General features: G+C 36.4%; 1 long non-coding RNA gene and 1 other non-coding gene across 2 annotated transcripts; both read left to right on the forward strand.

Annotated features, from left to right (window-relative positions):
- The first annotated feature begins 17,277 nt into the window (after positions 1-17,277).
- LOC112740339 (uncharacterized) lies at positions 17,278-30,820 on the forward strand. The gene is made up of 4 exons (XR_003171095.3): positions 17,278-17,389; positions 17,747-17,821; positions 29,382-29,491; positions 30,614-30,820. It is a non-coding gene; the product is annotated as an uncharacterized lncRNA (long non-coding RNA).
- On the forward strand, positions 25,106-25,213 carry LOC112746468 (small nucleolar RNA R71). Its single transcript, XR_003174350.1, has one exon. It is a non-coding gene; the product is annotated as a small nucleolar RNA R71 (small nucleolar RNA).
- Positions 30,821-72,089: the final 41,269 nt, after the last annotated feature.

Below are 72,089 nucleotides of genomic sequence, written 5' to 3' on the forward strand. Positions count from 1 at the left end.
TTGCTATTCTATGCATTCCTTGTGTTCTTGCTTGCTGAATATATGACAGAAGCAATATTCTTCTACTAATCTTTTAAGCCTATCAACTGTTTGACACATTGTGTCAACTAACCCTCTGACCACATTTTGGCATGAGTGTATTCAATCTTCATTTGGACTGTTTGTGATTGTGCAGATTATGGAGAAGAACCCAACAAACCCCAGTTATTGTGAGAGTAGTGTCCTCACCCCAGATGAAAATGCAACGAGTTGAAGCATCCGCTCATCACCATGAACGATGTTGCTCAATGGCTTGAAGCCTTCCCACAAGAAAGCATCATCGGATGGGAAGATCTAGTGAGCGAATTCCTGGCCAAGTTGAAACCACCCCAGGAAATTGGTAAACTAGAGGCAGAAGTGCAACCATCCACACAAGAGAAGGGAGCGATGGAAGTTGAAGGTGTAAATGCAGTCATGAACCAAAATCAACAGATACCCCAACAACTTCAGCAACAATTGGAGCTGATGGCCAGAAAAATCGATTGGCTGCAAGTTGCTGTAGTAAATGCACATAACCTACCTCAACATTCACATGGTTGGAATCAATCTGAAAAAGGTTTTGGAGCAATTAACTATGAGCCATAAAGTCATGAGCAATCATACTCTCCAAACAGTACCTCAAGCCGGTTCAAACACAAATCTCAGGGTGATGTGTACAACCCACCCTGGAGGACTCATTCCAACTGGAGGAGGAGCAAGCACCAAAATCAAGGACCAAAGGACCTTAATTACAACAACCCCAACTTCACAAACTAGCAAAAACATCACCATACCAACAACAACCATTACACACCACCACAACACCCGTCATTTCAATCCCATCACACCTCACAATTTGCCCATAACAACTTTCAACAACCATCTCATTTTATACAACCACAACCAGATCTAGACTCTCAAAGAATCTCTAGTCTGGAAATGATGATAGAGAAACTCATAAAAAATCAAGAGATGGTAAGCAAAAACCAAGAAGCTTCAATCAGAAAACTTGAGAGGCAAATGAAACAACTGGCTAAGCACCTTGCAGAAATGGGTGAGAAAAGGGCAATTACCATTTTCAAAGCCACTAAAGATGACCCACAAGACAACGAAAAAGCTGCTAGGTGGGAGAAATGGAAAGCAATCATAGAGGAAAGTGAGAGGGCTATGGAAAAAGAAACAATCATCAAAGAAAAGCACCACAGAGAAATTCTTCAAGAAGAAGTAAAGGAAAGGAAGCCCACAGTAAGAGGAGAAGATCAAAGGCAACAGGATTTTCAACTTCCATGATCAAAGGATGGAGGATGTCAAGCTAGTGACAATAAAGAAGCGCTTGTTGGGAGGCAACCCAACCTGAGGTAGTTTTCTTTTCATAGCTATTTTAATAACAAGGTTAATTAGCTGTATCTATATTGCAAGAAGCTAAGTTTGGTGTTGCACACCAAAATAATATAAGGGAGAATGAAGGATTCTAAGTTTGGTGTTCCACCAAAATCTCATCATAAAATATATTCTCACCTTATGCATAATGCTAGCTTCAAGCATTTAGATAAACTAGTTAACTATTTTGCTATTTCCTAGTTTTTAGTTCTATTACCTCTGGCAAAGAAAAAGAGTTCTGCATATGGTCAATCTGATGCATGAGAACCATTGGCAAGGTACTAAGTTTGGTGTTCCCACACCAAAGTAAGTTCAAAAGCCCACAAATAATTCATGCATGATAACCATTTCTTCTTTCAAGTGCTTGGGGATCAAGCAACTTTCAATATCATTGCAGAGCATCATACAAGTTTTTGGAAGGATTAAGCATCATCACCCAAAGAAATGAAAGAGGAATGTTAAGACCAGCAATGATGATGATGAGGAGTAAAGCGAGTAAACTCCAAAAGGTTGTATTGTTAAGTGATTATTTTGCATCAGACACTGCTATGATTGAAAATGATATTGTACCCCTGTTTGTTTGTCTGTCTAGTATAGCTTTTCTGTAATACAATAATTGAGATGCTTGATTATTCACAACATTATACTCTCCAAAACTTGCTTGCACTCAATGTCTCAAAAAGGCATCACATGACAGTTCTTTGAAAAGAAGGATCGAGGAATTAAACAATTTTGAGGCAAGCAAAAGATTAGGAGAAGTGGTGGTTCTAGTTGTATGAGTTTTGCATTGAGGTTGCATGCTTATGAAAACTTGCATGGGAGCTTGTAGGCAGGACATAGAGTTCAAAGAAGTATTGTGGAGATTCTCAAATATTTATTGATCCAAGAAGCAGCAAACAAAAGAAAATAAAGAAAATACAAAAACAAAAGAACATGGCCCAAGGCTCTGAGCATCAATTACTAGGCAGAAAAGAAGGAAGAAACAAAAACTCAAAGAGTTGTTATCCTAGTAAATGCTTGTGGTCGAATTGTGTCAAAGAGAGAGGCTTCAGCAAGTAAATCCTTAGGGGTGCTTTAACACCTAATACCTTAAAACCAACTGGTTTAGGAGTATTGATTGAAAGCTTATCTAAAGAGCCGCTTTGAGACATGACACTTAGAGTCAATGCCAAAACACAGAAATTCTAAGCTGCTTCAAGGTGATTACCTATAGAGAGATCTCCATGATATCATTTGGACAAAAGTCCTAGGACCTAAGACTTCCAAGATGTAGGGACTAGTAAGCACTGAAGCCCTTGCATGAGCATATAATTTAGAGTTCACCCCACTGTCACTTAATCACATCACTCACAGGATATGACAAGTTATTCTTCAATCTACTTCTAATTGAAAGAACCTTTGAGCATAATTCTTTTCTTGCTTGAGGACAAGAAAGATTTAAGTTTGGTGTTGTGATGACAAGTCATCTTATCCTAATTTTACTAGTCTTTTTTATTTGTTTTTAATAGGTTTTATACACTTTCTTGAGTTACAAATAAGCCATTTGGGTGGAAATTTGTGTGTAGTTGGATTCAATCAACCATGAGTGAATTGATGCATTTTCATGAGGTTTTGGGCTATAATTGCTTATATGTCAAGAATGATAATAAGTCTCATGATTTTAGCAAAGCTTTGATGCATTTGTTGATTGATGACAGGTGACAAAAACGGCTTGGAGGAAGGTTGAAGAAAAGGGATGGCAGAAGGTAGCAAAACCAACCTGGGGAAGCTCAAGTTTGTGCCAACGTTTGCCTCAAACTTGAGGTCAAACTTTGGCTTAAGAACAAACCCTGGAGAAGCCCAAGTTTGCGCCAACGTTTGCCTCAAACTTGAAGTCAAACGTTGGTGCAACAACTAACCCTGGAGGAGGCCAACGTTTGCACCCAAGTTTGCCACAAACTTAAGAGCAAACGTTGGTGCAACATATATACCAGGGGAGGCCAACGTTTGCGCCAACGTTTGCCTCAAACTTGGAGACAAACGTTGGCGCCAAAGTGTTCTTGGAGGGAGCATGTTTGAGTTCATGTTTGACCTCAAACGTGAACTCAAACGTGAGTGACAGATAAATCCCGTTCTGCATAATTTTAGCAATCCAACGTTTGAGTTAAAGTTTGCCTCAAACTTTGACTCAAACTTAAAGGCTCCAAAGTCCAAATTGCAAACGGATTTCTTCTCAAGTCCAAGAGCAACCAATTGAGGCTATCTTCAATCTAATTTCATCAAGGCCAAGGCCCAAATTCAAGGCTTCAAGACCATTAGAAGAAAGTATATAAATAGAAGTTAGTTTGATTTAGAATAGGACGTGAACTTTTACTTTTGAAATTGTACCTCTTGGAGGATTTTTCATACTGTAACTTGGATCCTGGAGGAGAATTCAATTCTCTTCCTCTTTGGGTTTCTTGTTTTCTTTATTGCAAATGTTGCTTGAGTATTGGGTGTTGAGAATTGAGAAAATTCTGTCTTAATCTCACCTTAAGATCTCTCTTTGTTTCTTTCACTGCACTATTGAAGAATTGAGATTTGAATTCAAGTTTTCTTACTGTTTTGATCTTTAATTTGTTGCAATTGCTTTGTGAATTGGATCAAGGAAGGTAGTGAGATCTAGACTTGGTTTTCTAGTCTCTTGACCCCTAAGATCTGAAATTTCCTTTTAATTCTTCTGTTGAATGCTTCTTCAAGCCAATTTACATTTTCTGTTTAAGATTTACTTCAATTCAATTCATCTTTTACTTTCCTGATCGTTGCAATTTACTCTTCTCTTGTTTAATTTCTGCAATCCCAATTCCCAATTCCTTTTACAATTCAAGCAATTTACATTTCTTGCACTTTAAGCTTCAGTCATTTACATTTCTTGCAATCTAAGTTTCTGCAATTTATATTTCTTGCACTTTAAGATTCAGCTTCTTTAATTTCTCTGCACTTTACATTCTTATCAGTTATTGCTCTCCCTTTAAAATTCATGCAATTTAGCTTCTGTTGGATACAAATCACTCAACTCAACTCTTGTTTGCTTGACTAAATCAACCACTAAACTAAGATTGCTCAATCCTTCAATCCCTGTGGGATCGACCTCACTCATGTGAGTTATTATTACTTGATGCGACCCGGTACACTTGCCGGTGAGTTTTGTGTTGGATCGTTTTCCACACATCATTAGGTGAAAGCTTGGGTTAATTAAAGATTCAATTTATAAGCTTACTTAGCCATATATGTACCCTTACCCTTACCTTGGCCCCATTACAACCTTGAAAAGACCTCATGATGTTTGCATTGGTACATTAAATGTTGTTGATTGGTTAGGTGAAGAACAAAAATTAGAAAGCATGATTAGAGAAGGATAGAGTGATTACCCTATACACTAGAGAGACTAGAGTATACATACATCATCAGTGAGGGGTCAATGCCTAAATTCTATGTTCCCTGCTTTCATGAGCTACCTTCTTGCATTTTTATCTGTTCTTACTATATAAGAATTGAATTAGTGGAATTTAATTTTTGATTGTCTTGAAGAGCTTATTTACTTTTGACCAAGTGGACAAGAATCATATAGTTGCATTCACATATATAGTTTGCATTGCATTGCATAAGTTTTACATGTTCCTACTCATTTATTTTATCTCCTTCAACTAAGCATGAGGACATGCTAATGTCTAAGTGTGGGGAGATTGATAAACCATTATTTTATGGTTTATATTGTGTTTAATTATGTGGTTTTTATCAAATCTTTACCCACTTATTCATTAAATTAGCATGTATTTACAATTCCTTCCCAAAATTACTCCATGGTTGAAAACTTGCTTCCTAGAGACTTTTAATTAAATATTTTAATTCTCCTTTATTCCATTCGATGCCGTGATCCGTGTGTTAAGTGTTTCAAGCTTTATAGGGCATGAATGACTTGGGGATTGGAAAGGAGGCTTGCAAAAATGGAAGGAACACAAGAAACTAAGGAGATGACCAGCGAGAAGTGATGCGGGCGCATGGCCCACGCGACCGCACGAAATAGAGGAAATTACAGTGACGCGATCGCGTGCCTGACGCGAACGCATGGATTGGAAACTGCACAAGTGACGCGAATGCATGGACGATGCGCACGCGTGGCAAGGCAAAACGCTGGATGACGCAAACGCATGGATGACGCGATCGCGTGACGTGCGCGATCTGCAGAATCTGCAGAATTCGCTGGGGGCAATTTTGGGTCCTGTTTTGACCCAGTTTTTGGCCCAGAAAAGCAAATTAGAGCCAGGGAACATGCAGAGACCAGAGGGACATTCATTTTGCAATATTTTTAGTTTTTAGATCTGATTTTACTCCTCCTCTAGGTTCTCTCTCTAGAGATTCATAGTTCTTAGGATTTTGTTTTTATTGCTTTTTGGATTGGGATATTGAGAAGAGTTATTACCTCCGCCAAGACTTCATCATTCTAGTTTGTTTCCTTACTTGTCACTTACTCTTTCATATCCTTAATTTGTTCAGAATTACTATTGGATTATTTTTAGAATTTATTAATACAAGAACTATTTTTATTTTTAATTGGTCTCTTTGATTATTATTATTTATCATGTCTTTCTTTATTTCCCTTTCTTATTCTGTGAAGTTTACAATCATAATGAGCGAGTAGTTCCATAACTTGATTGGGAGTTGATTGAAAAGAGGACCTTGAGTTGGAATGCTCAAGAGTAAAATTATAATTGGGTTTATCGTTGGGTCACCCTCTAGTCACTGACACTAGTCCTTCCCAAGGGAGAGGATTAGAACTTGTGAATAGAAACTGACTTCCAACTTGCTTAACTTTCCTTTATCTGGTAAGGGATAACTGAGCAGAACAACCTTCAATTATCAATTGATCTTGGGAGAACTCCAACAAGGATAGGACTTCCGACTAATCTACTCCCGGTCAAGGTTTTTATTTAAATTACATAAATTCTCTGATTTAATTTCCTGTTTATCAACTCAAACCATTTTAGAAAACATCTGATTAATAAAATAGTACATCTTTCTGCAACTCGTTGGGAGACGACCTGGGATTCATACTCCCAGTATTTTAATTCTAATTTTGTGACAACCCTTCTAAATTGATAAGCGGATTTTTGTTGGTTAAGGACTATACTTGCAACGTTCCTCTTACATCAATTTCTTAATCCGCCAATTTCCGCCACGTCATTGCCTCCCAACAAGCACTTCTTTAATGTCAATAGCTTGACAGTGGGCTCTCATGGATCCTCACAGATACTCAGAGCATGAAGATGGCCTCCCAATACCAAACTTAGAGTTTGAATGTGGGGGCTCTGTTTGACTCTGCATTGAGAGAAGCTTTTCATGCTCCTTCCACAGAAGTCAGAAGAGGGTGCAATGAAGTCACCAAGTATCTTCCTTGCATTGTTGGCATTGTTGTTATTTTTGGCTGCTATATTTTCTTCTTTTTCGAAAATTTCTGTTAGGTCCTCTCCAGAGAGTTGTGCTTTAGCTTCTCTTAGCTTCCTCTTCAAGGTCCTTTCAGATTCAGGATCAGCTTCAACAAGAATGCTTTTGTCTTTGTTCCTGCTCATAAGAAAGAGAAGAGAACAAGAAAGTATAGAATCTTCTATGTCACAGTATAGATATTTCTTGAGGTGTGTAGAAGAGTATAATGATGATGTAGAGAGAAGAGATGAAGAATTCGAACTCAGAGAGAGGGAGAGAGGGTTTGAATTATAAGAAGAAGAGAAGAGTGTTAGTAATTAAATAAATAAATAGAAAGAGAGAAGAGGGGGAGAGAATTTGAATTTAAATTAAAATAAAATGAAACTATTTTTGTTTTTATTTTAAAATGTAGTTAGAATTCAAAAATTAAAAAGAGAAATAAAATAAAATTTGAAAACTAAATAAATTACTTAATTAAAAAGATTTTTGAAAAAGTGGTTAGTGATTTTCGAAAATTTAGAAAGAGAAAAGTAGTTAGGTGGTTTTGAAAAAGATATGATTGAAATAGAAAAACTTTTAAAATCAAATAAAAAGTCAAGTAGTTAATTGAAAAAGATTTGAAAATCAATTTTGAAAAGAAAAGAAGTTAGAAAAGATTTTGAAATTGATTTTGAAAAAGATATGATTGAAATTTATTTTGAAAAAGATTTAAAAGAGAAATTAAAAAAGATTTGATTTTGAAAATTAAAGTTGATTACTTGACTAACAAGAAACTAAAAGATATGATTTTAAAATTTAAAGATTGAACCTTTCTTAATAGGCAAGTAATAACTTGAGATTTTTGAATCAATCATATTAAATGTTAGTAATAAATTCGAAAATATGAAATCAAAATAAGAAAAAGATTTTGAAAATCAAATTTTTGAAATTTTCGAAAATATGAAAGAAGAAAATTGAAAAAGATTTTGATTTTTGAAAAAGGTTTTGAAAAGATAGGATTTTTAAATTGAAAATTTGACTTGACTCATAAGAAATAACTAAATTTTAAAAATTTTTGACTAAGTCAAACCAAATTTTCGAAATTTATTTGTAAATAAGGGAAAGATATTTTTTTTATTTTTGAATTTTTAATGAAGAAAGAGAAAAACAACAAAAAGACTCAAAACATGAAAATTATGAATCAAAACACACAATGCATGCAAGAACACTTTGAATGTCAAGATGAACATCAAGAACACTTTAAATGTCAAGATGAACACCAAGAACTTATTTTTGAAAATTTTTAAGAAAAGAAAAACATGCAAGACACCAAACTTAAAAATTTTTTATGTTGAGACACTAACAAATTGAAAATGCATATGAAAAACAAGAAAAGACACAAAACAAGAGAAAGCAAAGATCAAATAAGGGAAATCATCAAGAACAACTTGAAGATTATGAAGAACACCATGCATGAGTTTTCGAAAATTTTTTTAGAAAAATTAAAACAAGCAATTGACACCAAACTTAAAATTTGACACTAGACTCAAAGAAGAAACACAATATTTTTGGTTTTTATGGTCTTATTAATTAATTTTTTTTTTGGATTTTTTGAAGATAAGAAATAAAAAGCTTAAAAATAAAATAAAGTTACCTAATCTGAGCAACAAGATGAACTGTCAGTTGTCCAAACTCGAACAATCCCCGGCAACGGTGCCAAAAACTTGGTACACGAAATCGTGATCTCACTTTTCACACAATTCCATGCAACTAACCAGCAAGTGCACTGGGTCGTCCAAGTAATACCTTACGTGAGTAAGGGTCGATCCCACGGAGATTGTCAGCTTGAAGCAAGCTATGGTCATCCTTGTAAATCTTAGTAAGGCGAATTCAAATGGTTTTGAGATCTTGATAATTAAAATATACTTAAAACAGAAAATAAGATAGAAATACTTATGTAATTCATTGATAGGAGTTTCAGATAAGCGTATGAAGATGCTTTGTTTCTTCTGAACCTCTTCTTTCCTATTGCCTTCATCCAATCATTCATACTCCTTTCCATGGCAAGCTGTATGTTGGGGATCACCGTTGTCAATGGCTATCGTCCGTCCTCTCAGTGAAAATGGTCCAGCTACGGGTTACATAGGGCTAATCATCTGTCGGTTCTCACTCATGTTGGAATAGGATCCATTGATCCTTTTGCGTTTGTCACTACACCCAACACTCATGAGTTTGAAGCTCGTCATAGTCATCCCATCCCAGATCCTACTCGGAATACCACAGACAAGGTTTAGACTTTTCGGATCTCAAGAATGCTGCCAATTAATTCTAGCTTATACCACGAAGACTCTGATCTCACGGAATGGAGGGCTCTGTTGTCAGGAGAGGCAACCATGCGTCGTGAATCAAAAGGCTAAGAGACATGCATTCAAGTTCGTTTTCAAGTAGAACGGAAGTGGTTATCAGGCACGGGTTCATAAGTGAGAATGGTGATGAGTGTCACTTGATCATCACATTCATCATGTTGAAGTACGAATGGATATCTTAGAATAAGAATAAGAAGGAATTGAATAGAAAAATAGTAGTACTTTGTATTGATTCATGAGGAACAGCAGAGCTCCACACCTTAATCTATGGGGTGTAGAAACTCCATCGTTGAAAATACATAAGTAATGAAGTTCCCGGCATGGCCGAATGGCCAGCCCCCTAAACGTGATCAAGAAAATGATCTAAAGATGAAAATACAATAGCAAGAGGTCCTATTTATAATGAACTAGTGACCTAGTGTTTACAGAAATAAGTAAATGATGCAGAAATCCACTTCCGGGCCTTGGTGTGTGCTTGGGCTGAGCATTGAAGCTTTCACATGTAGAGACTTTTCTTGGAGTTAAACGCCAGCTCTGGTGCCAGTTTGGGCGATTAACTCCAACTTTTATGCCAGTTCTGGCGTTTAACGCTAGAATAGGGCAGAAAGTTGGCGTTTAAATGCCAGTTTGTGTTATCAAAACTCAGGCAAAGTATGGACTATTATATATTGCTGGAAAGCCCAGGATGTCTACTTTCCAACGCAATTGAGAGCGCGCCAATTGGGCTTGTGTAGCTCCAAAAAATCTATTTCGAGTGCAGGGAGATCAGAATCCAACAGCATCTGCAGTCCTTTTTCAGCCTCTGAATCAGATTTTTGCTCAGGTCCCTCAATTTCAGCCTGAAAATACCTGAAATCACAGAAAAACACACAAACTCATAGTAAAGTCCAGAAATGTGATTTTTATTTAAAAACTAATAAAAATATAATAAAAAGTAACTAAAACATACTAAAAATTACCTAAAAATAATGCCAAAAAGCATATAAATTATCCGCTCATCAATCTACTTCCTTATTACGTACTGTGTCAGCAATTTGTAAGAACTGTGCCAGAAACTCAATAGGTTCTTCTTGTGGAAGACCGGAATACTGGCAATTTTGCTGCACTGTGATAATGAGCTGAGGGTTTAGCTCAAAGTTGCTGGCTCTGATGGGGGGTATACAGATACTACTCCCATATGAAGCAATAGTGGGGTTAGAATATAATCTCAGAGTCCTTCTGGAATGTTCATTTCCACTTAAGTCCATGATGGAAAAGGAAGATGATGTGGATTGTAAATAAAAATTTTATTCCTCTTTTTTTTTTTGAAATTAAAGAAATTAAAATAAAGTAAATAAAAAAATTGATGCAAGTTTCAAAAATTAAAAAAGAAAAAGAAATAAAAGAAATTAGAAAACTAAATTAATTAATTAATTAAAAAGATTTGAAAATTTGTGGGTGAGGATTTTCGAAAAATGAAGAGAGAGAAAGTGATTAGGAAGTTTTGAAAAAGATATGTCTTAAAATTAAAGATACTTGTAAGAAAATAAATAAAAGAAAAGATTTGAAAAAGATATGATTTTAAAATTTTAAGGATTGAAACTTTCTTAACAAGAAAACACCAAACTTAAAATTTTTCAATCAAAATAATAAAATAGGACAAGTAATTTGAAAATTATAAAATAGAAAAAGATTTTGAAAGATTTTATAAAAGATTTTCGAAAAATATAAAAAGAAAATTGAAAAAGAATTTGTTTTGAAAAGATTTAAAAAGATAAATTTTTAAAATTGAAATTTTAACTTGACTAACAAGAAACTACCAAATTTTAAAAATTTTGACTAAGTCAACCTAAGGAATTTGAAATGATGAGTAAATAAAGGAAAAGATATTTTTTGAATTTAATGAGGAAAGAGAAAAATAATAAAATGACACCAAACTTAGAATTTTTAGATCAAAACAAAGAAAACAAACAAGAAAACTTTGAATGTCAAGATGAACACCAAGAACACTTTGAAGATCAAGATGAACACCGAGAACAAATTTTGAAAATCTTTAAGAAAATAAAAAACACAAAGGACACCAAACTTAAAAAAAAATTTATACTTTGGACACTAATAATTCGAAAATGCACAAGAAAAACAAGGAAAGACACAAAACAAGAAAAACTAAAGATCAAACAAGGAAAATAAACAAGAACAACTTGAAGATCAAGAAAGAACAAGGAACATAAAACTCGAAAATATGAAGAATAAAAAGAACATACAATTCGAAAAATTGAAGGAAAATAAACACATGCAATTGACACCAAACTTAAAACATGAAACTAAACTCAAACAGAAGACTCAATTATTAGTTTATTGGTTTTTATCTATTTATTAAAAATTTTTGAAAAAATCTAGAAAAAGAAAACAAGGATTTTAAAATTTTAACAAAAACAATAATAAAAGACTCAAATTTAGTGACTCTAAACCAAAAAAGATAAATTTTTCCTAATCTAAGTAACAAGATGAATCGTCAATTGTCCAAACTCGAACAATCTCCGGCAATGGCGCCAAAAACTTGGTGCACGGAATTGCAATCACACCTTTGCAACTCCGCACAACTAACCAGCAAGTGCACTGGGTCGTCCAAGTAATACCTTACGTGAGTAAGGGTCGATCCCACAGAGATTGCCGGCTTGAAGAAAACTATGGTTATCTTGTAAATCTTAGTCAGGAGATTAGTGATAAAAAATGATTTTATTTATGAAAAGTAAATAACATGAAATGAATGATACTTGTGATTCAGTAATGAGGAATGGGTTGAGGTTCCAGAGATGCTCTGTTGTCTGAATCTATGATTTCCTAATGTCTTCTTCTCCAAACACGCATGGCTTCCTTCCATGGCAAGCTGTATGTTGGTGGATCACTGTTGTCTATGGCTACCATCCGTCCTCTCAGTGAAAATGGTCCAGGTACGGTTTCTGTACGGCTAATCAACTGTCGGATCTCTCGTCTCGAATGAAAAATACCAGGCACAGCTACCGCACGGCTAATCATCTGTTGGTTCTCACTTGTGTCGGAATAGGATTTCTCTATCCTTTTGTACACTGTCACTGCGCCCAACATTCGTGAGTTTGAAGCTCGTCACAGTCATCCCATCCCAGATCCTACTCGGAATACCACAGACAAGGTTTAGACTTTCCGGATCTCAGGAATGCTGCCAATTGGTTCTAGCCTCTACCACGAAGGTTCTAATCTCATGGATTCGAATGCTCTGTTGTCAGGAGAGGTAAGTCAAATCCGTGGATCAGAGACCCAAGAGATACGTACTCAAGCTGTCACCCAATGACTACGTTGAGCTCAGATAGAACGGGAGTGGTTGTCAAGCACGCGTTCATAAAGTTGAGAATGATGATGAGTGTCACGGATCATCGTATTCTTTATATTGAAGTACGAGTAAGTATCTTAGAACAGAATCAAGCGTGATAAAAAAGAAAACAATAGTAATTGCATTAATCCATTGAGACACAGCAGAGCTCCTCACCCCCACCTATGGGATTTAGAGACTCATGCTGTAGAAGATACAATATGAGATGTAAAATGTCATACATTTCCAAAATGAATCTCTAAAAGTAGTTTTTATACTAAACTAGTAACTTAGGTTTACAGAAAATGAGTAACTAAGTGCAGAGAGTGCAGAAATCCACTTCCGGAGCCCACTTGGTGTGTGCTTGGGCTGAGCATTGAGCTTTACACGTGCATAAGCCTTTTCTGGAGTTAAACGTCAGCTTGGATGCCAGTTTGGGTGTTTAACTCCAGTTCTGGTGCCAGTTCTGGCATTTTACACCAGAAAAGGGTCTCTGGCTGGCATTTAAACGCCAGGTTAGGCCATCAAATCTCGAGCAAAGTATGGACTATTATACATTTATGGAAAGCCCAAGATATCTAATTTCCAATGCAATTGAGAGCGCACCAATTGGGCTTCTGTAGCTCCATAAAATCCACTTCGAGTGCAGGAGGGTCAGAATCCAACAGCATCTGCAGTCCTTTCTCAGCCTCTGAATCAGATTTTTGCTCAGGTCCCTCAATTTCAGCCAGAAAATACCTGAAATTACAGAAAAATACACAAACTCATAGTAAACTCCAGAAATGTGATTTTTGCATAAAAACTAATAAAAATATAATAAAAAGTAACTAAAACATATTAAAAACTACCTAAAAATAATGCCAAAAAGCGTATAAATTATCCGCTCATCAATTACCCTTTTCTATTCATTTATTGTGTTTTTTCTTGATTCAAAGCCTAAATACTAGCTAAGAGGTCTTAAACAAGTGTTACGGAAGTTTACAAATTTGCCGGGAAAGTAAAATAGTTAAAAATAAGGTTTTAGGTGAAAATAGGGCTTGTAACGCAAAGGGTTGTGTGCGTACGCACGCACAAGAGGATATTCTCGGCCTGTGCGTATGCATGATGTGTGTACACACAACTTAAAACACCATTTTTGTTCTGTTCATACGCACAGAAGTGTGCGTGGGCACACATGACAGATTTCCAAATTTTCTGCAATATCACAAAAATAAGATTTTTGACCCTAACTTCCAACATCCATAACTTTATCTACAAAATTCCAATTTCACTCATCTTTATGCAGTTTTAAAGCTCTCTTAATTATCTTTAATTTAAACAAAAGTTCACTCAAACCAGGCTCCAAAGGCCAAGTTATACCCTGCCGAAGTTAGTTAAAAACCAGAATTTACCAATTTTGCTAAAACCTCAACGACACCAAATCTTTCAATTCAAAACCTAGTTACTCACAACCCAAATAATACCCAAAAAACACAAAAGTTCATACTAATCATTCCTCAACTCAACCATCAATAATATCCCAATTACACTATTCCACACCATCAAAATCATTATTCATCATCATCCAAAATCATCATAAACACTCATAGTCCTTCTCATTCCACAATAACAACACCATTAATCATCATTACTCATCAACAATATCAATAAACCCTCATCAACAACAATAAATCACAACACTTACAACTCATTCAACCTTCATCATATATCATATTTGCACATTCCAAAACTCTATATCATCATCACCACTATACAACTTATCTTCAAACATCAAATTCACATACAATTAAACATACACCCAAACATTCAATTTCTATCTTAGGGCCATTAGCCTAAGTTTCATGAAAAATTACATATTACATAAAGAAAACCGAAACCATACTTTGGCCGATTTTCAATATTCACAAATTCACCAAGTTGAGTCCTCAAACAAGCTCAACAATGCCTAGCCACCAAAGATCAACTCCAAGTGCTCCAATTTCTCAATTCAACTCCAACCAACAAGAATTTCAAAGCTAAACCATATAAATTACCAAAATTAAAACCTAGAGTTCACGAATTCAAAAAATCACAAGGGTATAGAGCTTTCTTATCTTATCCGATCCACTGTGAATTGGGACAAAATCCAACAATAATTCGCTATTAGATCTAAACAACCAAAATTACAACATCTACTCAAAAACCAAACGTAAAATTACATATTTTATTAGGGCAGGAACTGGAGCATGAGTTTTGATTTCTTACCAAATTTGTTTAGCTAGAATTGAAGATCTCATTGAGAGCTTCGTGTGGGCCATAAATGGCTTGTCAATCGGAGCTCTGTAGCTCAAGATATGATCAAATGAAGATGAGGGTGAATAGTGAAATCTCAATCTCTCTTTCTCTCTTCACTTCACCGCCCCTTTCTTCAAATTAGGGTGAAAATGAGCTTAAAGGGTGTTTATATAACTTGGGCTTGGACCCGGTTCAACCCATTAGCATTTTTGGCCTGTTTGTCCCACTTTGAACTAAAACCTTTAAGATTAATACCCGATTTTAAATTCTAAATATTTTTTTAAACTTTTCTATTGTTTTTATTATTCTTACACAGTATCGGACAGACTTAAGGCGGTACTGCCGGCTAATTTACTAGTACGCATTTTTACGCAATTTTTTGCAGAAAATTACATTTTTTCACTCAGAAAAATCTATTGAGTCCAAATATCATATTTAAAATTTCAAATTAACATTTTTAAATTTTAAACCTATTTTGGACAATTTAATCATTATTTTATTTTAATTAACTTTTTAATTAAAATTTGATTCTTACACGAATTGGACCGATTAAAGTACTATGTACATTGCCGTCAAGCTACAAATAGATGTCCATGGAGTCTCTGTGTTGCGTTCTGACAGAACCTCGGATACTGGTGAGTTCAAGTTTAATTGAGGCATACTTACTCATTTATGATTACTATATACTGACACTATAACAATTTTTAGCTATTGCAACATGTACTGCAAATAACACTTAAAAAATGTTGTCTAAACTAATTAAAGACAACACTTAATATTTGTTACATAAAAACAAAGCTGTTGCAACTCTTTCTTAACAACACACCATAAATGTTCTCTTTTGATTAATTAAAGTACACTTAAGAAGTGTTGCTTTTATAAATTAAACAAACAACATTTGTGATATTTATATATTACACTTTATAATTGTTGTTCTTACATTTTTAATAAGCTTCTTATTATAAATGTTGCCAAAATTCAATTAAAATTTTTCCTCTAAAATTTTGACTTTCTCTCCAAATATTTTTTTTGTAACTTAGTAAATAATATATATATTAGAAACAAAATTCCAAATTGTACTGAGTTCAAAACAAAATTGAAAATTCCAAGCCTTATTTTCAATTAGAAACCCTAACCCCAACCATTTCAAACCCTTCTGCGCGATTTACCCTTGTTTGTTCAATTTTCTCATCGTTGCTTGTGAAGTTGTGTTCCTCTCTACTCGCTTCGCCGCCGTGCTTGTCGCTGCTCGCGCGCCGTCGTGCTCATCGCTGCTCGCGCGCCGTCGTTCTCGTCGCTGCTCGCGCGCCGTCGTGCTCATCGCTGCTTGCGCGCCGTCGTGCTAATCGCTGCTTGCATCGCCGTTGTGCTTGTCACTACTCTCATCGCTGTCGTGTTCATCGCTGCCCTGCATTTCCTCATCGTTGCTTCTGAAGTTGTGTTCCTCTTTGCTCGAGTTGCTGTCGTGTTCCTCTCTGCTCGCGTTGCCGTCGTGCTCGTCGCTGCTCGCATCGCCGTTGTGTTCGTCGCTCTGGATTTAGAGCTTCTGAATTTTGCTCTGCTCGATTCTAATTTGCTCGCCTTCTTCTACTTGTGACGTTTTGCTTGGCCCCTGGCTGGGTGCTGATATGCTCTGCTCCCCCATGGTGCTCGTGCTCTTTCCATCACAGATAGGCTCCTTTCTTTACTCAGTTTTGTTATGGCTGAAGTTGATGAGAAATTCTGGTAATGAAAATTTTTCTTCTTTGATGAGAAATTACTGTTTAATTAATTATGATCGTATTAAATCACTGCAATGTTTAATTGTTATTGTGTATTCGATGGCCTGTGCTTTAATTACTAAATGATATCAATTTTAGGGCTTGGAATTTAATTATTGTTGGTGAAATCTCAATTTAGGAAACTTAACATTAGATTCATAGTTATTGTAGGTGTTGGAGTTGGCTAAGAAGGCTTCCGATTCAATCAATTTACTGCTAGGTTTTTCACAATGCTTCCAGTTACCTTCACTTTTTCTTTTTCTCTGCTTAATTGAACTTACTTCTTCAGGGAGGGGGAAGAGGTTGATAGATTCAGCAAAGTTTAAGAGAGTTTCTTAACAAGTTCTTCAACTCTCAGTATACTTGAATTCATGTTAGTGGTCAAAACTGTTATACTTAGAACTTTCATGAAAATAAATGTGAGCTTATTATTATTATTATTATTCTTTGATGCTGAAATGTGAGACTAATGTGTAATTAAACTAGCTTTTCTTATTGATTTTGATAATAGGTTGTGGTTAATAACCTGGACAATGCTCATGAGATGCTTGACACTGCAATCTCAACCGCACTAAAAGAAAGCAAACCTGTTTATATCAGCATCAAAGTATGATTCTCATCTTCTTTACTTAATTTTATTTTATTTTTCTTTACCACTGAATTGCATCTTCTTTATGTTTAAGAAGATTGTAATGATAACTAAAATATTTTCTTTTGATGAATTTCACAGATTGAGTAATCAAATGGAGTTGGAGGCAGCAATAGAGGCTGCAGCTGACTTCCATGGTAACATGAGTGTCTAAAAATACAAGTACTATGTGAGCAAATTTTTCTACTGCCAAGTAAGTTTAACTGTTCACAAGGTTACCAACAACTAAGTTGTATAAATGAAGCAATATACACAAATGATTAAAATAAAATGATTACTGAAAATAGCAATGCCAAGGAACACATTAAATCAGAATCACAAAAAATTATAAAAGATTGAGATGGTAGTGAAGTCTCCCAAAACAACCACATTGTCCTGAAATTGTTGTATGACTGTATGCAAATCAGTAAACTGTCGCAGTCTCATCTGGTCCTTTGTACTCAAATACACTCCAATTAGTCCCCAACTATATTTTTAACTGATAGACAATGAAACTATGAAAGGTTAATGAATTTGGTTAATTTATTTATTTTTCTTCCTTTTGATATAGGTTAGCAAGGGGATGAAATTTGTAAGAGGTGAAACTGCAGCGTTGAGCAGAGTATATGAATACTTTTGGAAGAAGGTAAGAAGTTATATCAAAGTATTAATGCAAATCTATGTTATGAAATTGTTGCTCCAACTCCAAACTGATATTTCATTAGGATAGTTCTTCTTGTTATGCATTTCATGTACAGAGAATTTATCAATAACTCTGCATGACCGGTCCAAGGGGTCAATGGAGACTATGGTCGATTTGAAAAATATGTGTCTTGTTACATTGGGTTATCTAACTCAATTGTGAGATTTCACATTTGTAGGATTTGCTAAAGGTATATAAAGATACCAGAAATGGAATGTTAGGACTTGATTACTCCACTAAGTTCTCACCATGGCTTGCATTTGGAAGCTTGTCTCCTCGTTTAATTGTCAACAAATTTGCTTTCATTATTAAAAATATTGGCATAAAAAATTATTTGCTTGTAACCATTAAAGATGCTGTTTGATATTTAAGTTAACTTGAACTTGGTAATGATTAAAAAGTGCAGTTGTGAATGCAATTGTGCCGCTTTTAAAATATGAATAAGCATATAGTTGAAATCTTGCTTATTTATGTAATTATTTGTTTTGACATCTCAAATTATTGCTTTGTTGAATAGTGGTATGCAAAATTGTTACTCTGAGGTTGTAAAATTTGTTGTTCGTTCTCTCCCTGGCAATGGCGCCAATAACTGGTGCACAATACCATGCTCCAAACATAACTTCACAACTTCGCACAACTAACCAGCAAGTGCACTGGGTCGTCCAAGTAATAAACCTTACGTGAGTAAGGGTCGATCCCACAGAGATTGTTGGTATGAAGCAAGCTATGGTCATCTTGTAAATCTCAGTCAGGCGGATATCAAATGGTTATGGAGTTTTCGAATAATAATAATAAATAAACAGAAAATAAAGATAGAAATACTTATGTAATTCATTGGTGAGAATTTCAGATAAGCGTATAGAGATGCTTTTGTTCCTCTGAACCTCTGCTTTCCTGCTGTCTTCATCCAACCAGTCCTACTCCTTTCCATGGCAAGCTTTTTGTAAGGGCATCACCGTTGTCAATGGCTACATCCCATCCTCTCTGTGAAAAAGGTCCAAATGCTCTGTCACGGCATGGCTAATCATCTGGAGGTTCTCGATCATACTGGAATAGGATTCACCCTCCTTTTGCGTCTGTCACTACGCCCAGCACTCACGAGTTTGAAGTTCGTCACAGCCATCCCTTCCCAGATCCTACTCAGAATACCACAGACAACGTTTAGACTTTCCAGTTCTCAGGAATGGCCATCCATGGGTTCTAACTTATACCACGAGGATTCTAATATCTCAGACTCGGTCCCCTGCATTAGATATCCAAGAGATATTCATTCTAGCTTGTTTGCATGTAGAACGGAAGTGTTTGTCAAATACGCGTTCATAAGTGAGAATGATGATGAGCGTCACATAATCATCACATTCATCATGTTCTTGGGTGCGAATGGATATCTTAGAAGCGGAATAAGTTGAATTGAATAGAAAAATAGTAGTACTTTGCATTAAATCATGAGGAACAGCAGAGCTCCACACCTTAATCTATGGAGTGCAGAAACTCTACCGTTGAAAATACATAAGTGATGAAGGTCCAGGCATGGCCGAATGGCCAGCCTCCAAACGTGATCAATATGATCCAAATATTGAACTAAAAATCATAAGATGTCTAATACAATAGTAAAAAGTCCTATTTATACTAAACTAGTTACTAGGGTTTACAAAAGTAAGTAATTGATGCATAAATCCACTTCCGGGGCCCACTTGGTGTGTGCTTGGGCTGAGCTTGAAGTTTACACGTGGAGAGGTCATTCTTGGAGTTGAACGCCAATTTGTAACGTGTTTCTGGCGTTCATCTCTGGTTCGTGACGTGTTTCTGGCGTTTAACTCCAGACTGCAGCGTAGAACTGGCGTTCAACGCCCTTTTGCGTCATCTAAATTCAGCCAAAGTATGCACTATTATATATTGCTGGAAAGCCCTGGATGTCTACTTTCCAACTCAATTGGAAGCGCGCCATTTTGAGTTCTGTAGCTCTAGAAAATCCACTTTGAGTGCAGGGAGGTCAGAATCCAACAGCATCAGCAGTCCTTCTTCAACCTCTGAATCTGATTTTTGCTCAAGTCCCTCAATTTCAGCCAGAAAATACCTGAAATCACAGAAAAACACACAAACTCATAGTAAAGTCCATAAATGTGAATTTAACATAAAAACTAATAAAAACATCCCTAAAAGTAGCTAGATCCTACTAAAAACATACTAAAAACAATGCCAAAAGGCGTATAAATTATCCACTCATCACAACACCAAACTTAAATTGTTGCTTGTCCCCAAGCAACTGAAAATCAAATAGGATAAAAAGAAGAGAATATACTATAAATTCCAAACTATCAATGAAACATAGCTCCAATCAGATGAGCGGGACTTGTAGCTTTTTGCCTCTTGAATAGTTTTGGCATCTCACTTTATCCATTGAAGTTTAGAATGATTGGCATCTATAGGAACTTAGAGTTCAGATAGTGTTATTGATTCTCCTAGTTCAGTATGTTGATTCTTGAACACAGCTACTTTATGAGTCTTGGTCGTAGCCCTAAGCACTTTGTTTTCCAGTATTACCACCGGATACATAAATGCCACAGACATATAATTGGGTGAACCTTTTCAGATTGTGACTCAGCTTTGCTAAAGTCCCCAATTAGAGGTGTCCAGGGTTCTTAAGCACACTCTTCTTTTGCTTTGGACCATGACTTTAACCGGTCAGTCTCAAGTTTTCACTTGACACCTTCACGCCACAAGCACATGGTTAGGGACAGCTTGGTTTAGTCGCTTAGGCCAGGATTTTATTCCGTTAGGCCCTCCTATCCACTGATGCTCAAAGCCTTGGGATCCTTTTTATTACCCTTGCCTTTTGGTTTTAAGGGCTATTGGCTTTTTGCTCTTGCCTTTTGGTTTTAAAAGCTTTTGGCTTTTTCTGCTTGCTTTTTCTTTTTCTATTTTTTTTTTGCCATTTTTTTTCGCAAGCTTTTGTATTCACTGCTTTTTCTTGCTTCAAGAATCATTTTTATGATTTTGTAGATTATCAAATAACATGTCTCCTTGTCATCATTCTTTCAAGAGCCAAAATATTTAACATTCATAAACAACAACTTCAAAAGACATATGCACTGTTCAAGCATACATTCAGAAAACAAAAAGTATTCTCACCACATCAATATAACTAAACTAAGTTCAAGGATAAATTCGAAACTCATGTACTTCTTGTTCTTTTGAATTAAAAATATTTTTCATTTAAGAGAGGTGATGGATTCATATTCACTACTTTAAGGCATAGACACTTAGACACTAATGATCATGTAATAAAGACACAAACATAGATAAACATTTAACAGAAGAAAATGAAAAATAAAAAATTTAAGAACAAGAAATGAGTCCACCTTAGTGATGGTGGCGTTTCCTTCTTAAGGAACCAATGATGTCCTTGAGCTCTTCTATGTCTCTTCCTTGTCTTTGTTGCTCCTCCCTCATTGCTCTTTGATCTTCTCTAATTTCATGAAGGATGATGGAGTGCTCTTGATGTTCCACCCTTAATTGTCCCATGTTGGAACTTAATTCTCCTAGGGAGGTGTTGATTTGCTCCCAAAAATTTTGTGGAGGAAAGTGCATCCCTTGAGGCATCTCAGGGATTTCTTGGTGATGAGCTTCTTCATGCGTCTCTTGAGATCCATGAATAGGCTCTCTTGTTTGCTCCATCCTTTTCTTAGTGATGGGCTTGTCCTCATCAATGAGGATATCTCCATCTATGTCAATCCCAGCCGAATTGCATAAATGGCAAACGAGGTGAGGAAAAGCTAACCTTGCCATAGTGGAGGACTTGTTAGCCACCATGTAGAGTTCTTGAGGTATAATCTCATGAACCTCCACCTCTTCTCCAATCATGATGTTATGGATCATGATGGCCCGGTCTATAGTAACTTCAGACCAGTTGCTAGTGGGAATGATTGAGCGTTGAATGAACTCCAACCATCCTCTAGCTACAGGCTTAAGGTTCAATCTTCTTAGTTGAACCGGTTTGCCTTTTGAGTCAATCTTCCATTGAGCTCCTCCCACACATATGTCCATGAGGACTTGGTCCAACCTTTGATCAAAGTTGACTCTCCTTATGTAGGGGCGTGCGTTCTCTTCCATCATTGGCAAGTTGAACGCCAACCTCACATTTTCCGGACTAAAATCTAAGTATTTCCCCCGAACCATGGTGAGATAATTCTTTGGGTTCGGGTTTTTACTTTGATCATGGGTCCTAGTGATCCATGCATTAGCATAGAACTCTTGAACCATTAGAATTCCGACTTGTTGGATGGGATTTGTTAGAACTTCCCAACCTCTTCTATGGATCTCATGTCGGATCTCCGGATATTTATTTTTCTTGAGTTTGAAAGGGACTTCGGGGATCACCTTCTTCTTGGCCACAACATCATAGAAGTGGTCTTGATGGGCTTTGGAGATGAATCTTTCCATCTCCCATGACTCGGAGGTGGAAGCTTTTGTCTTCCCTTTCCCTTTTCTAGAGGATTCTCCGGTCTTAGGTGCCATCAATGGTAATGGAAAAACAAAAAGCTTATGCTTTTACCACATCAAACTTAGAATATTGCTCGCCCTCGAGCAAGAGAAGAAAGAAAAGAAGAAGAAGAAGAAGAAATGGAAGAGAGGGAGAGAGGGTTGTGTTTCGGCCAAGAAGGGGATGAGAGGGTTTTGTTGTGAGAAAATGAAGAAGAATGGAGGGGTTTATATAGTGAAGGGAGAGGGGTTAGGTTCGGCCATTTAGGAGGGTTTGGGTGGGAAAGTGATTTTGAATTTTGAAGGTAGGTGGGGTTTATGAGGTAGGTTTATGGAGAAGAGTGGATGGATGTGAGTGGTGAAGGGGTAATTGGGAAGAGAGCTTGAGGTGATTGGTGAAGTATTTTGGGGAAGGGTGTTTATTGGGAAGAGAGGATGAACATTGAGAAGAGGGAAGAGTATGAGTGGAGGTAGGTGGGGATCCTGTGGGGTCCACAGATGCTGAGATGATCCTGTGGGGTCCACAGATCCTGAGGTGTCAAGGATTTGCATCCCTATACCTATTAGGCATGTAAAATGCCTTTGCATGCAATTCTGGCGTTTAAACGCCGAATTGATGCTTGTTTTGGGCGTTCAGCGCCCAGATGCAGCATGTTTCTGGCGTTCAACGCCAGTTCTATGCGTGTTTCTGGCGTTCAGCGCCAGCTTTCCTCAGTGTGCATTCCTGGCGTCTGAACACCAGGATGCTACTTGTTTTGGGCGTTCAATGCCAGATCCATGCTCTGTTCTGGCGTTGAACGCCAGCCAGATGCTCCTTATTGGCGTTTAAACGCCAGTAAGTCCTTCCTCCAGGGTGTGATTTTTCTTCTGCTGTTTTTGATTCTGTTTTTGATTTTTCTATTTATTTTGTGACTTCACATGATCATGAACCTAATAAAACATGAAAGAACAATAAAAATAAAATTAGAATTAGATAAATAAAAATTGGTTGCCTCCCAACAAGCGCTTCTTTAATGTCAATAGCTTGACAATGGGCTCTCATGGAGCCTCACAGATGTTCAGAGCATTGTTGATTTTATAGACTCCCAACCACCAAACTTAGAGTTTGGATATGGGAGTTCAACACCAAACTTAGAGTTTGGCTGAGGCCTCCTAACACCAAACTTAGAGTTTGACTGTGGGGCCTTAATTGACTCTGTACTGAGAGAAGCTTACTGTGCCTCTTTTCCATATTTACAGAAGGATGTCCTTGAGTTTTAAACACAAGGGAGTCCTCATTCAATTGAAGGACTAGTTCACCTCTGTCAACATCAATCACAGCTCTTGTTGTGGCTAGGAAGGGTCTTCCAAGGATGATGGATTCATCCTCATCCTTCCCAGTATCTAGGATTATGAAATCAGCAGGGATGTAAAGGCTTTCAACCTTTACTAATATGTCCTCTACTTGTCCATAAGCCTGTTTTCTGGAATTGTCTGCCATCTCTAATGAGATTTTAGCAGCTTGTACCTCAAAGATTCCCAGTTTCTCCATTATAGAGAGTGGCATGAGGTTTATTCCTGACCCCAGGTCACATAGAGCCTTCTCTAAGGTCATGGTGCCTATGGTACAAGGTATTAGGAACTTTCCAGGATCCTATTTCTTCTGAGACAATCTCAGTTGATCCAATGCATTTAGTTCATTGGTGAATAGGGGAGGTTCATTTCCCCAAGTCTCTTTACCAAATAAATTGGCATTCAGCTTCATGATTGCACCAAGGAACTTGGCAACTTGCTCTTCAGTAACATCTTCATTCTCTTCAGAAGAAGAATACTCTTCAGAGCTCATGAATGGCATAAGGATGTTCAATGGAATCTCTATGGTCTCTAGATGAGTCTCAGATTCCTTTGGTTCCTCAGAGGGAAACTCCTTGTTGATCACTGGACATCCCAGGAGGTCTTCCTCCTTGGCATTCACGTCCTCCCCTTCCTCCTTGGATTCGGCCATGATGGTTATATCAATGGCCTTGCACTCTCTTTTTGGATTCTTTTCTGTATTACTTGGGAGAGTACTAGGAGAAGTTTCAGTGATCTTCTTACTCAGCTGGCCCACTTGTGCCTCCAAATTTCTAATGGAGGACCTTGTTTCATTCATGAAACTCAGAGTGGCCTTAGATAGATCAGAGACTAAGTTTGCTAAATTAGAGGTATTCTGCTCAGAATTCTCTGTCTGTTGCTGAGTGGATGATGGAAAAGGTTTACTATTGTTAAACCTGTTTCTTCTACCATTAGTAAAGCCTTGTTGAGGCTTTTGCTGATCCTTCCATGAGAAATTTGGGTGATTTCTCCATGAGGGATTATAGGTGTTTCCATAAGGTTCACCCATATAATTTACCTCTGCTATTGTAGGGTTCTCAGGATCATAAGCTTCTTCTTCAGAAGATGGCTCTTAAGTACTGTTGGATGCAGCTTGCATTCCATTCAGACTCTGAGAAATCATATTGACCTGCCGAGTCAATAGTTTGTTCTGAGCCAATATGGCATTCAGAGTATCAATTTCAAGAACTCCCTTCTTCTGAGGCGTCCCATTACTCACAGGATTCCTCTCAGAAGTGTACATGAACTGGTTATTAGCAACCATGTCAATGAGTTCTTGAGCTTCTGCAAGCGTTTTCTTTAGGTGAATGGATCCACCTGCAGAAGTATCCAATGACATTTAACTAATTCAGACAGACCATCATAGAATATATCCAGGATGGTCCATTCTGAAAGCATGTCAGAAGGACACTTTTTGGTCAGTTCCTTGTATCTCTCCCAAGCTTCATAGAGGGATTCATCTTCTTTCTGTCTGAAGGTTTGAACATCCACTCTAAGCTTACTCAGCTTTTGAGGAGGAAAGAACTTGGCTAAGAAAGCCTTGACCAACTTATCCCAAGAGTTCAGGCTATCCTTAGGTTGAGAATCCAACCATATTCTAGCTCTGTCTCTCACAGCAAAAGGGAAAAGCATGAGCCTGTAGACTTCAGGATCTACTCCATTAGTCTTAACAGTATCACAGATCTGCAAAAATTCAGTTAAGAACTGAAAAGGATCTTCAGATGGAAGTCCATGGAACTTGCAGTTCTGCTATATCAGAGAAACTAATTGAGGTTTAAGCTCAAAATTGTTTGCTCCAATGGTAGGAATTGAGATGCTTTTTCCATGTAAATTGGAATTAGGTGCAGTAAAGTCACCAAGCATCCTCCCTGCATTATTATTATTTTCGGCTGCCATCTCCTCTTCCTGTTCGAAAATTCCTGTAAGGTTGTCTCTGGATTACTGTATTTTAACTTCTCTTAGTTTCCTTTTCAGAGTTCTTTCAGGTTCAGGATTTGCTTCAACAAGAATATTCTTGTCCTTGCTCCTGCTCATATGAAAAAGAAGGGAACAGAAAAATAATAATAGGGATCCTTTTTACCACAGTATAGAGGTTCCCTTGTTGTTAGTAGAAAAAGAAGGGGAATAAGAGTGAAGAAGAATGGATAATCCAAACACAAGGGTGAGGATAGGAGCAGTAATTTGAGATGAAGAGAAGTGTTAGTAAATGAATAAATAAATAGAATAAGATGAGAGAGAGAGGTTTTCGAAAATAATTTTTGAAAAGGAGTTAATGATTTTTGAAAATTAAAGGAAGAATAAAATTAAAATTAAAATTTAAAACAATTAGTTAATTAAAAAGAATTTTTGAAAAAGAGTGAGGTATTTTCGAAAATTAGAGAGGGATAGTTAGTTAGGTAGTTTTGAAAAAGATAAGAAACAAACAAAAAGTTAATTAGTTAGTTGAAACAAATTTTGAAAATCAAATTTTAAAAGATAAGAAGATAAGAATTTAGAAAAGATATTTGAAAAATCAAATTTTTGAAAAAGATATGATATGAAGAGATATGATTAAAAAGATATGATTTTGAAAAAGATAAGATAAAAAGATATTTTTGAAAAGATATGATTGAAATTAGTTTTGAAAAGGATTTGATTTTTAAAATCACAATTATGACTTGACCCACAAGAAATCACAAGATATGATTCTAGAACTTAAAGTTTGAATCTTTCTTAACAAGTAAGTAACAAACTTGAAATTTTTGAATCAAAACATTAATTGTTGATGATATTTTCGAAAATATGATGTAAAATTAAGAAAAATATTTTTGAAAAATATTTTTGAAATTTTCGAAAATAAATAAGAAAAATGAAAAAAGATTTAATTTTTGAAAAAGATAAGATTTTTAAATTGAAAATTTGATTTGACTCATAAGAAACAATTGAATTTTAAAAATTTTTGAAAAAGTCAATCCAAATTTTCGAAATTTATGAGAGAAAAAAGGAAAGATATTTTTTTGATTTTTGAATTTTTAATGATGAAAGAGAAAAACACAAAATTGACTCAATGCATGAAAATTTTGGATCAAAACATGTGATGAATGCAAGAACACTATGAATGTCAAGATGAACACCAAGAACACTTTGAATGTCAAGGTGAACATCAAGACTTATTTTTGAAAAATTTTCAAGAAAAGAAAACATGCAAGACACCAAACTTAGAAATTTTTCATGTATAGACACTATGAATGCAAGAATGCATATGAAAAACAAGAAAAGACACAAAAGAAAAAAATATGAAGATCAAACAAGAAGACTGGCCAAGAACAACTTGAAGATCATGAAGAACACTATGAATGCATGAATTTTTTCGAAAAATGCATAAATTTTTAGAAAAAAATGCAATTGACACCAAACTTGAAATTGACTCAAGACTCAAACAAGAAACACAAAATATTTTTTATTTTTATGATTTTATGATTTTTTTTTTGGGTTTTTCGAAAATTAATGTGAAAAAGAAAATAAGAATTCCAAAATCTTTAAGAAGAATTTCAGGAATCTTTCAATATTAGCCCAAAGCTCCAATCAAAGGGTTGGACATGGCTTAATAGCCAGTCAAGCTTTAGTATGTAACTCAGATATACTGCTCATTAGTTATCAAATTAACTTGCCTCTATGCTGATGGTCTGGAAGCCTTAGTCCAAAAGATTTTAGACATGGCTTTACAGCCAGCCAGGCTTCAACATGCTTCATGAAACTCTAGAATTCATTCTTAAAAATTCTGAAGAAAAAATATATAATTTTTTTTTTGAAAATATTTTTTTTTGGGAAAAACGAAAAAGAAGAAAATATTTTAAAAAAATTTTTGAAAACTTTTTGAAAATAAAATAAGAAGAAAATTACCCAATCTGAGCAACACGATGAACCGTCAGTTGTCCAAACTCGAACAATCCCCGGCAACGGCGCCAAAAACTTGGTATGCGAAATTGTTACTCTTAGGTTGTAAAATTTATTGTTCGTTCTCTCCCTGGAAATGGCGCCAATAACTGGTGCACAATACCATGGTCCAAACATAACTTCACAACTTCGCACAACTAACCAGCAAGTGCACTGGGTCGTCCAAGTAATAAACCTTACGTGAGTAAGGGTCGATCCCACAGAGATTGTTGGTATGAAGCAAGCTATGGTCATCTTGTAAATCTCAGTCAGGCGGATATCAAATGGTTATGGAGTTTTCGAATAATAATAATAAATAAACAGAAAATAAAGAGAGAAATACTTATGTAATTCATTGGTGAGAATTTCAGATAAGCGTATAGAGATGCTTTCGTTCCTCTGAACCTCTGCTTTCCTGCTGTCTTCATCCAACCAGTCCTACTCCTTTCCATGGCAAGCTTTCTGTAAGGGCATCACCGTTGTCAATGGCTACATCACATCCTCTCTGTGAAAAAGGTCCAAATGCTCTGTCACGGCATGGCTAATCATCTGGAGGTTCTCGATCATACTGGAATAGGATTCACCTTCCTTTTGCGTCTGTCACTACGCCCAGCACTCACGAGTTTGAAGTTCATCACAGCCATCCCTTCCCAGATCCTACTCGGAATACCACAGACAAGGTTTAGACTTTCCGGATCTCAGGAATGGCCATCCATGGGTTCAAACTTATACCACGAGGATTCTAATATCTCGGACTCGGTCCCCTATATTAGATATCCAAGAGATATTCATTCTAGCTTGTTTGCATGTAAAACGGAAGTGTTTGTCAGGCACGCGTTCATAAGTGAGAATGATGATGAGCGTCACATAATCATCACATTCATCATGTTCTTGGATGCGAATGGATATCTTAGAAGCGGAATAAGTTGAATTAAATAGAAAAACAGTAGTACTTTGCATTAAATCATGAGGAACAGCAGAGCTCCACACCTTAATCTATGGAGTGCAGAAACTCTACCGTTGAAAATACATAAGTGATGAAGGTCCAGGCATGGCCGAATGGCAGCCCCCAAACGTGATCAATATGATCCAAAGATTGAACTAAAAATCATAAGATGTCTAATACAATAGTAAAAAGTCCTATTTATACTAAACTAGTTACTAGGGTTTACAGAAGTAAGTAATTGATGTATAAATCCACTTCCGGGGCCCACTTGGTGTGTGCTTGGGCTGAGCTTGAAGTTTACACGTGGAGAGGTTATTCTTGGAGTTGAACGCCAGTTTGTAATGTGTTTCTAGCGTTCAACTCTGGTTCGTGACGTGTTTATGGCGTTTAACTCCAGACTGCAGCGTAGAACTGGCGTTCAACTCCCTTTTGCATCGTCTGAACGCAGCCAAAGTATGGACTATTATATATTGCTGAAAAGCCCTGGATGTCTATTTTCTAACGCAATTGGAAGCGCACCATTTTGAGTTCTGTAGCTCCAGAAAATCCACTTTGAGTGCAGGGAGGTCAGAATCCAACAGCATCAGCAGTCCTTCTTCAACCTCTGAATCTGATTTTTGCTCAAGTCCCTCAATTTCAGCCAGAAAATACCTGAAATCACAGAAAAATACACAAACTCATAGTAAAGTCCAGAAATGTGAATTTAACATAAAAACTAATAAAAATATCCCTAAAAGTAGCTAGATCCTACTAAAAAATACTAAAAACAATGCCAAAAAGCGTATAAATTATTCGCTCATCAAATAGCTGAAGAGCCAGGAGAATTATTCTTACATGGTGGTTATATCTACTAGTTCTTCTCCTTCCTATACAAGAGTTGATATCAGTATTTCTTTTGGGGGTTTTATGAAAAGCAGGTTTTACTTTCATGCTTTTTCTTCATCTAATTTTTTCACTTATTTTCCTATGCATATTTAGAAGTGGTCTAAATTATTAGAGTTAATTAGTGGGTTGAAGAACATGTCTCAGTTTATATAAGAACTCTTTTCATAAATATATTTAACAAAAATGTAGTGACACTGCCACCGAAAGAGGGTTTTGTCACTCATCCTTACAAGAGCTCAAGGTAACTAATAATAATAAATAGCATCCTTGTAATTTATATATGGAAGTTAGTTAATCAAGTAGTATTGGCTGCAAATTCAAAGAAATTAAAGCACTAACTATTTGAATTGCTGATACACGTGGCAGAGAAGTATGACAAAAAAGGCAAGAGGTATTGGGATGTCTTCGACAAGTACCAAAGGGACAAAGGTATAGGGTTGTTTGTTTATTATGTTTTATTTAGTTGATACTAGGTAAAATATTATTTTTTTTAATTAGAATTAGTTATAAGCATTTTTTCCATTGGTTTCATTATTTTCGGAATTATAAGCATTTCAGAGCCCAAGGGTACCTAGTTTGCACCACCATTGGTTTCATTGTTTTCGGAATTATAAACATTTCCATTCATGTCCATTCCTGTCATGGCTTGCAAGTGAGCCTTTTATTAAAATTTAATTGGAGGATTATATTGTGCGATTTCACATGGACATTTTTAGTGATAATGTTGCGTGAACAAATTAATGGTGATGACTAGTGAGTGTACTTGGCTGATAGTGATAGTCAACTAAAAATGCCTCCTAAGCCTACTTCTATCCATTTGAGAGTTGTGGAGATGCTAGTACAAGATGAAGACTTACTAAAAATGTCTCCTAAGCCTTACTTCTATCCATTTGATGAACCTGAAGACGAAGTTGGAGAAGATAATAGTTCAAGGCTATCCTCTAATATGTCCTCAGTTAGTGGTTCTAAAGAATAGAACTATTCTGTTTGGACTGTGATCTGATATAAATTTGCAAGATCTGCATCTAGAAGGAGTCTTTTAGATTTATTTATTGCTTTTATATCTATAGTATTTAATATCATAAAGAAATTTTTATTATAATTTTTCAGTTTTAATGATAAGTTGCTTATTTTTTGTTGTGTATTATTTGCAGATTTAGCATATAGGACAAGTCAAGCATGGATATAAAATATGCAAGTAGATTGACATCTTTTTGATAAATATTAATTACTATTTTGTTATGACAATTATTGTTAGATAAGAATTTTATTATTTTGTTGAGAATTATTGATAAATATGTATTTGAAATACTAATTGAACTTTTTAATATCTATTTTAATTAGAATTTTATAATTAGTTATTTTGTCTCTTTTATAATTTTTTTCTATTGTGCACAAATTTATTTATTAATTAAAATAATTACACATGTATGAACAAAAAAATTTATTGTAAATTTTATTTTTTTGTATTTTTATTACAAAATAATTTTTTTATCAAAAAGGAAACCCTTTTATTAATTGCATATTTTGAATATTAGACAACACTTGTATGGTTGCATATCCAAAAGAAAAAACAACACTTGTATAGGTTGCATATCCAAAAGAAAAGGAAATACTTTAAAGGGTTGCATATTCAAAACTAAAAGAAAACACTTCAAAGGATTGCAAATTCCAACTTATAAGAAACACGTAAAAGAGTTGCATTTTATTGCAAATAGGCAACTCTTTTTAGTAGTGACCAAAATACGAGAGAAGAGAATCTCAAACACACCTTTGAAGTGTTGTTGTTTTTCAACCGGTAAGTGTTGCTCTCAAAAGCGTTGCTTTTGAAATAAAAAAGTGTTGCCTTGATCTAAGGCAACGGCTGCATATGCAACGCTGCCCAAAAACGTTGCTTTAGGTTCAAAAGTGTTGCCATAGATCAAAAGCAACCTTTTGTCAGCCTTTAGGCAACACTTTTTAAATGTTGCCTCAACCTGAAAATGTTGTAGCGTGAGTAGTTTCCAACCATGGATGTTTTATTTCATTAGGGAGGTCCGAAGGGTTGGTGGAGTGCATACCTGTCTAGCACCAACCATCGACAGTTGGACAGCAGCCTCATCTGCAAGGTCATCCTGCCGTTGATACAGTCCAACCCATCCGTTAGCATCGCTGTCCTACAAGGTGCAATCCGGCAAAGCTATCACTTCAAACCCTCTTACAGAAAGGTCTGGATGGTGAGGCGAAAGGCAATTGCACAGATATATGGGGATTGGGAGGAGTCATACAATAACGTGCCAAAACTGCTACAGGCACTGCAAAATTGTTGTCCCGGAACTATTTGTGAGCTTAGGGTCATACCTTACTAAAATGGGCACCGTCTGGTCTGCGACTGTAGCATGTTCGACAAAGTATTTTGGGCTTCCTGTATTGAGGCTTTCAAGCATTGTAAGCTGTTTGTTTCTGTTGATTGTACGCATTTGTATGGCAGATACAGTGGAGTGTTGCTTATTGCAGTGGCACAAGATGGCAGCAGCAATATCCTCCCCAGCCTCATCTATCTCGTTTACAGCGTAAACGAGATAAGCTTGCACGTATCTCATTTACAATATAAATGAGATAAGGCTGGGAGACGGATTTCGGTAATAATGTAATTACATAAAAAATCCCTCAGATTTATGGTTTTTTTTATTTACAAATCTGAGGTAAGATTTGTGTTTGTGCTGAAAAGTTTTTTAAACGTGCTTTACGTGGAAAAAATTTTATTTTTACCTACAAATCTGAGTTCCATTTTTTTTTTTACCATAAATCGGACCTTAAATTTTGTATCCTAAATAAATCTGAGTCTCCGATTTGTGAAATTTAATTTAAAAATAAATTAATTTTCATATCTATAAGAAACACACCACTTCTCCATAATTGAAAATAACACATTTTGGATCTCCATAATTAAAAAAAAATATTCTCCACATATAAGTCATTTTTTGACATAAGTCCATACAAGTCTCTTTAACCTAATTCACCTCATGCGCCACTAATCTAACCAATTTTTCAATCAATGCACGAATAAGTGCCTTTTTCAAAAGGATTTCGTTTCCTTTTTCGAATTTTGTCAGCATTTTTGATCTTCCATCTCTGCATTCTCTGTGTTTTTCTTCCTTTGTTTTCTGCATTCTCTTTCTTCAGTTTTTGCAATTTTCTTTGTTCTCTACATTTGTTTTTGAAATCAAGCTTTTTGAAATCAATTTTGAACATTTATCTCGTTGTTGAAGATAATAAATGATTCAAGTTCAGATTGTCAATTTAACCAGAGCGAAGTGGATTATTGTTTTGAATCCAATGAAGTGGCTGAGATGTGGTTCGATTTTAGTTAATATTTTCGTTAGTAGTTTATGATTCTGTAGGTGAATAATATTGTTTTTATTTGTGAAAATTGTTGTTCATCGTTGATGGCTTGAATTGAATGTAATGTAAGAATTCTGATGAATCTATTCCATTTCACATTTCGGTGTATATCAGAATTATTTTGTTGTATTGTGGCAAATTTTCGGTGTATTTATAGGTTCATACTTTAAAAATAAACGAGGGTGAATTGTATTATTGTTTTGAATCAAATCAAGTAGTGAGGTGTGATTTGAATCTAGATAATGTGGTTTGTTAGTAGTTAATGATTCTGTAGTTGAATCATTTAGTTTCTGTTTGATGATGAGTTCTAAATCTGATTTTATTATTTTTTATCATGAGCTTTCGGTGTATGCTAGCTTTTAATATGGTGTATTGTGGACTATTTTTGGTGCATTTTGCAGTTTCTTTGCGATATTGATGAGCAGCTTATTCCAAAGGTTGGGATGATTTTTAATAGAAGGTGCAACAAAATTCTACAAAGATTATTCAAAAGTTGCAAGTTTTTCTAAGAATTCGGAGCACAAATAAGAAGGGAAATAAAATTAAGAACCAATTGATTACATGTAGCAGAGAGCGGAAATGAAAATCGAACATATCTCCAACTGAGAAGACAAATCCCTTAGCTGTGTTAAATTATCCTACAAGAATTTATATACACATATTGGAAGACGTTGGTGTTTGGATCATTTCAAAAGTTGCGTTGCATCAATCAAACCCCTTTGTGCAAATCAAGCAAGGATGCTTAAATAGCATAGGTAATTAAGCATGTCCGTACGACGTACAATAGAGAATAACAAGGAAGTCAGAATCGGACTATAAAAAAATATACCAATCATTTGTCGCCGCAGCAGGGGGTCATCGAGTTAAGTTTTGTTGAAAAATATGTAAGAAATTATATCATGATAGAAGTGAGAAATGTTTCAGAACTAGAGGATGCAAAAGAATTTGGAAAATACTTATTAAGAATAAAAGAGAAGAATTAGAATTTCTTTTTTGAGCTTGAACTTAAGGTTGATCAGTTGATTAAGATTGCTTTTTAGGCCGATACAAGAAGTAGGACTGTCTGTGAGTATTTTGGAGATGTTATATCATTTGATACCACTTACAATGCAAACAGGTAATATTCTGTTATGGTTTATGTGTATTTGGTAACACTTTTAGTGTAAAGAGATATGATTTTGGTGTATTAATTATTTTGTTTCTGTGTCATTGTATTCAGGTATAGTCTGGTTTTGGTTCTTTTGTCGGGGTGAATCACTATGGTTAGTCAACACTTCTGGGATGTGCATTGATGAAAAACGAGGATACTAAATCATTCAAATGGTTATTTGAATGTTGGCTTTGTTGCATGGAAGGAAATGCTCCAAAAGACATTCTTATTGATCAATGTGCATCGATGCAAAGGTGTATTGAGACTTGTATGCCAACAACAATTTACTGGTGGTGTATTTGGCATATCATGAAGAAGATCTCAAGTAAATTAAATGGCTACAAGCGACACGAAGAAATCGAATACGAGATGAGTCATGTTGTTTAGAACTCTCTTAGAAAAGAATCATTTGATAGGAATTGGAATGTTTTTTGATGAAGTATGGTCTTGGGGATAACAAGTGGCTTTCAAGTAATGTTAATTTTAGTATGTGTTTTGCTTCTGCAGTAGAAGTGTCAAATTGCATCTTTTTCGATGTATTTTTGTTCTGATTTAGGTGTTTTTTCATAACTTTTTGAAAATCGTCATTTATGGATTCCGGTTTATCTTGATCACTACTTCTAGGCCACGATGAGAAGCACACAAAGAAGTGAAAACATGCATACTTTTTTAACAAGTTTATTACGTGCAACAGCTCACTTACTATAACACCCTACCACACAGAGCCTTATGCTTAAGTCATAAGACAGAGGTGGCGAGGTATTACGACCTTTAAAAATAAAATTTAGTACATATAGTATTGTGAAGAATGATTATAACTAGGAGCCATTGAAGAAAGGGGGCAAATCAAAATCACAACTCGAAAAACGCAACACTCCGATTGCTAACGTAACGAAACAGATAAAGGATAAGCTAACGCAAGAATATATCCAAAGAGTGCCAAAAACACAAATATCCAAAACTTAAAATCCGGTTCCGAAGAAAACCGGTCCGAGCATAGAAGTATATATAAATATATATAAAGCAAGAAACCCAAAGGAAACCCAAAGGGCGAATACAAACCTATTCTCCAAAACATCCTCTAAGAGGAGTCAAAACAGTATACTTATATACATTATTGAGTGGAGATAAAAGTATCTAAGTGAAAACATCAAAACAAAGTAAAGTCCCAAAAATTAAGGATCTTCGCTGATCCAGAAGTCTCCAACATGCCTGAGCGAGAAGCCTCACGTCCTGCATCTGAAAACCACAAAATCTGCATGGGTGAGAACTGGAGGTTCTCAGTATGGTAACAGTACCCACATATCTAACATGTAATGTCATGGAAAGGCTGAAGGCAATCCTAGAACTTCCACCATATAATATCAAAGCTTATAAACAGGCTAAACCATAAATGGCAACTGACTAAAGATCTTCAGTCTAACTAATACTTCCCTTTCCAATTCCTGCAGACCTTCCAACCACCAGCAGTAATATAATATGGCAAACACAATTATATTAGATAAGAAGATATACAGGTAGGAAACAGATACGACACTTAGACAATTAGCAGGTAATATGCAGTCAATTAAGCAATTCCAAACAATTCACATAGTATGCATATGATGAATGCCTGTCCTAATGGCTGATGATATCATCTGTCAGTTATATAGCCAATCCGACAAGTCCTGGTAGCTAACCATTGGACAGCCCCTCTGTCGTTCATCCCCAACTCGAGTCAAACTCAATCATAAATCATAATTCGTATCCAACACCCTCACTGGTGTATATTCACGGGGGCGAGCTCATCCAGAACTTTCACAGTGTCCGGCCACACTTACGACATAGGGTCAGCAGAGTATCGAGTCTCCACCTGGAGCACATGGTGGCTAGCCATTGCTTTCACCCAGGAAAACTCATATCTCAGATAGTGAAAGTGCAACATTCATATTTCATTCAATACACATATATACAATCATACTCAGCCATAATCAATAATGGCTCCACCATAACTCGACAATAACTCAGCCATCTGGCTCATAGTTCAATCCAGAACCAGCCAATTTATTAACAAATACAGCCCTTCGACTCATGGCACATACAGCACTTCCACCGCCATCCTCCGTATCTCGTATAATCATCTTTGATTATCGTTGATCATAAATTCTCCCCTTTCTTCATTTACAAGTTACCACATCCCCTAGCTTCTTACCATTGCTAGGTTTATCATAATGATTTGAGACATAAGGGGTGAGATCGGAGGCTCAGAAGTATGAAATTTGGCTTTAAAAACTCAAAAACCAACTTTGGGATGAAAACAGGGTCACGCGTGCGCGTGGACTAGAATGCCTCAAAACATAGTGACGCGTACACGTCCCTCCACGTGCACGCGTGGATGTGAGAAAAACCAAGTGACGCCTACGCGTCAGTCACGCGTACGCGTGGGTGCGTTTTGTGCCGCAGGCACAAAACCAGCACAACTCAGGCACAACTCTCAGGAATTTTGGCTGGGCAACCAATTTGGTGCATCGACGCGTAAGCGTGGGCCACGCGCACGCGTGGGTAGTGAAACTTTGAAAACGACGCGTGCGCGTCGGCCACGCTTACGCATGGGAATGCTTTCTGCTAAAAATTTTTCTAAGTTAAAAAGCTGCAGAATTCACAGTTTCAGACCCCAATCTTCCGACGGACATAACCTCTTCGTTTCAAATCATTTTTCACCCGTTCTTTGAATGGCATGAACATCCTGGATCCAATTTCATTTCTAAACAATTTTGGCACAAAACGAGGATCCGGTGTCCAAGTTATGCTCCATCAAAGTATGCCCAAAACCATATTTTCATACAAAACCACAAAGTGCCATTTTCAAAACAAACCAATTTCAACCTTTTTCAAAATCAACCAAAATATACCAATTTCAACCCTTTTTGAAATCAACCCAAAACATATCAAAAATCAACCTTAAGCCTCCTCAATTCATACATTAACATTTTCATCAAAATCACAACCACCATCCCACCATTTAACCCATCTCAATCAAAAGGCTAAAATTCAAACACACATTACATGTCATACATCCTTCTTCATCCCAATTTCTAACAATACCATTTTTAATCAACCATCATTACACATAATCAATATCATACTCACCATCAACATGGTTTCACCCACAATTCAACCTCAATCAATCATCAAGCATTTATCACAACATGTATATCTCTCATGCATCATACCATCAAGGCATCAATAATCATAATCACATATATGACCACATAATATATCTCAACCATTCAACAACATCAATAATTCAATGCCTATCTTAGGACCTCTAGCCTAAGTTTTCACACCACATTACATTTTAGATACATGAAACAAGACCATACCTTAGCCGATTTCCCCGCTCAACCTGGAGCACTTCCAAACCACTTTTCCACAAGCTCTCAAGGTCTCAACACCTCCAAGAATAGATTTTTTCACACCAAAGCCCATTTTCAAGCTTTCCAAAATCTCAATCAAGCTCCAATATTCTCATACACACTACCTAAGCCACATTCATCATACCCAAACACAACATTTCAATACCCAAACATCATAGAACAATAAATTACACTAGGGTTGAGAATCTTACCACACCCAAGGTTCAAGGAGACAAGATTAATCTTCTCCTTCAAGAGAGTTGGGTCCTATAACATCAAAGAGTCCAAAATCTCAATACTTTTCTCCATGAAATTCGAAATTAAGGGATGAAGAACTGGGGTCAAATCGGGGCTTACCTCAAGGATAAAGTAGTGGGTTTTGTAGATCTCTTCACGGTGAATGCATGGCCATAAACGGTGCGGTAATCGGAGCTCTAGATCAAAAGTTATGGTGGTTTGAAGATCAAATGAGAGATAGCACAAGTTATATAGCCAACCCGACAAGTCTTGGTAGCTAACCATTAGACTGTCCCTCTGTCGTGCACCCCCAACTCGAGTCAAACACAATCATAAATCATAATTCATATCCAACACCCTCACTGGTGTATATTCACGGGAGCGAGCTCATCCGGAACTTTCACAGTGTTCGGCCACACTTACGACATAGGGTCAGCAAAGTATCGAGTCTCCACATGGAGCACATGGTGGCTAGCCATTGCTTTCACCTAGGGAAACTCGTATCTCAGATAGTGGAAGTGCAACATTCACATTTCATTCAATACGCATATATGCAATCATACTCAGCCATAATCAATAATGGCTGCGCCATAACTCGGCAATAACTCAGCTATCCAGCTCATAGTTCAATCCAGAACCAGCCAATTTATTAACAAATACAGCCCTTCAGCTCATGGCACATACAGCACTTCCACCGCCATCCTCCGTATCTCGTATAATCATCTTTGATCATCGTTGATCATAAATTACCCCTTTCTTCATTCACAAGTTACCACATCCCCTAGCTTCTTACCATTGCTAGGCTTATCATATTGATTTGAGACATATGGGGTGAGATCGGAGGCTCAGAAGTATGAAATTTGGCTTTAAAAACTCAAAAATCAACTTTGGTATGAAAATAGTGTCATGCATGCATGTCGCCAACGCGCACGCGTGGAATGCCTGAAAACATAGCGACGCGTACGCATCCCTCCACGTGCATGCGTGGATGTGAAAAAAACCAAGTGATGTCTACACGTCAGCCTCGCGTACGCGTGGGTGCGTTATGTGCCCCAGGCACAAAACCAGCACAACTCAGGCACTACTCTCGGAAATTTTGGCTGGGCAACTAATTTGACAAATCGACACGTACGCGTAGACCACGCGCACGCGTGGGTAGTGAAACTTTGAAAACGACGCGTGCGCGTCGGCCACGCCTACCTAAGCCACATTCATCATACCCAAACACAACATTTCAATACCCAAACATCATAGAACAACAAATTACACTAGGGTTGAGAATCTTACCACACCCAAGGTTCATGGAGACAAGATTAATTAAGAGAATTGGGTCCTATAACATCAAAGAGTCCAAAATCTCAACACTTTTCTCCATAAAATTCGTAATTAAGGGATGAAACTGAGATCAAATCGTGGCTTATCTCAAGGATAAAGTAGTGGGTTTTGTATAGCTCTTCACGGTGAATGCGTGGCCGTAAACGGTGCAGCAATCGGAGCTCTAGATCAAAAGTTATGGTGGTTTGAAGATCAAATGAGAGATAGAACTTGAGAGAGTGTTCTTCCCCCCTTGTGCTTCCATTTTCAACGTGAATGAGTGCTTAGTGAGGAGAGAGAGTGCTGAAAATTAGGATTTTAGGTTTAGTTATGTTGGGCCAAGTGCCTAATATGGGTCCGGTTGGCCCGATTTGGCCCGTTCGGTCCAATCTTGGGCCGATTTCTACAAAATTGGTATCAAAATTCTCGTCTCAATCTCCTATATCATATTAAGCCATAAAAATCACATTTTTGGCTTTCTAAAATAAATTTTTATTTATGGGTTAATTAGCCATTAATTAACCGGGTTTTACACTAATTCAATTCGTCAAACAGTACGATAATTGTCTAAGAAGTAGAGAGTAGAAAGAGAGAGAGAGAAAGAGAGAGAGAGAGAGATATATATATATATATATAGAGAATCAGATGATGTAGATTTTTATACCGTCATACCGTGTGCAATAAAATTCTCAATAAAAGCTCAATTTCAACATGGGTATACTCACGAGAAATTCAGGGAAGTCCAAGTGTAACACCCTACCACACAAAGCTTTACGCTTAAGTCATAAAACAGAGGTGGTGTGGTATTACGACCTCTGAAATAAAATAAGTACATATAATAGCAGAAGAATTATAATATGCTAGGAGCCTTGAAGAATAGAGGAAATAAAAATAAAAAAATAAAAGCACAACACTCAAGGAACTTGTTGACTTGTGTGCAAAGAAAACCATAACTACTAAACATAAGATGCCAGAAGTAGAAATAGAGTGCCAAAGATACAAAATAACAAGCTCCTAACTCAGCCTGCGAAGTCAAGACTGGCCGGAGAATATTTACACATATATACATACATATCCAAAACTCAAAAGTACATATTCACAATCCTGCCTCTCCTTAAACCTCTAAGAGGATTAAAAAAGAACAAATTATGCGGAGAGAAAGCTAAGTACATACATATACATCACTGTACAACAAAATAGCCCAGTAACCACTTTGCTCCAAGGGTCCAGACGCCTAACGAGATGCCTCTCGACCTACATCTGAAAAACAACAACATAGTATGGGATGAGAACCGGAGGTTCTCAGTATGGTAAAGGTGCCACACACATAATATATAAGGTCCTGGGAATGCCAAAGGCAATTCTAGAATGCTGACACTCAGATTATAGAGCTTCAAGTATTAAACAGAAGCCATAAAAGGTGGTTTTCTAAGGATATTTAAACCTAACTTAACTTAACCTTAAATCTAAATCCCATTATGTCATTCTTCCATACCTCCAACTCCATCATACATTTCACAGACAGATAAACAGATAAAGGCAAGCACAAGAAGGTTACAAATACTACAGGTAACAAATACACATTTAACATGGCAAGTGCATTTAGGCACACCCAATTAAAGCACAAGCAAATAATTCAAGTAATATGCATATGATGCATGCCTGTCCTATAGCTGATGAGGCTCATCTGTCGGTTATCTAGCCAACCCGACAAGTCTGAATTGTCCTTAGACTGTCCCCCGATGTGCATCCCCAAGAGTCTATGCATAGATTTTTCTCAAATAATCAATATTGCTCAATGGGGGTAACATTCTCGGGAATTTATATAGTGCCTGGTCACACTTACGTCGTAGGGTCAACAGAGTATCGAGTTTTCAATCTGGTACACGTGGTGGCAAGCCACGGTACTTTATCCAGGGAATCTCGTATATCAGATTATTCAAATTCATAAGCCATATAAATAATTCAATTATAATTCATCAACATCCACATCATTCTCAATCGCATCTCATTCATCATCATACATCAATCATATTCAATCCGTATCCTTCATTATCACACCTCCCATTCTGTCCATCAATAATTCCAATTCAAAACATAATTCATTCTTTTATAAATGAATCAAACTTAAAACATGCTCATTTTCTTAATAACTCAAAATCAAACCATATAACCTTTAAATCTAAATATTTTTAAATAATCATCTAAACAGAATCTCTAATTTTTATAAAATTTCGGCAGCATCTCCTCTAAAACTCGGACTTTGCCACCCTTTTCGGGTCCAAACTTGCATTCTTTTCAATTTAACATACCCTTCCTCATCATCATAATAATTACCACAATAAATCTACCTTAGATCAACAATTATACTCATATAATATTCAAATCCAACAACCAAAATTCAACTAAGAATCATAGTTCACAAATCCTAGGCTTTTAACACAAAATACCTCATTTTTCATTCAAAATTTTCATTCCAATTATTTTCAAACCTATTACCACCAATCCAAATTGCCAATAATAATCCTCAACAAGCTCCATATCTTTTCATCAATTATCATTCAACCAAACCAAAATATAGCCATATAATCAACATTTCAATCATATATCCTTTCAAAGATCCAACTAGCAACCAATATCATCTTACAAACAAATCACCAAACCAAGCCAAGCATATTCATGAACCCATTACTAAACATTAAATATACACCTGCATTCCAACTTATCCTATGGTCATCTAGCCTAAGTTTTCACAGAACATTACATATTAAATGCAAGAAACCTAAACCATACCTTAGCCGATTCCCAAGAATTATTCCAAGACAATTTTCCTGAAGAACACAGCCCTCAAAACCTCAACTAATCAGCTTTCTCCAAGTTTCAGTATTTACAATTTCAAGCTCCAATTATTTATTCACAACCTAATACACATTTATAACACATATATATCCAATTTAATACTCAAAGCTCAAATTTAATGAAATTAAAATAGAATTATCGTATCCTCACCTTACCCAAGCTTCACATAAGCAAGAATGAATATTTTCCTCAAGCTAATTGGATCCTAAAACATCAAAAATCAAAGAAATTCAACCTTCCCATTAAAAACTCGAAAATTGGGGGAAAAGAGTGCTGAGAGTGATTAAACAAGTTACCAGTAAAATTGTTCTGGTAGAAATGTAGAGCTCAATGCGGCAAATGCGTGGCCGCAAACGGTGCGGTGATTGGAGCTCGGACGGAAAAGTTACGGGATTTTGAAATTCACCGTAAAGGTTCGGGAAACTTTCGTCGCTCTTCTCCCCTCCCTGGAAGCATTTCATGCTGCTGCAGCCAAATGAGGGAGAGAAAGGAGTTTGGCTTCATTTAATGAGTTGGTCTGGTTGGACCGACGGCCCGGTTCGGCCCATTCGGTCCAATCTTGGACCGTTTTCTTCGAAATTGGTGTCAAAATTCTCGTTTCGACGAGCTCTATCCTAATTTGATATAATTTTCACATTTCTAATCTTCCTTATTAAAAACTAATTTATTTACTAATTATCTACTAATTTAACCGGGGTTTACATCCTACCCAACTAATAAAGAATTTTGCCCTCAAAATTCAAATCTAGTTACCTAAAAAGAGATGTGGATAGTCTTTTCGCAAATTTGATTCGAGTTCCCAAGTGTGTTCTTTAATACTAGTTTGACTCCATATTACTCTTACCAATAATATTCCTTTCCTGCGTAATCATTTAATGCTGATGTCATCAATCCTTACCGGAATTACTGGAAGTGTTAGATCTTCTCTTACTTGGATCAGTTTCGGTCTCAGAATATGACTTGCATTAGGAGTATATCTCCGAAGCTGTGACACATGAAACGCGTCGTGAAAATTCAAGAGATATGGTGGTAAGGCAATCCTATAAGCTATCGACCCAATTCTTTTCATGATCTCAAACGGTCCAATATAACAGGAATTCAGTTTCTTAGTCTTAATAGCTCTTCCCACTCCAGTGGTTGGTGTAACTTTCAGAAAGACATGTTCTCCTTCTTCGAACTCCAAAGGCTTTCACCTCTGATCAGCATAGCTCTTTTGGCGGCTTTGGGCTATAAGCATTCGGTTACGAATCTTCTTTATCTGTTCAATGGTTTCAACTATCATCTCAGGCCCTAACAAACTTCTTTCTCCAGTTTCATACCAACACAACAGAGATTGACATTTTCTGCCCTACAGAGACTCATATGGAGTCATTCCAATGCTCGCATGGTAGCTATTATTATAAGTAAATTCTATTAATGGCATATACCGATCCCAGCTCGCAGGCTGGTCCAAAATACAAGCCCATAGCATATCCTCCAAGGTCTGAATAGTTCTCTCTGACTGACCATCTGTCTGAGGGTGATACGTAGTACTCAAACTTAACTGAGTCCCGAATGTACGCTGAAAGGTTCCCCAGAACCTCAATGTGAAATAAGGATCCCTGTCAAATATAATCGTAGAAGGCACGTCGTGCAATCTGACAATCTCTTTGATGTACATTCGAGATGATTCTTCCATTGTGCAACTTATTTGGATACGAAGAAAGTGAGCTGATTTTGTCAGTTGGTCCCCAACCACCCAAACAGCGTCACAACCAGTCCAAGTCCCAGGTAAACCTGTCACAAAATTCATTGTGATACTCTCCTATTCCCATTGTGGAATTTCTAAAGGCTGAAGAGTCCCTGATGGTCTCTGATGCTCAATCTTAACCTTCTGACACGTTAAACATTTAGATACATGCAATGCCACATCATTCTTCATACATGGCCACCAGAACATCACTTTCAGATCCTGATACATTTTAGTACTCCCCGGGTGAATTGAGAATCCACTCTTATGAGCTTTCTTCAAAATACTCTGTCGCAGGTCTCCGATATCTGGCACAATAATCCGGTTCTTAAACTTCCACAAACCATCCTGTCCTTCTGACACTCTCCAATATTTCTCCTGTTCAACTACTGGTAATACCTTACGTAACGCTTCACCATCTCGATGAGCCTTCAGAAGTTCTGATTTAAATTCACTTGAAATCTGCAACTGACTCAAACACAAAATTCCATATTCTTCTCTAATTCCCAAATTCAAACCTTGAAATGCCCTTAGTAATTCTTCTTCCCGTAATATCATCCAAGCTGCATATAAAGATTTCCGACTCAAGGCGTCTGCCACAACGTTCGTTTTTCTTGGATGATAATTCAATTCAAAATCATAATCTTTCAGAAGCTCCATCCACCTCCTCTGATGCATATTCAACTCTTTCTGCTCAGAAAGACACTTTAAACTCCTATGGTCTGAGAAAACATGAAACTTAACGCCATAGAAGTAGTGCCTCTAGATCTTTAAAGCAAACACAACAGCAGCAAGTTCCAGATCATGTGTCGGATAGTTCATCTCATGCGGCCTTAATTGCCGTGAGGCGTATGCTACAACATTCTGGTGCTGCATCAGAACGCACCCCAAGCCCTTCAGCGATGCATCACAGTACAATTCAAATGGCTTACTTGGTTCAGGCAATACTAACATGGGTGCAATAGTCAAACTGTGCTTCAGTGCTTGAAAACTCTCCTCACACTCCGGAGTCTAGATAAAAGGCGTATCCTTCCTATTCAGTTTAGTTAAAGGTAAGGCGAGCTGTGAAAATTCCTTAATGAATCTGCGATAATATCCCGCCAAACCTAGAAAACTCCTGATCTCTGTCACTGAAGTTGGTCGCTCCCAATTCATCACTGCTTCCACCTTAACAGGATCCATAGCTATTCCCTGCTTACTCACCACGTGACCGAGAAACTTTACTTCACTCTTCTAAAACTCACATTTAGATAACTTAGCATACAACTTCCTGTCTCTCAAAATTTGTAGCACAGTTCGCAAATGATCAGCATGTTCCTCTTCAGTGTTAGAGTAAACAAGAATGTCATCAATGAAGACAATAACAAATTTGTCCAGATACGATCGAAAGATCTTGTTCATATAATCCATAAATACTGCCGGGGCATTAGTTAACCCAAAAGATATTACTGTATACTCATAATGACCATAACGTGTCTTGAAAGCAGTTTCCAAAATATCTTCATCTCTAACCCTTATCTATTTTAAACCCAACATCACTCCAAACCGATTCACCCTTCTAAGTTAACTAAATAATACCCTATCTTAACAACTAATAGCCTTCGACCAATCGTTGACTTGGGCTTTACAATAATCCACGTACGTCATACATTACGAATGAATATTACATATTAATGATATGCAAGGAAGTTCGAAGTGCAACTACTAGTTTATGATTACCTGAGCTCTGAGAATCAGATTCAGCTGCATCCCGGCCTTTCCTGTGTGGACAATCTCGAGTCATATGCCCCGACTTCCCGCACTTGTAACATTCATCTAGTCCGGCCCTATGTGGCTCGTCTGGAGCAGTCTCTCCATAGCCTTCCTGTAACATCGCCCACTTCATAAAGTAATTTTTTGTGAATTAAATCTTCTTAACCAATTCAGTGAAATTCGTTAACCTTTGCGGATACACGTAGTTAAAGATATTTCTCCTAAGTCCTTTCTCATACTGAGCACACTTCTACTCCTCATAGTCAGTTGGATTTCCTTGACAAACTCTTGAGAGATGGCACATATTGTTGAATTCACAGGTATAGTCAGTAATAGACATATTCTTTTACTTCAGCTGCATTAACTCCAACACCTTTGCACTGTAAAGTGCATGCAAGAAATATTTTCCGTAAAATTCCGTCTTGAATCTATTCTAAGGGATATCTGTTAACTCTATCTGCAAGGTATGATATAATTCCTGCCACCATTTCTGGGCATCTCCCTCCAACATGTACGTCACTATTTCTACTGACTGTACTTCAGGAACGTGCTGAGTGTACAAAAGCCTTTCCATGTCTCGAAACCACCGATCAGCCTCCAACGCCTTGGCATTTCCATTAAACTGAGGTGGACCACTCTTGAGGAAATCAGTAAGGGTCATGGACCTGTAGTATTAACCTGCATTGCTTGTACTAACACCCGAGCTTCCATCTCGAGGTCCTTGCATCGGTTCAGTCCTAAGATTTTCTCTCTGGGCACCTCGCTCGGATCCGCGAGATGACATTTGGTCCCTCTTCATACCAAACAATTGATATTAAGATGATCAGTCTCAATATCTCAAGTTCAATGCTTAAAAGTCCCAAATGCATGCTCACGAATACGTATGCTACACATACCAGTCTGATATCCTAAGTAGCACGTAATCACACATAGAATATGCTCAGAAGCATAATCAGTTTGTCTCTCAGGCTCTACAGGAACGAACTACTTTGATACCATAATGTAACATCCTACCACACAAAACTTTATGCTTAAGTCATAAAACAGAGGTGGTGTGGTATTACGACCTCTGAAATAAAATAAGTACATATAATAGCAGAAGAATTATAATATGCTAGGAGCCTTGAAGAATAGAGGAAATAAAAATCACAAAATAAAAACGCAACGCTCAAGGAACGAGTTGATTTGCGTGCTAAGAAAACCATAACTACTAAACATAAGATGACAGAAGTAGGAATAGAATGCCAAAGATAAAAATAACAAGCTCCTAACTCAGCCTGCAAAGTCAAGACTGGCCGGAGAATATTTACACATATATACATACATATCCAAAATCCAAAAGTACATATACACAATCCTGCCTCTCCTTAAACCTCTAAGAGGATCAAAAAAGAACAAATTATGTAGAGAGAAAGCTAAGTACATACATATACATCACTGTACAACAAAATAGCCCAGTAACCACTTCGCTTCAAGGGTCCAGACGCCTAACGAGATGCCTCTCGACCTGCATCTGAAAAATAATAACATAGTATGGGATGAGAACCAGAGGTTTTCAGTATGGTAAAGGTGCCACACACATAATATATAAGGTCCTGGGAATGCCAAAGGCAATCCTAGAACGCCGACACTCAGATTATAGAGCTTAAAGTATTAAACAGGAGCCATAAAAGGTGGTTTTCTAAGGATATTTAAACCTAACTTAACTTAACCTTAAATCTAAATCCCATTCTGTCATTCCTCCATACCTCCAACTCCATCATGCTTTTCACAGACAGATAAACAGATAAAGGCAAGCACAAGAAGGTTACAAATACTGCAGGTAACAAATACACATTTAACATGGCTAGTGCATTTAGGCACATCCAATTAAAGCACAAGCAAATAATTCAAGTAATATGCATATGATGCATGCCTGTCCTATGGCTGACGAGGCTCATCTGTCAGTTATCCAGCCAACCTGACAAGTCTGAATTGTCCTTAGACTATCCACCGACGTGCATCCCCAAGAGTCTATGCATAGCTTTTTCTCAAATAATCAATATTGGTCAATAGGGGTAACATTTCCGGGAATTTATATAGTGCCCGGTCACACTTACATCATAGGGTCAACAGAGTATCGAGTTTTCAACCTGGTACACGTGGTGGCAAGCCACGGTACTTTATCCAGGGAATCTCGTATCTCAGATTATTCAAATTCATAAGCCATATAAATAATTCAATTATAATTCATCAACATCCACATCATTCTCAATCGCATCTTATTCATCATCATATATTAATCATATTCAATCCTTATCCTTCATTATCACACCTCCCATTCTGTCCATCAATAGTTCTAATTCAAAACATAATTCATTCTTTTGTAAATGAATCAAACTTAAAACATGCTCATTTTCTTAATAACTCAAAATCAAACCATATAACCTTTAAATCTAAATCTTTTTAAATAATCATCTAAACAAAATCTCTAATTTTTATAAAAGTTCGGCAGCATCTCCTCTAAAACTCGGACTTTACCACCCTTTTCGGGTCCAAACTTGCATTCTTTTCAATTTAACATACCCTTCCTCATCATTATAACAATTACCACAAAAAGTCTACCTTAGATCAACTATTATACTCATACAATATTCAAATCCAACAACCAAAATTTAACTAAGAATCATAGTTCACAAATCCTAGGCTTTTAACACAAAATACCTCATTTTTCATTCGAAATTTCCATTCCAATTATTTTCAAACCTATTACCACCAATCCAAATTGCCAATAATAATCCTCAACAAGCTCCATATCTTTTCATCAATCATCATTCAACCAAACCAAAATATAGCCATATAATCAACAATTCAATCATATATCCTTTCAAAGATCCAACTAGCAACCAATATCATCTTACAAACAAATCACCAAACCAAGCCAAGCATATTCATCAACCCATTACTAAACATTAAATATACACCTGCATTCCAAATTATCCTATGGTCATCTAGCTTAAGTTTTTACAGAACATTATATATTAAATGCAAGAAACCTAAACCATACCTTAGCCGATTCCCAAGTATTATTCCAAGACAATTTTCCTGAAGAACACAGCCCTCAAAACCTCAACTAATCAGCTTTCTCCAAGTTTCAGTATTTACAATTTCAAGCTCCAATTATTTATTCACAACCTAATACACATTTATAACACATATATATCCAATTTAATACTCAAAGCTCAAATTTAATGAAATTAAAATAGAATTATCGTATCCTCACCTTACCCAAGCTTCACATAAGCAAGAGTGAACGTTTTAATTTTCTCAAGCTAATTGGATCCTAAAACATCAAAAATCAAAGAAATTCAACCTTCCCATTAAAAACTCGAAAATCGGGGGAAAAGAGTACTGAGAGTGATTAAACAAGTTACCAGTAAAATTGTTTCAGTAGAAATGTAGAGCTCGACACGGTGAACGCATGGCCGCAAATGGTACGGCAATTGGAGCTCAGACGGAGAAGTTACGGGATTTTGAAATTCACCGTAAAGGTTCGGGAAACTTTCGTCACTCTTCTCCCCTCCCTGGAAGCGTTTCACGCTGCTGCAGCCAAATGAGGGAGAGAAAAGAGTTTGGCTTCATTTAATGAGTTAGTCCGGTTGGACCAACGGCTCGGTTCGGGTCTGGTTCATCCGTTTCGGCCCGTTCATTCCAATCTTGGACCGTTTTCTTTGAAATTGGTGTCAAAATTCTCGTTTCGACGAGCTCGATCCTAATTTGATATAATTTTCACATTTCTAATCTTCCTTGTTAAAAACTAATTTATTGACTAATTATCTACTAATTTAACTGGGGTTTACACCAAGCATAATTCAAAGAAAAGGTGAATTGCATCACAAGATCAATGCACTCTGCTCTACGCTATACGGCATATAAAGTTGTAGAACAGGTTTCTAACTCAACATTCAACAAGTTCGTAGTTACATACGACAGGATAACAGCTGAAGTTAAATGTCAGCACTTATTATTCGAGTCAAGAGGGATATTTTGCCGTCATTATCTGAGTGCGTTAAGCTTTGAGCGAGTAAATAAAGTGTCACCGAGATATATATTAAAACGATGGAGCAAGAACGTAAAGAGGAGGCCCACACATATCGAAAGCAACCACGACGAGCATCTGTTGGAGCCAAGAAGCAAGAGATTTGACAATTTGGTATTTCGGTCACAAAATATCTGTAAATTTACATTAGAATTTGAGGAGCTGACTGTAATTCTGCATCATACTTACAATAATTCTATGGTTGAGATGCAAGAATACAAAAATATGGGATGAATTAGCATTATTTAACATACTTGAATATTTAATATAGGATATTACGTCTTTATTATTTCGATTCTCTTAACACTTATAAATACCTTTTTAAATTGTATCATTCTACACAACTTGAATACACACAAACTTTTTCTCTACTGCTCTCTCACCCTTCTAAAAATAATCTTTTTATCACTTTGGATATTTTAACTCTTTTTTCTTTTTTTTTCTCTTTATGTGTAATTTTGTTTTGCGTTAACTTTGTTTAATTAATGATGAAATATATTCATGTTAATTCTATAATATAATAGTTTATTTTTCTCTTATATATTTTGATTTATATAATTACTATTGATCTTGCTGTTTTCGTTTTCTTGAATTGTTCTTTATTTTTTTATGACTTGATAATTTAAATAAAAAATAAAGAAAGGAAAGAAACGATGGCCAAAGGCGGGGGCTAGAAGCCTAAAGCAGCAACATTATTTCTCAGCATTATTATTATTATTATGAACCTTATTATTTTTTTCTAACATTCTTTAATATGAGTTTATATTTTTTCTTTATTATTATTAATGTTTTTATTATTTTTTCTCTAATTATAAATTTCCTTATAATAATTCTTTGATAGAATATTTTTTTTAGTCTATTAGATTTTTTCTATTTTTTGTCAAAAATAATTTATATTAGGAGAAAAAAAGAAGATACAAATTAAATTTTAAAATTCAAATTTAAATAAGATGTGCAAAGAGTAACTATTGAATTCATTTGGTAGATTTAAACTCTTTGTATTATCGTCATTGAAAATTTTAGATACTATTATAAAATTTTAGATATTTTTTATTTTATTGTTCTTAAATTATATATTATACCGTGTATTTGAAGAGTTTCATCTTTTTTGAAATAAGTGTGACATTATATACTTTTTTGGATACAAAGGGATAATGAAGTTGAAGTGAGTAACAAAGTTGATTATATAATAAGATACAAATTTTAGAATTTCTAGCACAATTGACAAATTTTTAATGTCAAAATAAATTTTTACTCTATTTCTTATTTTTTATTTAATTTTTTCATAATTTTTCTTAATTTTCTTAACTAATTATGAATGTAATAATTCATCACAAATTTGTGTTTTGTAGAGAAAATTTATCAATCATAAAATACAGAAGACTTAACCAAAAAATAAAAAAAATGTTGATTAATCACAAAATAAAAAATTATGAATTGAGCTTTAATTATGTTATAAAATACAAATTGGGACTATTTAAAATTATTTTTTACCATTAATGTTAACTTAAATTATAATAAGGTAAAAAGCAAAAATTGTATATAATAATTTAATTTAATTATTTATACTACCAAAATTATTCTTTATTATATTCCATTCATTTTTATTCATTAGTGATATTTAATTGTCTATTTTAAATAAAAAATTAAATTAATTGAATTGATTTTTTTCAATTAGTAATACCATTATTGTGACATTTGCAATGCTCAGTAATATTTTTAATTTATTTAATCTGATTAATCATCTCTTTCTTATTTTATGCTAATTTAACTAATTAACGTTAATAAATTTCATTTATTTTAATTCTTGCAAACTTTTAATTCCAGTAATGTATTTCAATTAATGCATTAATACAATTTTAATATTTATATGTCATTAAAAATAATAATCTTATTTTAATGCAGATCTTATTTCATTGTAGGCAAAGTTTTTCAGAAGTTAGAATACACGAGTTGTTTCCCAAGTTGGAAGATGGTGTTGATAGCTTTGGGCATCAGCGCCGGATCCTCAGTCGACTACGTTGGGGGATGCCTCAACCTCGATGCCTGTGATTGAACATGCTTGTCTGTTGGTTAATCTTCCATCCATTGCAGTTGGGATGGCTAGTTCACCTCATCTGATTCTTGATTTTACAGTTGAGGTTGGACCGGATCTGGTTGAAAATGTGATGCGAGAAGATGATTTGGATGAAGAGCCCATTGACATTGTTGGAAACAATGATAAAGATACTCGCAGCAATCCACCTACGCACCATGGGCCATCGATTTCTGACACATAGCAACATCCTCCACATTTCTCAACCTCGAACTTGGAGGCCATTTGCCAACAGCTAGACGTAGATCCTACCTTTGGGAGTCAGGGACTGCATGATGCAACCGCTCTTATGGAATTTCAGATTGGGCAATCTTTCCAAAGTAAGGAGGAAGTTATGTTGAATGTAAAGGATTACAGCATCCAGCGTAGAGTTGAGTACAGGGTGATAGAGTTAGACCATCTTAAATACCACAGGAGATGCAAGAAGTTCAATAAAGGTTGCACGTGGTTGATTCGTATCACATTCTAGCAACGAAAGAGCACCTGGGAGGTGAGGAGGTATAACGGACATCACACTTGCTTGGCCACCTCAATTTCAAGCGATCACCAGTAGCTTAATTATCATGTCATTTGTGCAAGGATCTTTTTCTTTGTTAGAGATGATGCTGCAGTTACAATAAAGGTGTTGCAACAAGCTACTGAAGCAACCTATGGATTCAGGCCTAGCTACAGGAAGGTATGGATGGCGAAGCAGAAGGCACATATCTACAGAGATTGGAAAGAGTCCTATGGCGAGTTGCCCTGTTGGATCCTTGGTGTGCGGTCCACCATGGAGGAAACCACTGCTCTATTAAAGACCTTTCCGGTTAGAATTGGTGATTAGGTTGATGACTCAACCATGTACTTTCATCATCTTTTCTGGACCATTCCTCCTTGTCTTAAGGCTTTTCGACATTGCAAGCCGCTGGTCAGCATCAATGATACTTACTTGTATGGCAAGTATGGAGGTGCTTTGCTTCTGGCTATCGCACAAGATGGAAACTCGAATATCTTGCCCATTGTATTTGTACTTGTGGAAGGAGAAAATGCAGAGTCTTGGGCCTTTTTTTTGACCAACCTGAGAAGACATGTGACTTTACAAGATGGTATTCTAGTGATATCTGATAGGCACCTTGGCATCAAGGCTACACTGGAGGCACCTGATAGTGGTTGGCTACCTCGTCTTGCATATCGTGCATTTTACATTTGTCATGTTGTGGTCAATTTCTCCCTCAGTTTCAAGGGACAGGATGCGAAGAGACTACTTGTGAATAGTGCTTATGCGAAGACTGAGTTATTGGTTAGATATGATGAGAACTGAAAATCTGGCTATATGTGATTGGACAAATAGAATGGAGTACGATAAGTGGACCCAGCACAAGAATGGCAGCAGACGCTTTGGCCACATAACGACCAATATATCTAAGTGTATTAACTCTGTTTTGAAGGGAACAAAGAATCTACCAGTCACTTCATTGGTCAAGCCGACATACCTATGGCTTGCAGAACTGTTTGTAATTTGAGGTCAGATGGTAGAGGCACAATTGGCCTCTGGGCACCAATTTTACCAGGCGTTGGTGAAAGTCATAGAGCACAACTTGAGAGATTTGAGATGCTTCACTATCACTCTGTTTGACAGGCATTAGTTTGAGTATACCATGGCTGAGACAACTTCTACCGGTAACTTCTCACTGGGTACACATCGAGTTTCCTTTAGAGATCATACCTGCGACTGTGGCTATTTTATGCTCTGCACTACCGTTTCTGTGCAATCGCATGATGTGCTCAATCACGACTGAACTGGGCAATGTATGTTGATGATGTTTACAGCATGTCTAAGGTATTCAACATGTACCAAATGGTGTTTGCACCATCTATTCCAGAAGGACTTTGGTCGCCATATGACGGACCTACTGTCATTCCTGATCCTAATATGAGACGTGCAAGAGAAGGGCGACTAAGGTCCATCAGAATCCATAACACCATTGATGAGACTGATCCTAGTAGGCCGAAGCACTGTGGCCTCTGCAGACTAATGCGTGAGCATCTTATCTATCTTTTCCTTGTGAATTTGCACTTGAATTTCTAAGTTTAATCAAAATTTAAATATCTTTTAGCCACTATGGATGCTACTTTGATTTGCGCACAATTCTATTTATTTCAGGTAGCATTTGGATGGATTTGACGGAGTTTTGTAGTAGAAAAGGGAGAAAGCGAATGATGCTGTCAATCCTGACCTCCTTGCACTCAAACAGAAATAACTTGAGCTAAAAAGGTTCAATTGACGTGATTCTAGCGGCATTGGAAAGCTAACTTCCAAGGATTTTCAACAATATATAATAGTACAAACTTCTTCTCCACCAATCTCTGCCTCCTCCACGTTGAACTTGGCCCCTGCCAAGTTCAGCGTGGAACTTGAAAGCTCCCACGAACGCGTACTAACCATTCTACACTGAACTTGAGAATTTCCAAGTTCAGCATGGATCCAAAGCTCCAAAGGAAGAACTGCACCTCATCCACGCTGAACTTGAGGATTTCCAAGTTCAGCGTGGACCTGAACGAATCCAATGATCCCTCGTACAAGGCTACGTAGAAAATTTAATGAATTTTGATTTAATTTTATTTTATTTATAATTAGGAAAAGATATTATTTTAGTTTTAAAAAATATATTTTACATTAATTAGGATTAGATATAAAAGGGAAAAGAATCAGCCCTTTGGGCTCTCTTCTCTTCTACCTCATTTCGCAATTTACAGTTTTTCAGAATTCTTATTTTCTCTCTGAACCATGAGCAACTAAACCTCCATTGTTAAGGTTAGGAGCTCTGTCTATTGTATGGATTGATACTATTATTTTTCTATTTTAATTCATGTATTGATTTCTATTTCAAGAATTGTTTTCGTTCTTTATCTTATGAATTTGGGTGAAACGGAAGTATGACCCTTGTTCTAATTGGGTTCTTGTATAACTTGGAAAAGCTCTTTACTTGAACAACAGCTTAAAAACAATTTCTCCTAAACTTCTAATTATATGGACTTAACGGGATACGTGACATATAATCCTTTTATATTTGGGTAATTAGAGTTTTTATGGCACATAAACTAGAATTGAGCTTCACCCTCTAATTGGAATTAAATGACCAAGGAATTGGCGGTTGATGAAAGTTAGAGTAGACTAAGAAGGTCTAAGGAATTAGGGCTTAGTCATATATAGTTTGCCATGAATTGAATCTTGCATGATTAAAATAGTTAGTAAGAAAAGTCAATCCAAAAGATAGATATATCTGAAACCTTAACTGTTTTCTCCATTTATATTTCACCTCAATTTACTGCTTGCTTTCTGAATTTCTGAATTTCCTGTTTATGTTTTTGAACTCTTAAAACATCATTCTCTGCTTATCCAATTAAGTAAATTAATTAACCATTATTGCTTGGTCCATCAATTCTCGTGGGATCGACCCTCACTCACCTGAGGTATTACTTGGTACGACCCGGTGCATTTGCTAGTTAGTTTGTGGGTTATAAATTCCGTACCAAGTTTTTGGCGCCATTGTCGGGGATTGATTGTGATTGACAATTACTTGTTGTTTGATTTCTTAGATTAGATCATTTTTCTTTTAATTAGTTTTATTTTAATATTATTAATTTTATTTTTCATTTTTTTTCCTTTTATTTTCCATACTTTTCATTTACCCAGCCCCTGATTTCGTTTCTTTTGCATCCCTTTTCATTTTTATTTTCGCTTATTAGTTCTTATAACTATTTAGTCATCGTGCTTAGTTTATTTGTCTTTTATTTTCGTAGTTTTTTTTATTTATATTTCAATTTAACTTTATTTGCTTCTTGCATTATTTTTTTATTTTTTAAGTTTCTATTTTAATAGTTTTATTTGCTTCTTGGCTCTACAATTTCAAGTTTTCTATCAATTAGTTTTCTCTTAGGTTCTGAAAGTAAGTTTGGTGTTACCTAATTATTTTTATTTTAATTTTTCTGTTCAAATTGATATAAAAAAAAGAGAGAAAAAAATCTAATTAAAAATATAAATAGTACTAATATTTTTCTTTAGTTTCTAAAATTAAGTTTGGTGTTACCCAGTTGATTTTATTTTAATATTTTTCTATTTATTTTTTCTGTTAATTTTTGAAATTTTTTTATTTAATTTCAGTTATTATTTTCAAATTTATTTATTTATTTATTTATTTAGTGTTTTTATTTTATTTCTTTACACAGGTTACCTCACAGGGACTTTTCTGCACTTTGACGTAGAGAGTCCCATCTTTTCTTGTCTTCTGTTTATTTATGCACAGAAACAGGGACAAAGAACGTCTCTTAGACTTTGATCCTGAACCTGAAAGAACTTTCAGGCGGCGTTTGCAACAATGAAGACTTTACAAGGCTGCAGAGTCCACTATGGATCACAATAATGCTGTTAATGCCAATGTGGCAAATCCGATTGGGGATGATCAACAAAGGAGAGTGCTTGGCTCTTATTCTGCCCCTACTGCGGATCTTTATGGAAAAAGTATTGTGGTGCCTCCTATAGCTGCAAACAACTTTGAGTTGAAGCCACAATTGGTCACCTTGGTGCAACAAAAACTGCCAATATCATGGACTTCCTCATGAAGATCCAAATTAGTTTATATCTGATTTTCTGCAGATATGTGATACTGTGAAGACAAATGGAGTAAACCCAGAGGTGTACAAACTCATGCTTTTTCCGTTTGCTCTGAGGGATAAAGCAAAGCTATGGCTAGATTCCCAACCAAAGGAGAGTCTGAATACTTGGAAAAAGGTTGTTACAGAGTTTCTCACTAAATTTTTCCCACCAAAGAAGCTCACTAAGCTTAGGTTGGAGGTTCAGACCTTCAGGCAGAAGGAAGGTGAAACTCTTTATGAAGCTTGGGAGAGATACAAGCTACTGACCAGGCAATGTCCTCCGGACATGTTCTTCAAATGGATCCAACTAGATATCTTTTATGAAGGCTTGGGTGAGATGTCCAAGATGAGCTTAGATACTTCTGCAGGCAGTTCATTGCACAAGAAGAAGACACCAGAAGAGACTATTGAGCTTATTGAATTGGTTGCTAGCAACCAATATTTATACTCATCTAACAGGAATCCTGTCAACTCTGAGACCTCTCAGAAGAGAGGTGTGTTGGAAGTGGAAGCTGTTAATGCTCTTCTTGCTCAGAACAAGCTTATGTCTCAGCAAATAAATCTACTTACTCGGCAGATGGGTGGCATGCAAGTCTCAGCTATCAACACCCAAAATCCACCTCAAGAGACCTCCTATGACATGGCAGATAATTTTGTGCAAAATAATAATTATGATTATACTCAATCCCCTTCTGAACAGGTCAATTACATGGAGAGTGCTCCTAGAAATCCCAATAATGATCCCTATTCTCAAACCTACAATTAAGGGTGGAGAAATCACCCAAATTTTGGGTGGAGAGACTAACCTCAGAGATCTCAGAACTTCAACAATAATTCTCAGGACGGTTTCCAACAGAACAATTACAATAACCGCCAATTTCAGTCTCAGCAGCAACAATCACCTCAGCAGGCAAACTCTAAATCCCAAAAAGATACTAATTGGGAGATAATGAAGAGTTTTGTGTAAGAAACCAGAGCATCAATCAAGAATTTGGAGATTCAGATGGGTCAAATAGCCACAAGAGTTAATGAAATTGATCAGAGGACCACTAATAGCCTTTCTGGTAACACAATTCCAAATTCAAGAGAGGAATGCAAGGCTATCACCTTGATAGATGGAGAAGTGGCAAATATGGAAGCACAAGTTAGTGAGGAGCCCATTGAAAAAGAAGCTCCAGAGGAGAAGAAGGAAGAAGTAGAGCATGTCTCTCCAAAGCGTGCAGACAACCCATTCCCAAACTCTCTTGACACTTATCTTATATTGCCAAAGGCTCTTGAGTACAAGCCTAAAATGCCATATCCTCAAAGACTTCAAAAGGAGACCAAGGACAAGCAGTTTTCAAAGTTCTTGGAAGTCTTCAGAAAATTACAAATCAATATTCCTTTTGCTGAAGTTTTGGAGCAAATGCCTATTTATGTCAAGTTCATGAAGGAGTTGTTGTCAAAGAAGAAGCCTTTAAAGGGAGATGAGACACTGGTCTTGACTAAAGAATACAGTGCCATCATTCAGAATCACTTATCAAAGAAGATGACAGATCCAGGGAGCTTTCAAATTCTATGCACCATTGGGAGCACAACCTTTGAGAAAGCGTTATGTGATCTGGGAGCAAGCATCAATTTAATGCCCCTGTCTGTGATGAAGAAGCTGCAAATCCAAAAGGCACAACCCACGAAGATAGCATTATAGATGGCAGACAAATCTATGAAGCCTGCATATGGATTAGTGGAGAATATCTTAGTCAAAGTGGTTAAGTTCTTTCTCCCAGCAGATTTTGTGATTCTTGACACAGGGGAGGATGAGAATGCCTCTATAATCCTAGGAAGACCTTTCCTAGCCACTGGGAGAGCTCTGATTGATGTAAAAGTGGGTGAACTAGTGCTTAGAGTGCATAATGAGTAACTGGTCTTTCATGTCTTCAAAGATATACATTCAACAGGTGAAGAAGAGAGATGCATGCAGACTGAGCTTATTGATCCAAACCTTCAACAACCCCCTGATGACGGACAGCAGAATCTGCAACTCAACCCTCCTTTGGTGACAATCAATAAAATTCCTCCTGACATCAAACCTAAGTTTGGTGTTGGGAATGCATCATCTACTAAGGAGGAAGTTTCCAAAAAGAAGAAAATACCCAGGGAATGGAGAAACAGAAAGATCCCCACTGAAGGTTTCTCCCCAGGAATGAAGGTGGTGTTGACTAGCAATCCAGTGCGGACTTATACGGTAAACAGAATCCTCTCTCTAGAGCATATTGAGCTACTTTATGAAGACACAGGAAAGAAGTTCAAAGTAAGGGGTGAAGAACTGAGCCCTTATGATTCTCCTCCTTAGAGGAGCTGACCGTCAAGCTAGTGATGGTAAAGAAGCGCTTGTCGGGAGGCAACTCGATAATTTCGTATCCTTAGTTTTTTTTTGTAGTAGTGATTTTCTTATTTATTTGATTTTTATTAAGTTTCTACTATTTTTCGTTGTTTTACTTGTGTTTTGATCATGCAGATATTTTAAAACAGGAACCGGACACTTGAAAAAATTTTTGAACACTCTGGAGGAGGTTGATTCTGCCAGTTCCACACTGAACTTGGGATTTTCCAAGTTCAGCGTGGCATGTGCGTGTAATTTGGAAGGAAGTCTCTACCAGTTTCACGCTGAACTTGAAATTTTCCAAGTTCGACGTGGAGTGTGCGTGCGAAAGTAAGGTTTTTCTCTGCCAAGTTCATGCTGAACTTGGGAAATTCCAAGTTCAGCATGAAGAACGACATCAACAGTGTGGAAAGGAGAAACGCCATGCGCTGAACTTGCATATCTCCATGTTCAGCGCTAGCTAGTTGACTATTGCTCCACATATCATGCCAAATCTTCACCAAATCCCCTGATCCTTGGTCCCGCCATTAGTCACCCACATTAGTCACAAGCCTTTCTTGATTCCCTTCTTTTTTTTTTCTTTCCCATTAGATGCCTTGATATGTGTGTTAAGTGCTTTCAGAGATTACAGGGCAGGAATGGCTCAGAGGATGGAAAGGAAGCATGCAAAAGTGGAAGGAATACAAGAAGTTGAAGGAACTGCAAAGCTGTCAGCCTGACCCTCTCGCACTCAAATGGCTGTAACTTTAGCTATAGAGGTCCAAACGACACGGTTCTAGTTGCGTTGGAAAGCTAACGTCTGGGGCTTCGATTTGATATATAATATGCCATATTTGCCCTGACGCTAGGTGACGCGACCGCGTACTCCATGCGGCCACATCGCAGTGACGAAAAACCAGTGTGGCAGATTTCTCCTCTAGCGATTTCTGGGCTGTTTCTGACCCAGTTCTCGGCCCAGAAAACACAGATTAGAGGCTATAAAGTGGGGGAATGCATCCATTCATAATCATGCTCTCATATTTACAATTTTAAGATTTAGATGTAGTTTTTAGAGAGAGAGGTTATCTCCTCTCTCTTAGGATTAGGATTTAGGATTTCTCTTAGTTTTAGGAGCGACTCTCAATCACAGGTTCTTTATTTTTATTTATTTTCCCAATTTAATTTATGAACTTTTCCATGTTATGATTTGAATATTTTATTTAATATAATTTGAGGTATTTCAGACTTATGATTGCTCTCTTTAATTTATTAATGCTCTGTGTTTATCCAAGTTATTTTCATTCAAGTAGACTTTCTTCCCTTTTGGCTTTGGTTGAATCATTGGAAACACTTGAGTTATCAAACTTATTGTTGATTGAAAATTGGAATTCTTCAAGAATTAATTCGAGTTCCAATAACTCTAGCCTTTCCCAAGGAAAGACTAGGACCTGAGGAATAAAAATTAATTCATCCACTTAACTTACCTTCATAGTTAGAGGTCAACAAAGTGGGAGAAAAATCTAATTCTCATTACAATTGATAAGGATAACCAGGATAGGACTTTCTGTTTTCATACCTTGCCAAGAGTTTATTTTATAGTTATTTATTTATTTTATTCTTCTTATGCAACATACTGCTCCCTAATTTCTAAAACCCCTAATTTACAAACTCGTAACCAATAATAAGAACATACCTCCCTGCAATTCCTTGAGAAGACGACCCGAGGTTTAAATACTCGGTTATCAATTTTAAAAGGGGTTTGTTACTTGTGACAACCAAAATGTTTGTATGAAAGGACTTTTGAAGGTTTAGAAACTATACTAGCAACGAGGATTTATCCGCAAATTTCTAGACCACGCAAAAGTTCCTCTCATCAATGCCATGTCTAAAAATAAGAGGAAAACCACCTATCTCCTCCCCTGCCATCCTTAGCATGAAGCTAGTCTATGTTCAAAGCGGGCTCAGGTACGTGCTGCACACTGCCAAGCTGTGGGACTACCCTATCAACTTAATGCCACTCAATGATGGCAAAATATATTAGGCTGGTAACCGCCCGCTATAACTAATCGTGCTCCTCCGCAAGTATCTCCGGATGAAGCACAGCAAGTACATCAAGAGCAGTGTAAGGCTCCCACACAATCTAAAAAGGGCAATGGAATGGTACGTTAGAACACCATGTACAGAAAGGTCAGTGAACCAATAATGAAATAACCAATCACACACAATAAACTTACATCTCGACCACCCAATCGATCTAATGCAAGGCGATACTGGATAAGTATTTTCTCATTTCCATCATTTGTAGGTAAGTAGGCTGCCCACTTGAAGGATGCTAAGTGTTAACATCAATATTTAACAAGACACCTAAGAGGTTAATAACTTGAAACAAATAAATGATACCTGGATTCTAACAAAAAAGAAAAATTGTCGAACCCTTGCGGCCTCAGAGTGGGAAACTGCCAGAAAATCCAACTCTGTAGCAGCTGAAGAGGACCAGCCAAGTTGGTGACATTTTTGTTGGCAACCCGATACATGTGTCGATATAACCATGCCAATGCGGCTGAACCCCAGCTATAACTACCCATCTCGTCGAGCTTCACCAAAAATGGCACCACCGAATATGAACCTAATTCGCACTTTTTTCCCCAAACAGCTGAGTGGATAACAGTATTATGATATAGGCATGTGCGTGTATGCGAACAGTATCCTCACTCGCATTGGCTGGTCGCACCCTAAACCTTTCGTCGAATCATGTGAAGTGGATTATGATGCACCACTATTTTGTGGTACATCTTATGCTTAATTGAGTAGATTTTATCCATTATTTTCACATTTATTCATATAATTTGCATGAGTTTACATTTTCCTTCCTAATCTTGTGTTATGATTGAAAACATGTTTCCTGGGCCTTTAAATTGCTAATGTTAATCCTCTCTTATTACCATTCGATGCCTTGATATGTGTGTTAAGTATTTTCAGAGATTACAGGACAGGAATGGCTAAGAGGATGGAAAGGAAGCATGCAAAAGTGGAAGGAATACAAGAAGTTAAAGAAATTGCTAAGCTGTCCAGCCTGACCTCTTCGCACTCAAACGGTCATAACTTGAGCTATAGAGGTCCAAATGATGCGGTTCCAGTTGCGTTGGAAAGCTAACATCTGGGGCTTTGAAATAATATATAATTTGCTATAGTGGCCGTATATCAAAACGATGCACACGCGTGAATCACGCGGACGCATCATTCTGCAGAAAATTAGCGTGGCAGAATTCGGTCCCAGTAATTTCTGGGCTGTTTCTGACCCAGTTTTCGGCCCAAAAAACACAGATCATCAACACATCTTAGACACAATAGACAACACAGTTTTAGATACATTAGGATAGTTTTTAGGTTTTTTAGATTTGAATCTAGAGAGGATTACTCTTCCTCTAGGTTCTCTTTACATTCCCAGTTTATTGCTTTTGCTTTTGGATATTGAGGAGTCATTACCTCCGTTGAAGATACTATTCTAGTTTGTTTCCTTACTTACTCTTTTATTTATTCCATGTTCTTAATTCTTGTTTAAAGTAGTAATTGGATTATTTTCATGAATTGTTAGTACAAAGGATTACTTTTATTTTTAATTAATTTTGAATCCCTATTTTATTTAATTTATCATGTCTTCTTATATTTTTATGAGTGTTATATTCATGTCAATGGAGTAGACTCCATACTTGACATGGGGGTTGATTAAAAGGAGACACTTGAGTTGGAAGGCTTAAGTGCTGATTAAACTGGAAGTTGTTGGTTAGTTTTGTATTTACTAACGCTAGACCTTCCCAAGGGAGAGGGCTAGGATTTGTGAATAAGAGTTAGTTCAATTTCTTGACTTTCTTTTATTTAGTAAGGGTTAACTAAGTGAAAATGACAACCTTTTTAATACTACACTTAAGAGATCCCAATAAGGACAGAACTTCCAATTAATCATTCCTCCAGTCAAGGCTTTTTATTTAGAATATTAATAATCATTCTTAGTTTTTATTGCTTTAATTCATTTTTATTTAATTGCTCATTATTCAACTCTCAAAACTCTTGAAAATTCCTAATTAATAAAATAGCACCCTTCCTTGCAACTCGTTGGGAGACGACCTGGGACTCATACTCTCAGTATTTTTTATTATAAATTTTTGTGACACTCTTCTAAATTGGTGAGGCGGATTTTAGCTGGTTGGGAACTATACTTGCAACGCTGTTCTATTATATTATAATCTCTTAATTGGCCTAACTTCTGCCACGCACCAGTAAATGGCGCCGTTGGCGGGGAATTGCAAATGTGTGCCTTATTATTGGTTATTGTAAATATTTTATTTTTCTTGTTTATTTATTTTATTTTTGTTTTTAATTTTTATTAGCTATTATGAGTTCTCACCCCCGTCACTTTGAGTTTGGTTCCAATGTTGTTGTAAGGAATGGAAGCTATAACAGGAACATGCATCAAGGTCGAAACAATCAAAGATAGAAGGAGCCACGAGGATCTGATCAACCCTTTCGGCAACAACACTTCCCAAAGTACCATGGACAACGACCATTCTGTGATGCATACCAAGACAATAGTTATGGTGAACCCTTTCGTGACAAACCACCTCCACCAAATTACTATGGTCAAGAGCCATTCCAGGGAGCATACCAAGATGATGAATATGGTGGACCCATTGTAGTTACCAACAAGCCCCACCATATGCTTATGAACCACCTCCCCAACATACCTTTGAACCACCATACTCACAAGTCAACCACAACCATTCACCTCCACATGACCCTAAACCTTATCCACCCAATTCTAATCCAATTACCCCCAAGAACCACCTTCCTACCATGCACCCTTTCTCCAAAATAATGAACCCTCCTATCCACCCCAACCTCCACTGGATGATAACACCCTTGGTTTTATTCACCAAGGGCAAACAAAGCTTCATACCACACTTGCCTCTATCACTAGTCTCACCTCTACTCTTCAAGCACTTATATCCCGTATGGACCAATCTTCTACCTCGAATACTCAGCTTTCAAGCTCTGGTGCACCACCAACCTCTATGGAAGAACATCCATGCCCACCAATCCAAGAGAAAGATGATACCAACTATGCTATTGACATGAAGCAAGAGAGAAATAATCGTCCTAAGGACGCAATGGATCGGCTTCACACAGCCATATTTCAAGAGAAGCAAGAGGAGACCCAAAAGGTAGAAATAGTAGAGACCCTTGAGAAAAGTTGTCATGAAGTGGAAGACATCAAGGAAGAGTTTGATTTTGTACTAGAACAACTGGAGGAAGTCGTAATTATTGAAGAGGAAGAAATGGTTGAAGCCTTTGGAAATACTGAACCTCCATGGGAAAGTCAAGTCCTAGAGCCTCCTTCCAAGATGTTTAAAATTGATGTTGAGGAGGGTGTACAACCTCCAAGGCATATCATGGTTGAAGACTTTGAAGGGGATGATCAAGAGATGAATTCAATTATTGATGAATTCTTATCTATATTTGAATCCTCTCCCATTGGACTTGACATGGAGATTAAAGAAGAAGAAGCACAACCTCCCATGCCCTTCGTAAACAATGAAGAAGAGATCGAATTGGAAGAAAGCTACCAACTGAAAGAGGTTGAAATTGAAGAAGCTTTCAAGGAGGTGGAAGTTGTCAAGGAAGAGCTCAAGGGAATGGAGCTAGAAATCACCTTGCCAAAGTTGTTGGAGACCTCTCCCCCAAAGCCATCACCATCCATTCTTTCATTCAAGTGAGTGAATCTTTCATCTATAAGCTTAATTAGCCCACTTGAATATGCTTTGCTTGAGACGCATGGGCAACTTAGAGCTCTTTGTGGCTTTAAGAGTAAGAGGGAGATGGTTATTGGTAGGCAATGTCATGAAAGGTTCAATATGGTCGCATGCTCCAAATTGAAGTACAAAGGTTGGTACAATTCTCAATTGAATGGGTCTAGGAAGCTGTTTGGATGTCTCAGTGAGAATTTAAATTGCGTGCCACCCGGTTGGAACAAAGATGGTAAACAAGAAGACGGGTGCAAAAGCAAGGTTTGGGACCCCGAAATTCATTCCAACAACCAACACTCTTGGGGCCTTGTCACCTGCTTAATCTTGCTTGAAGGCTCTTTGCGCCTAGTTTGGGATCCAGGAGGCCATTAGAATTACAAATATTGGTGGAGATTTTTGGATGAGTTCAAGCACAAACCACCATAACAAGGGACTCACCAAATGTCCAACTTAAGGACTTTAACTAAAAGTGCTAGGTAGGAGACAACCCACCATGGTATATTCTTTCCTTTTTGTTCTTATTTTTATTTTATTTTATTTTCATTCGTGTTCATTCATAATTTCTGCATAATCATCTGCATTCTGCATTTTGCATTCTGCATACTGCATAAAAAAAAAAAAGCACACGACGCGCAAGCGTCGCTGACGCGTACGCGTCATATGTGCATGCGAGATAAGGGAAAATGAAATAGAAAGTTGCGCGGGAGCGTGGCTGGAGGCGTGCTTTAGGCATAAACACGCCCACGCGTGCGCGTCCTTGACGCGTCTGTGTCAATTGCAAAATCAGCCTTTCACGCATATGCGTCACCCTACAAATCGGCGTAAAGATGTGTCAGGCCGAAAGTTGCGTTGGCCTGGTGTGGGCACTTTGCCCAAGGCACAAAATCACCCACGCGTACGCGTCCCTAATGCATGCGCGTCATTTCGCTTTCAGACCACCCACGCATACACGTGGGCGACGCCTACGCATCGAGCGGCCAACTCAGTTTTCACGCGCGTACGCGTCACGCCCCATTTCTAAATTCTTACCTTTTTCTTCTATCTTTTCTTCTTCTTTATTCTTTCTTACTTTCTTCTTCTTCTTCATCTCTTTAACTTCTCATCCTTCTTTACTTTCATTCTATTTTACTTAATTTATTTGCATACTTTCATTCATTACATTTTAATTTTGTGCATATTTTTATTTTCTTTTCTACGTTCATTATTTTTCCATTGGTGTTAAATGTCCTTATTCAACTGTTGCATCTTTTCTGGTATTATTTTGGTGCTTAGTGACTTTTTTTATACTGTTGGGTAATATTATTTAAGTCAATGCCAATCTTTTATGATACCTGTGTTCCTTTTGCATTGACATGAATTTATATTGTCTTTCACTACCCACTCTCTCTCCCTCATTGTTGCAAAATTTTGCACCATTGGTATGCCATGTGCTTCTATTATTTTCTCACTTGCATGTTGTAGCTACCATGTAATTGAGACCCTTATTATTTGGCACTAACCCAACCATATTTTAAAGTGTTTCCTATCTTTGTTTTTGGGTTACTTTTCTTCTTTTTTCTCTTCTTTCAGGCTGGCCACCGAAGAAGGAAAAAGGGAGAAACTTCTATATGGGGCAACAGACAAGTCCATCTGCACAATCTACTAAAGAAAAAGAAAAGTATTAGTTAGAGCAACCCGTCCACTCGCACATCTTAGCATGCACCGAGGACTGCAATCTTTAAGTGTGGGGAGGTCGATACCAACTTCCGTGGGTTAGTTATTTCTTTCTCAACACCAATGATTAAATTTTCTTTGTTAAATGAGTTGTTGCATTTACATGTTTGTTTGATTTTTGTGCATATTTTACCACTTGGTTGAAGTAATAGTTTCTTTTTCAAGAAATTATTTTAGAGTATTTCACTAATTTGATTAAAATTTTTTGTTAAACTTGTTTGAAGAAATATTATATTGGAACATGTTTTAGAGCTCAAACACACAAAACCAGTGAGATTTTGAGCCTATTTGATTGGTTGTATTTTATCAACCAATATTTTATTTTTGGTGTGTGTTATTCTCTCTAAAATTGTGATCTTTGTCTTGCTTAATTCTATATTTCCATGGTTTGATGTATGCATGCACTTATATGATTGAGACCTTTGTTTCACTAAGCTTACATACCCATATGGCCTTACCTTTCATTATCCCTTGCAAACCAATTTTGAGCCTATTTTACCCATTTTATTCTTTACTTTAGCACATCATTAACTCTAAGCGGAAAATAATAATGTCCTTAATTTGAATCATTGGTTAGCTTAGACTAGTGAGAGTGCTTATGATTTAAGTGTAGGAAAATTGGGTTTGGAAACATTTGGTTTGAGAATTGAGTATGTTAGGATTTTCTGAAAATGTGAAAGAAATGTTTAGGACATATTCTTGCATTCAATAAATTAATCATATGCATTGAGCAAAACAAAAGAAAAAAATAGGCATATAAATAAACGAAAAAAAAGGAGAAAAAGAAAAGAAAAAGAGCAAATAATAAAAGGGGACAAAATGCCACAAAGTAAATGGTGATAGCAATGCATATGTACTGTACTCAAAATTAGGATGCATGAATATGTGGAAAACATAGTTAATAGATAGTTAGATTTTATATTCTGATTACATGGATTGTCGTAAGTTAGGTGGGAAAAGTTTAAGTTAATTAAGGATTCAGATTTTAGTCCACTTGGCTAAATACAATCCTACCTTGACCCTAACCCCATTACAACCCTTAAAAGACCTCTTGATATGTGTATTTGTGCATCAAATTTTTGTTGATTGGTAGAAGAAAAGCAAGCCTTAGAAAGTAAGATTAGTAGAGAATTGAGAGATCAAACCTTAAACACCTGAGCGATTAGAGTGCATACACTTCCAGTGAGGGTTCGATGCTCGATTCCTTGTTCCCGACTTTCATGAGCTATCTTCTTCTTGCAAGTCTATTTGTACATTATTTTGTGATTTAAATTAGTGAAATTCAGTTCATATTTGTTCTTAAAAGATTTGTTTACTTTTGACCAAGTAGGTAGAAACATTTTGCATATAGTTGCATTCACATAGATATGTTGTATTTCATACTCTCTACCATTCCTTTTCACCCTTTTAGTTCTCTTGAGCTTAGCATGAGGACATGCTAATGTTTAACTGTGGGGAGATTTGATGCACCACTATTTCGTGGTACATCTTGTGCTTAATTGAGTGGATTTTATCCATTATTTTCATACTTATTCATATAATTTGCATGAGTTTACATTTTTCTTCCTAATCTTGTGCTATGATTGAAAACATGTTTCCTGGACCTTTAAATTGCTAATGTTAATCCTCTCTTATACCATTCGATGCCTTGATATGTGTTAAGTGTTTTCAGAGATTATAGGGCAGGAATGGCTTAGAGGATAGAAAGGAAGCATGCAAAAGTGGAAGGAATACAAGAAGTTGAAGAAATTGCTAAGCTGTCCAGCCTGACCTCTTTGCACTCAAACGGTCATAACATGAGCTACAGAAGTCCAAATAATGCAGTTTCAGTTGCGTTGGAAAGCTAACATTTGGGGCTTCAAAATAATATATAATTCGCTATAGTGACCGTACAGAAAAATGATGTGCACGCATGAATCACGCGGATGCGTCGTTCTGTAGAAAATCAGCGTGGCAGAATTCGTTCCCAGCGATTTCTGGGCTGTTTCTGACCCAGTTTTTGGCCCAAAAAACACAGATCATCGACACATCTTAGACACAATAGACAACACAGTTTTAGATACATTAGGATAGTTTTTAGGTTTTTTAGATCTAAATCTAGAGAGGATTACTCTTCCTCTAGGTTCTCTTTACATTCCCAGTTTATTGCTTTTGGTTTTGGATATTGAGGAGTCATTACCTCCGTTGAAGATACTATTTTAGTTTGTTTCCTTACTTACTCTTTTATTTATTCCATGTTCTTAATTCTTGTTTAAAGTAGTAATTGGATTATTTTCATGAATTGTTAGTGCAAAGGATTACTTTTATTTTTAATTAATTTTGAATCCCTATTTTATTTAATTTATCATGTCTTCTTATATTTTTATGAGCGTTATATTCATGTCAATGGAGTAGACTCCATACTTGACATGGGGGTTGATTAAAAAGAGACACTTGAGTTGGAAGGCTTAAGTGCTTATTAAACTGGAAGTTGTTGGCTAGTTCTGTATTTACTAACGCTAGACCTTCCCAAGGGAGAGGACTAGGATTTACGAATAAGAGTTAGCTCAATCACTTGTCTTTCCTTTATTTAGTAAGGGTTAACTAAGTGAAAATGACAACCTTTTTAATACTACACTTAAGAGATCCCAACAAGGACAGAACTTCCAATTAATCATTCCCCCAGTCAAGGTTTTTTATTTAGAATATTAATAATCATTCTTAGTTTTTATTACTTTAATTTATTTTTATTTAATTGCTCATTTTTCAACTCTCAAAACTCTTAGAAATTCCTAATTAATAAAATAGCACTCTTCCTTGCAACTCGTTGGGAGACGACCTGGGACTCATACTCTCAGTATTTTTTCTATTATAAATTTTTGTGACACTCTTCTAAATTAGTGAGGCGGATTTTAGCTGGTTGGAAGCTATACTTGCAACGCTGTTCTATTATATTATAATCTCTTAATTGGCCTAACTTCTGCCATGCACCAGATTATCATCTGCTTGACCTTATTTGGCGGTGGTAGCTCGTCGAATAACTCCTGAAAGCACTCCCAAACCGGTCTGCCATCCTCTATAAAATTTTCAAAGTTAGTGAGACACCCACTAACAGCCTCCCCATCGACGAACAACCTTATCTGATAAGCCACATCTTGCAACGTGATGGTGCACTCTCCGAACGGTAAGTGAAAAGTGTGTCTCGGGACGCCACCTCTCAATGAATGCACTGATCATAGGCTCAACCAACCAGAACCAATGGCTATTCAGCATGGCCAAGTGGTAGAAACTAGCCCTCTCCAAATAAGGTATGATCCTTTCATGCATAGGCATATTCTGTTGCCTCTGAATGTTGTAAATACACCTACTCGGCTGCATCATGTAATAAAAATAACCACAACGTAATTAAATTCTAGCACGTACAAGCCTAAACCTTAAATTATTACTTCAAATGTCCTAATTTGATTCAATATATAAATTGACTAAATATTTAATATATACGACAGTCTAAATACAAAAATAGAATGAATATTAACGTACTTTAGAACAAGTAACAAATGAGCCATCTTTTTTAATTTTTAAGTCTACATTTTGAATTTAAAATCTTAAATTTTAAATACTAAACTATAAATCTTAAATTATATATTCTAATTCCTATACGCTAAATACTAGATTCTATATTCCAAACTCTAATACTAAAAAGAAAACGAACTAAGATGCCTCCAACAACGTGATCAACGCCGTTGAGTCGGTACAAGCGATCTTCGTCTGTTTTGGTCCCACTTGAATATAGACACTGCAAAAAACCCAAATCCTCTCCTAGCCACCTCTTCTCTCTCTCTAACCAAATTTCCTCTCCACACCAAAGGATCCGCTGCTGGCTATCACAGTTTTATAGCCAACCTTCACGTAAAATGCGGCAACCTCCAGTGGTTTTTATTTACCCCCCATTTATACATAAACTGCTATAGCCAGCAGCGGTTTATATGTGTTGCACCTCCTTCGGAAACCGCTACAGCCTATAGCGATTTTCGCCCAGCTCTATTTCAACGTAAATTACGGCTACCAGTAGCGGATTACGTTCAGTTTCAATTCGCTGGTGCCTGTAGTATAGTGGTTTATATAGTTATATAAGAGTTGTAAACAAGTTTGCAATTTCAAAAGTTTTAATCTGGTAAATTTAGTTCCAATCATTTTATTTAAGTTGCCCTTATTATAACAAAGACATATATAACTTTATGAGAATAATACATCTTGAATTTTGGTTATCTGAAAATTTACTAAGTGGCTAGAGTAGCTCACGAACCAATGAATGCTAGCAATAAGGATGATGAAAAAACTAACTGAAATGGGTTACTCGCAATTTAGGGCTGAATGGGGACCCGTGAAATCTCACGAGATGAAACCCAGCCACTTGAAATGGACGGGTATATATATATACTCGCCCATAGGACCAGTTAAATCCACGCGAATATAAAATTACTGATTTATCCTAATTTAGATATACATAAATCAATTTTTTAAATTAGTAACCCTAATTCCTTTTTCTAATTCAAAATTTTCTTTTTTGTTCTAGACTATCCTTAGTCTCGATTTTGCATCTCTGTCTTTCTAACTCACTTTCTTTGCCTCTCAAGTCCATCATTACATTGCTTAGTCTCGTCGTAAAAAATTATGTTATGATGTCAGAAGACGTTTTTTTAAATGTTATTTTTCATAATGAATCTGTTATGAATTGTGTTGAATTATATTGAATGATTATTTTATAATTATTATATTATGCTTTTTTGTTAGTTTTTTTCAAAAATTTTCATAATTCATAGATACTCGTAAGTATTTGTGTTCCCTAAGAGAATAATTAAACAGGAACTTGTGACGAAGATGGAAAGGGAATGTGGGACATTTTTTTAAACGGAACGGAAAAAGGACCTACAGCTCCCCTAGAATTTCCATTATCATCCTTAACTAGCAACGGAGATCTAATATGAGTCAATTTAAGAGGAGACACGTAAATTTCATCTTCATTAGACCTTAAGGTAATAAATCTAAGTTGGATTTGGGACCCGAATAATGAACTAAGGTTGATCTTACTTGCTTGTGGATCTTACTGGATCCAAGTATATGTTGGGTTAATGTTTTGAGTCATTGTTGTAACAAATACTATACTTAGGGATAGCAAACGGGTCAAAACCTGCTAAGCCGGCCCACAAACATATCTTATCTAAGATTATAACTTACATGTCCAGAAATATAAAATAACCAATCATAGTCCATAAAACAAAATCTTAAAATACTACTTTCATTCTTAAAAAAAGTCATAAAATAAAGTCGTCAACATCAAATTTTTTTATTGTCAGAATACAACTTCTAACAAATAACTCCATGTTCTCTACTAAAACAACACAAATATGAATAGGTTAATATACATCATAAACAAGAATACCATATATCAAATAAAAATTTGACATAATAAAAAAATAATTACCTAAACTCCTAAATTTCCATATCCATCTTATAGTCCCAAGGAATTGGAATTTTCGACCCTGATTTACCTATATTATATCAATCAACAATTCATGAGAGTTAAATTTGACATAGCATTAAACTTTAATACCAAATAAAACTTGATTTATTAGTATTTTCACCTGAAGAGTGTATCCAATGCTGAGTTTAAATTAACGCCTCAACAATTTCACATAGCAATTTATTGCGATGTGGATGTATAACTCGAGCACCGGTACTAAAAATGGACTCTAAGGCAACAGTAGAAATGGGAATGCCTAAAAAATTTCTTATAATCTTTTATAAAGTTGGATATTTTACTCCAATATTTTTCAGTAGGTCAAAATGTCAAATTTTTTCAAATTTATTTTATCTACCATAATACTTTCTTTCAAATAAAAATTTAACTCAGTTTTTATAGCACAGTCTTCAGATGTATCATCCACAAATTGCAAGTAGATAGAACTGAATTTTGTCTTTGAAGATCTTTCATCATGTCCAACATTCAAAGTAGAAGCTAAGATACCATTATTTAGAGCTCTTCCTTTAACCCTAGCCTTAAGTTAATATTCACATACTAATTCTTCCATCATTTTCTTGACCTTACTCAAATAATTCTCGCTTTGACATCCATATATTTTAAGAAAAAAACTTCAACAACTTCAT

Source organism: Arachis hypogaea, chromosome 14, assembly GCF_003086295.3.
Source record: "Arachis hypogaea cultivar Tifrunner chromosome 14, arahy.Tifrunner.gnm2.J5K5, whole genome shotgun sequence".
In the NCBI taxonomy this organism is placed as follows: domain Eukaryota; kingdom Viridiplantae; phylum Streptophyta; class Magnoliopsida; order Fabales; family Fabaceae; genus Arachis; species Arachis hypogaea.